At 37.4% G+C, this 72,089-nt stretch overlaps 5 protein-coding genes across 5 annotated transcripts; 3 read left to right on the forward strand and 2 right to left on the reverse strand.

Annotated features, from left to right (window-relative positions):
• The first annotated feature begins 18,044 nt into the window (after window positions 1-18,044).
• On the forward strand, window positions 18,045-18,995 carry LOC102968401 (olfactory receptor 51H1-like). The gene has a single exon (XM_007089406.2). The coding sequence runs from the start codon at window positions 18,045-18,047 to the stop codon at window positions 18,993-18,995; it is 951 nt and encodes a 316-aa protein (XP_007089468.2).
• A 7,516-nt stretch (window positions 18,996-26,511) lies between these two features.
• Window positions 26,512-27,495, forward strand: LOC102968103 (olfactory receptor 51T1). The gene has a single exon (XM_015540754.2). It carries the CDS (start codon window positions 26,512-26,514, stop codon window positions 27,493-27,495), a length of 984 nt encoding a protein of 327 aa, XP_015396240.1.
• A 6,167-nt stretch (window positions 27,496-33,662) lies between these two features.
• Window positions 33,663-34,598, reverse strand: LOC102973048 (olfactory receptor 51A7-like). The gene has a single exon (XM_007089348.2). The coding sequence runs from the start codon at window positions 34,596-34,598 to the stop codon at window positions 33,663-33,665; it is 936 nt and encodes a 311-aa protein (XP_007089410.1).
• Window positions 34,599-54,043: 19,445 nt separating this feature from the next.
• On the forward strand, window positions 54,044-54,940 carry LOC102967803 (olfactory receptor 51A7). Its single transcript, XM_015540753.1, has one exon. It carries the CDS (start codon window positions 54,044-54,046, stop codon window positions 54,938-54,940), a length of 897 nt encoding a protein of 298 aa, XP_015396239.1.
• Window positions 54,941-68,391: 13,451 nt separating this feature from the next.
• LOC102972772 (olfactory receptor 51G2) lies at window positions 68,392-69,333 on the reverse strand. The gene has a single exon (XM_007089347.1). It carries the CDS (start codon window positions 69,331-69,333, stop codon window positions 68,392-68,394), a length of 942 nt encoding a protein of 313 aa, XP_007089409.1.
• Window positions 69,334-72,089: the final 2,756 nt, after the last annotated feature.

Below are 72,089 nucleotides of genomic sequence, written 5' to 3' on the forward strand. Positions count from 1 at the left end.
AAGAAAAAAAGCAGTCAAACATTAAAACAGCACAATAAAAATCTTTAACGTGAAAGAACACAACAAAGGAGAAAAGGAAGAACCAAAAAAGGCTGGAACATATAAAAAATATCAACAATACAAATATAAATCCAACCAAATCAATAGTTACATTAAATTTGAATCAACTATAAACTCCAGTCAAAAAGCAGAGATTATCAGACAAATAAAAAAGAAAAATCCAAGTATGTGCTACCCACAGCAGCATAACTTAGAGTCAAAGATACAAATTAGTTGGAAGTAAAGGATGGAAAAAGTTTCACCATGAAAACCATATTCATAACAAAGCTGGAACGTTTACACTACCAGACAAAATAGACCTTAATACAAGAAATATTACTAGAGGCAAAGAGAGATATTTAAAGGTATGAACACATGCTGAACTTACAGTAATTATAAATGTCTGTGCACCTAAAACCTAGCCACAAATATATATGAATTTAAAAAATGAGAGAATTGAAAATAAAAATAGGCTATTAAACAACTATAGTTGGGAATTTTAATAATTCTGTATCAGTAATGGATAGAACAACTAAACAGAAAATCAGTAAAGACATAAAAGATTTAAAAGACATTATCAACTAACTTGTCATAACTGATGTATCTATCTATCTATCTATCTATCTATCTATCATCTATCTATCTATGTATTGATCTGTTATGGAAAGTTGGCACATATATATCTATATATCTCTATTTACATATATCTATACACTCCACTTAACAGTAGCATAACACTAAGCCTTCAAAAACACATACAACATTCTCAAGGAGAGACCATATACAAGGCCATAAAACAAGTCAAAATAAGTTTAGAATAATTAAAGTCATGTGTAGAATATTTTTCGGCCACAATAGAATCAGATTAGAAATTAAAAAAAGAAAGAAAGATATCTGTACCTTATCCCAAGTTATGGAAATTAAACCACACACTTCTAATAAACCATGGGACAAAGAAGAAATAAAAAGCACAATTATAAAATATTTTAAATTGAGTTAAATTAAAAATAATGTGTCAGAAGATGGCAGCGTAGGAGGACGCTGGGCTCACCGTGTCCTGCTGATCACTTAGATTCCACCCACATCTGCCTAAATAACCCAGAAAATCACCAGAAGACTAGCAGAAAGGAGTCTCCAGAGCCAAGCATAGACAAGAGGTCCATGGAAGAGAGTAGGAAGGGCGGTGAGGCTGTGCGTGCTACATGGACTGGCAGGAGGGACCATGGGCGGAGGGGCAGCCCACTGGCAAAGCAGAGCCCCCAAGTCTGGCTTGCAAAAGTGGAGGGGCTGGATAGAGTGTGTTCTGACAGCAAGCGGGACTTAACATCTGGAAGGTTATAAGTTAACAGCTCTGCTCTGAGAGCAGGAGGGCTGGAGGACAACGGGAGGGAGAGTTGTTGAGCCCTGGATGACAGAGCTCAGCTTGGCAAGAAACAAAGGCGCTCACCAGCGTCATCTCCTTCGCCCATCCCCCAGCCAAAATCCCAAAGGGAACCGGTTCCTGTCAGGGAACTGGCGGCACCGTGCAAACACCCAACGCTGTGCTTCTGCAGATCCATCCCTCTGGCGGCGGGTCTGACTCCCTCCCGGTGCGGCAGAGCCTCTCCCAAAGTGGATCTCTGAAGGAAAAGCGAACTGAGCCTGCCCCTCCCGACCCCATGCACCTTGCTGATCCACCCCAGCTAATATGCCAGATCCCCAGCACCACAAGCCTGGCAGTGTGCAAGTAGCCCAGACAGGTCATGCCACCCCACAATGAATCCCACCCCTAAGCGAGGGGAAGAGAAGGTACACACCAGTCTGACTGTGGCCCCAGCGGTGGGCTGGGGGCAGACATCAGGTCTCACTGCGGCCTGCCCACCAATGCACGTTATTCAATACAGCACAGGGGAAGTGCCCTGCAGTTCTGCACCACTCCAGGGACTATCCAAAATGACAAAATGGAAGAATTCCCCTCAAAAGAATCTCCAAGAAATAACAACAGTTAACGAACTGATCAAAAAGGATTTAAACAATATAACAGAAAGAGAATTTAGAATAATAGTCATAAAATTAATCGCTGGGCTTGAAAACAGTATAAAGGCCAGCAGATAATCTATTGCTACAGAGATCAAGGGACTAAGGAACAGCCAGGAGGAGCTAAAAAATGCGATTGATGAGTTTCAAAATAAAATGGAGACGACCACAGCTCAGATTGAAGAGGCAGAGGAGAGAATAGGTGAACTAGAAGATAAAATTATGGAAAAAGAAGAAGCTGAGAAAAAGAGAGATAAAAAATCCAGGAGTATGAGGGGAAAATTAGAGAACTAAGTGATACACTAAAGAGAAATAATCTACGCATAATTGGTATTCCAGAGGAGGAAGAGAGAGGGAAAGGTCCTGAAGGTGTACTTGAAAAAATAATAGCTGACAACTTCCTTGATCTGGGGAAGGAAAAAGGCATTGAAATCCAAGAGGCACAGAGAACTCCCTTCAGACGTAACTTGAATTGATCTTCTGCATGACATATCATAGTGAAACTGGCAAAATACAAGGATAAAGAGAAAATTCTGAAAGCAGCTAGGGATAAATGTTTTAACATCTAAAGGGAGACCAATAAGACTAGTGATGGATCTCTCTACTGAAACTTGGCAGGCCAGAAAGGAATGACAGGAAATCTTCAATGTGATGAACGGAAAAAATATGCAGCCGAGAATCCTCTATCCAGAAAATCTGTCATTTAGAATAGAAGGAGAGATAAAGGTCTTCCCAAATAAACAAAAACTGAAGGAATTCATCACCACTAAGCCAGCCCTACAAGAGATCGTAAGGGGGATCCTGTGAGACAAAGTACCAGAGACATCGCTACAAGCATGAAACCTACAGACATCATGATGACTCTAAACCCATATCTTTCTATAATAACACTGAATGTAAATGGATTAAATGCGCCAACCAAAAGACATAGAGTATCAAAATGGATAAAAAAACAAGACCCATCTCTTTGCTGTCTACAAGAGACTCATTTTAGACCTGAGGACACTTTCAGATTGAAAGTGAGGGGATGGAGAACTATTTATCATGCTACTGGAAGTCAAAAGAAAGCTGGAGTAGCCATACTTATATCAGACAAACTAGACTTTAAATTAAAGGCTGTAACAAGAGATGAAGAAGGGCATTATATAATAATTACAGGGTGTATCCATCAGGAAGAACTAACAATTATAAATGTCTATGCGCTGAATACGGGAGCCCCCAAATATATAAAACAATTACTCACAAACATAAGCAACCTTATTGACAAGAATGTAGTAATTGCAGGGGGCTTTAATACCCCACTTACAACAATGGATAGATCATCTAGACACATGGTCAATAAAGAAACAAGGGCCCTGAATGATACATTGGATCAGATGGACTTGACAGATATATTTAGAACTCTGCATCCCAAAGCAACAGAATATACTTTCTTCTCGAGTGCACATGGAACATTCTACAAGACAGATCACATACTGTGTCACAAAACAGCCCTTCATAAGTATACAAGAATTGAGATCATACCATGCATACTTTCGGACCACAATGCTATGAAGCTTGAAATCAACCACAGGAAAAAGTCTGGAAAACCTCCAAAAGCATGGAGGTTAAAGAACACCCTACTAAAGAATGAGTGGGTCAACCAGGCAATTAGAGAAGAAATTAAAAAATATATGGAAACAAACGAAAATGAAAACACGACAATCCAAACGCTTTGGGATGCAGCAAAGGCAGTCCTGAGAGGAAAATACATTTCAATCTAGGCCTATATCAAGAAACAAGAAAAATCCCAAATACAAAATCTAACAGCATACTTAAAGGAAATAGAAGCAGAACAACAAAGACAGCCTAAATCCAGCAGAAGAAGAGAAATAATAAAGATCAGAGCAGAAATAAACAATATAGAATCTAAAAAACTGTAGAGCAGATCAACGAAACCAAGAGTTGTTTTTTTGAAAAAATACACAAAATTGATAAACCTCTAGCCAGGCTTCTCAAAAAGAAAAGGGAGATAACCCAAATAGATAAAATCATGAATGAAAATGGAATTATTACAACCAATCCCTTGGAAACACAATCAATTATCAGGGAATACTATGAAAAATTATATGCCAACAAACTGGACAACCTGGAAGAAATGGACAAATTCCTAAACACCCACACGCTTCCAAAACTCAAACAGGAGGAAATAGAAAGCTTGAACAGACCCATAACGAGCAAAGAAATTGAAGCAGTTATCAAAAATCTCCCAACAAATAAGAGTCCAGGACCAGATGGCTTCCCTGGGGAATTCTACCAGACATTTAAAGCAGAGATAATACCTATCCTTCTCAAGCTATTCCAAAAATAGAAAGGGAAGGAAAACTTCCAGACTCATTCTATGAAGCCAGTATTACTTTGATTCCTAAACCAGACAGAGACCCAGCAAAAAAAGAGAACAAAAGGTCAATATCCCTGATGAATGTGGATGCAAAAATTCTCAATAAGATACTAGCAAATCGAATTCAACAGTTTATAAAAAGAATTATTCACCATGATCAAGTGGGATTCATTCCTGGGATGCAGGGCTGGTTCAACATTTGCAAATCAGTCAATGTGATACATCATATTAATAAAAGAAAAGATAAGAACCATATGATCCTGTCAATCGATGCAGAAAAAGCATTTGACAAAATTCAGCATCCTTTCTTAATAAAAACCCTTGAGAAAGTCAGGATAGAAGAAACATACTTAAAGATCATAAAAGCCATTTATGAAAAGCCCACAGGTAACATCATCCTCAATGGGGAAAAACTGAGAGCTTTTTCCCTGAGATCAGGAACACGACAGGGATGTCCACTCTCACCGCTGTTGTTTAACATAGTGTTGGAAGTGCTAGCATCAGCAATCAGACAACAAAAGGAAATCAAAGGCATCAAAATTGGCAAAGATGAAGTCAAACTTTCACTTTCCGCAGATGACATGATATTATACTTGGAAAATCCGATAGACTCCACCAAACGTCTGCTAGAACTGATACATGAATTCAGCAAAGTTGCAGGAGACAAAATCAATGTACAGAAATCAGTTGCATTCTTATACACTAATAATGAAGCAACAGAAAGACAAATAAAGATATTGATCCCATTCACAATTGCACCAAGAAGCATAAAATACCTAGGAATAAATCTAACCAAAGATGTAAAAGATCTGTATGCTTAAAACTATAGAAAGCTTATGAAGGAAATTGAAGAAGATATAAAGAAATGGAAAAACATTCCGTGCTCATGGGTTGGAAGAATAAATATTGTTAAAATGTCAATACTACCCAAAGCTACCTACACATTCAATGCAATCCCAATCAAAATTGCACCAGCATTCTTCTCAAAGCTAGAACAAGCAATCCTAAAATTCATATGGAACCACAAATGGCCCCGAATAGCCAAAGTAATTTTGAAGAAGAAGACCAAAGCAGGAGGCATCACAATCCCAGACTTTAGCCTCTACTACAAAGCTGTACTCATCAAGACAGCATGGTATTGGCACAAACACAGACACATAGATCAATGGAATAGAATAGAAACACCAGAACTAGACCCACAAACGTATGGCCAACTCATCTTTGACAAAGCAGGAAAGAATATCCAATGGAAAAAAGACAGTCTCTTTCACAAATGGTGCTGGGAGAACTGGACAGCAACATGCAGAAGAATGGAACTAGACCACTTTCTTACACCATTCACTAAAATAAACTCAAAATGGATAAAGGACCTGCATGTGAGACAGGAAACCATCAAAACACTAGAGGAGAAAGCAGGAAAAGACCTCTCTGACCTCAGCCACTGCAATCTCTTACTTGACACATCCCCAAAGGCAAGGGAATTAAAAGCAAAAATGAACTATTGGGACCTCATGAAGATTAAAAAAAAAAAACTTCTGCACTGCAAAGGAAACAATCAACAAAACTAAAAGGCAACCAACAGAATGGGAAAAGATATTTGCAAATGACATATTGGACAAAGGGCTAGTATCCAAAATCTATAAAGAGCTCATCAAACTCCACACCCGAAAAACAAATAACCCAGTGAAGAAATGGGCAGAAAACATGAATAGACACTTCTCTAATGAAGACATCCAGATGGCCAACAGGCACATGAAAAGATGCTCAACATCGCTCCTCATCAGGGAAATACAAATCAAAACCACACTCAGCTATCACCTCTCGCCAGTCAGAGTGGCCAAAATGAACAAATCAGGAGACTATAGATGCTGGTGAGGATGTGGAGAAACAGGAACCCTCTTGCACTGTTGGTGGGAATGCAAACTGATACAGCTACTCTGGAAAACAATGTGGAAGTTCCTCAAAAATTAAAAATAGACCTACCCTATGACCCAGCAGTAGCACTGCTAGGAATTTACCCAAGGGATACAGGAGTACTGATGCAGAGGGGGCACTTGTACCCCAATGTTTATAGCAGCACTCTCAACAATAGCCAAATTGTGGAAAAACCCTAAATGTCCATCAACTGGTGAATGGGTAAAGAAATTTTGGTTTATGTACACAATGGAGTACTACGTTGCAATGAGAAAGAATGAAATATGGCCCTTTGTAGCAACGTGGATGGAACTGGGGAGTGTGATGCTAAGTGAAATAAGCCATACAGAGAAAGACAGATACCATATGTTTTCACTCTTATGTGGATCCTGTGAAACTTAACAGAAACCTATGGGGGAGGGGAAGGAGAAAAAAAAAGAAGTTAGAGTGGAAGAGAGCCAAAGCATAAGAGACTGTTAAAAAGTGAGAACAAACTGAGGGTTGATGGGGGGTGGGAGGGAGGGGAGGGTAGGTGATGGGCATCGAAGAGGGCATCTTTTGGGATGAGCACTGGGTGTTGTATGGAAACCAATTTGACAAAAAACTTCATATATTAAAAAAAATGTGTGAAATTTATGAAATTCAGCTAACACTGCTTAGAGGAAAATATGTACCTTCAACTTCTTTTTTTTTAATATGAAATTTATTGTCACATTGGTTTCCATACAACACCCAGTGGTCATCCCAACAGGTGCCCCCCTCATTGCCCATCACCCACTTTCCCCTCCCTCCCACCCGCCATCAACTCTCAGTTTATTCTCAGTTTTTAAGAGTCTCTTATGGTTTGCCTCCTTCCCTCTCTGTAATTTTTTCCTCCTTACCCTCCCCCATGGTCTTCTGTTAAGTTTCTCAGGATCCACATAAGAGTGAAAACATATGGTATCTGTCTTTCTCTGTATGACTTATTTCACTTAGCATAACATTCTCCAGTTCCAACCACGTTGCTACAAAAGGCCAAATTTCATTCTTTCTCATTGCCACATTGTATTCCATTGTGAATATAAGCCACAATTTCTTTATCCATTCATCAGTTGATGGACATTTAGGTTCTTTCCATAATTTGGCTATTGTTGAAAGTGCTGCTGTAAACATTGGGGTACAAGTGCCCCTCTGCATCAGCACTCCTGTGTCCCTTGGGTAAATTTCTAGCAGTGCTATTGCTGGGTCATAGGGTAGATCTATTTTTAATTTTTTGAGGAACCTCCACACTGTTTTCCAGAGTGGCTGCACCAGTTTGCACTCCCACCAACAGTGCAATAGGGTTCCCATTTCTCCACATCCTCTCCGGTATCTATAGTCTCCTGACTTGTTCATTTTAGCCACTCTGACTAGCATGAGGTGATATCTCAGTGTGGTTTTGAAAGACCCTGAATAGCCAAAGTAGTATTGAAGAATAAAACCATAGTAGGAGGCATCACAATCCCAGACTTTAGCCTCTACTACAAAGCTATAATCATCAAGGCAACATGGTATTGGCACAAACACAGACACATAGACCGATAGAATAGAATAAAGTCTCCAGTATTAGACCCACAAATGTATGGCCAACTAATCTTTGAGAAAGCAGGAAAGAATATCCAATGGAAATAAGACAGTCTCTTTCACAAATGGTGCTGGGAGAACTGGACAGCAACATGCAGAAGAATGGAACTAGACCACTTTCTTACACCATTCACTAAAATAAACTCAAAATGGATAAAGGACCTGCATGTGAGACAGGAAACCATCAAAACCCTAGAGGAGAAAGCAGGAAAAAACCTCTCTGACCTCAGCTGTAGCAATTTCTTACTTGACACATCACCAAAGGCAAGGGAATTAAAAGCAAAAATGAACTATTGGGACCTCATGAAGATAAAACGCTTCTGCACAGCAAAAGAAACAATCAACAAAACTAAAAGGCAACCAACGGAATGGGAAAAGATATTTGCAAATGACATATTGGACAAAGGGCTAGTATCCAAAATCTATAAAGAGCTCACCAAACTCCACACCCGAAAAACAAATAATCCAGTGAAGAAATGGGCAGAAAACGTGAATAGACACTTGTCTAAAGAAGACATTCAGATGGCCAACAGGCACGTGAAAAGTTGCTCAACATCACTCCTCATCAAGGAAATACAAATGTACCTTTAAATTCTATGGTAGGGAAAAGTCAATAAATTAAGCGTATACCTCAATGGAGACAAAGAAGAGAAAGTTAAATGCAAAGTCAGTATAAACAGTGAAATAATAAAGATCACTGCCAAAAGAGAAAATTGAAAAGAAAAACAGAATTTCATAAAACCAAAGTTTGATTCCTTTGCAAGATCATCAGATTTGATTTTCAGCTAAACTAGCCAAGAGAAAAAAGGAGGCATGACATTAAAACCTCAAATCAGGAATGATTGAGGAGATATCACCATCAACACTGCAGATATAAAAAGGATTACAATGGAATATTTTTTCAATTTTTTTTTAAATTCTAGGTAGTTAACATATAGCGTAATATTGTTTTCAGGAGTAGAATTTAGTGATTCATCACTTACATATAACATCCAACGACAAGTACTGTCCTTAGTACCCATCACTGATTTAGCCCATCCCTCCACTGACTTCCCTTCCAGCAACCCTCAGTTGGTTCTCTATAGTTAAGAGTCTCTTATGGTTTGCTTCCCTCTCTGTTTTTTATCTTATTTTTCTACCCTTCTTCTAGGTTCATCGTTTTGTGTCTTACATTCCACAGATGAGTGAAATCATGTCTCCATTCATGTCAATGCAAATGACAGGATTTCATTCTTTTTTGTGGCTGAGTAATAATCCATTGTATATATGTATACCACCTCTTCTTTATAGATCCCTCAGTCAATGGAGATTTGGGCTCTTTCCATAATTTGGGTGTTGCTGATAATGCTGATATAATCATTGGGGTGCATGTAACTTTTTGAATCAGTGTTTATTTTTTTTAAATTTAAATAAAAGTCAGTTAACATACAGTGTAGTCTTGGCTTCAGGAGTAGAACCCAGCAACTCATCTCTTACATGTAACACCCAGTGTTCATCCCAAAAAGTGCCTTCCTTAAATGCCCATCACTCATTTAACCCATCCCCCCCACACCTCCCTCCGTCAACCCTTAATTTGTTCTCTGTTGTAAAGAGTCTTATGTCTATTGTGCATATCTATCTATATCTATATCTATATCTATATCTATATCTATATCTATATCTATATCATCATCTATATCATCATCTATATCTATATCATCTATATCTATATCTGTATCTATCTATATATATCATCTATATAAATATCATCATCAATATCATCTATATCTGTATTATCTATATCTATATAATCTATATATGCAGATATAGATATGTACCACATCTTCTTTATTCATTTATCAGTCAATAAACATTTGGGCTCTTTCCATCATTTGGCTATTATTGATAGTGCTGCTGTAAACATTGGGGTACATATACCCCTTTGAATCTGTATTTTGTGTCCTTTGGGTAAATACATAGTAGTGCAATTGCTGGATCATAGGGTAGTTCTATTTTTAACTTTTTGAGTAACCTCCATACTGTTTTCTAGAGTGGCTACACCAGTTTTTTTCCCACCAACAGTGTGCAAATGTTCTCCTTTCTCCGCATTCTTACCAACACTTGTTGCTTCTTGTATTGTTAATTTTAGTCATTGTGACAGGGGTGATGTGGTACCTTATTGTGATTTTGATTTGTATTTCCCGGATGATGAGTGATGTTGAGCATCTTTTCATGTGTCCATTAGTCATCTGTATGTCTTCTTTGGAAAAAAGTCTATTCATGACTTCTGCCCATTTCTTAACTGGATTATTTGGGTTTTTTGGGTTTTGAGTTTGACAGCTTCTTTATAGATATTGAATACTAACCCATTATCAGATGTGTCACTTGCAAATACCTTCTCCCATTCCGTGGACTGCCTTTCAGTTTTTTGATTGTTTCCTTCACTGTGCAGAAGCTTTTTGTCTTGATGAGGTCCCAATAGTTCATTTTTCTTTGGTTTCCCTACCTCTGGTGGTGTGTCTAGTAAGAAGTTACTGTGGCCGCGTCAAAGAGATTGCTGCCTGTGGTCTCCTCTAGGATTTTGATAGTTTCCTATTTCACATTTAGGCCTTTCACCCATTGGATTGACAATGGAATATAATGAATAATTTTATGCAAACAAATTAGACAAATGAGAGGGGAAAGGAAAATTCCTAGAATGTCAAAAATTCCCCAAGCTGTTTAAATAAAAGATTTTTAAAAATCTAAATAGATATATCAAGTAAAAGGCTTGAATTAATTATTAAAATATTTCTCACAAAGAAAACTCCAGGTCTAGATGACTTTACTGTGAATTCTAGCATACATTTAAGGAAAAAAATAATACCATTTCAAAACAGACTCAGAAAATAGAGAAGGGAATATTTCCTAACTCCTTTTTGAAACTTGGATTACTTGATACAAAATCTGGGTACGTGTATCTCAAGAAAACTACAAAAATAACCCTTTATGAATAGAAATGTGAAGATTTTAAACAAAATATTAGTAAACACATATAGCAAGCAAAAAAAATTATATCATAAACAAATGAAGTTTACCCCAATAATCTGAGGTTGATTTAACATTAAAAGTATTAATGTATAATACCATATAAATAGATTAAAGAAAAACAAAAAAAGATGATTGTATCAGTAAATGAAGAAAAATCATTTTGACATCTAATACCCATTTATACTAAGAAACAAAACAAAACAAAAAAGTCTCAACAAATCATGGTAACATAAAAAGACTTTAGCATCATTAATCACTGGGAAAGTCAAATTAATTCTGTGATGAGGAACCACTACACATTGCATAAAATCTGACAGTGCCATGCATTGACAAGAATGTGCAGGAATTGAAATCCTTTTACATTATTGATGCAAGTATAAAATGGTTCAGCCACAAACAGTTGGACATTTTCTTCTTCTAAATTAGAGAAATGCCTATCGTACCATCCTGTATTCCTTTTCATGATATCAGCCCAAACATGTCCATACAAAGAGTATATGCTAATGTTTGTAGCAGCATTTTCATAATAGTCAAAAGCTGTGAACAACCCTGATGTATTTCAACTACCAAAGGAATTAAATAAATATGCTTTACCATATGATAACATACTACTCAGCAAGGAAAAGGAACAAGCCATGAATACATTTGGCAACACGGATAAAACTCAAAACACTGTTAAATAGGAGAAGACAATTTATTTTGTGATTCCATTTATATGAAATTTCCAGTAAAGGCAAATTATGAACATAGAAAGCATATCTGTGGTTTGCTGGAGCTGGAGAGAGGCCCAGGACTAACTTCAAACCACCATCAAGGAATCTTTTTATGTAATGGAAGTTTTAAAGTTTTGAAAAAAATGGAAGTTGTTTTGGGGTAATTGTTTCACAATTGTATAAATTTAATATAACTTCAAATTGTACACTTGAATCAATTCTATGATTTATAAATTATGCCACAACAAAGTAAGGTAAATAAATAAAAATAGCAAATTATAAGAAATCATTAGCAGGCTATTACTATATTCTATGAGAGGTAATGTTAATTTTGCTAGAATGGTAGAAGCAAAAGTGAAGGGAATTTGAACTGTGCGAAATGTATTTTGGTTTGGACTTAAAAGGCCTTGGTAAAGGATAAAATATAAGGAAGAGGGTAAGAAAAGATCTGGAATTTTGATTTGGGCAACTGGCTGGATTGTGCTCTGGTTAGTGTGATTTATTGAAATTATAAGCAGGTAGGAAAAAAAGTTTTGTTTTTGTTTTATAGTACTCATCATGCTAATTTTGAGTTTCCTATTTGATATCCACATGGAATTATCAAGTAGGAATTGGTCTTTAGATCAAGGCAGAATACAGGCCTGAAGATATGCTTTTTGGGGTAATCAATAAATAGAGATATTAGATCAATAGGATTTGATAATATCACTCAGTGGGAGTGGATTTAAAGTATAGGACAAAGACCATGTAAGAGACACAGTGATATTTGATGTAGGAGGAAGATAAAAGGATATCAAAAAGTGGAAATTAAAACAGGAAGAAAACATGGTGTCACAAAAAAATTAAAAATGAAAGTAACTCAACATGGAGGCAATTTTCCACTGCATTGAATCCTGCTGAAAAGGAGAGTAAGGTGACAGGCCAATGGTAACACCTGCAAAGAGAGTTCAGTGGTGTGTTAAAGAATTGAGGAGAGAATGGGAAATACAGAGAAATAGAGACTACAGGCCACAACAATGAAAGGGGTTTACTGTGAAGCAGAAGAAGGAATGCGATAGTAACTAGAAGGCATGTGGAAACATGAATGAGCTTTTCTTTTCTTCCTTCCTTTCTTCCTTCCTCTCTTTTTCTTTCTTTCTTTCTTTCTTTCTTTCTTTCTTTCTTTCTTTCTTTCTTTCTTTCTTTCTTTCTTTCTTTCTTTCTATCAGAGAGAATTGTAAAGATTAGGCACTAAAGTATATTTGCATTTTTGTATAGCAAGTGAGGTACCATTCACATGGGACTGAGACGAATTCTATATTTGGATGGTTGCCATCACAAGTTTGCATTAGGGAAAAGTAGGTCCTCTGAGATCAAGACAAAGAAGAGCAAAATGCCCAGAAGATGAAGTCTGTATAACTGTTGGCCCTGGGGACATCTCCAGGAAGCTTTGTCTCTAGAGGATTACTTCACAGGGAATTCTAGACTGGTGCTGCTCGTTTTAAATCTCTGGCCATACTGCTATGGTGGCCAGCATAGCATCTCCTAGACTAGGCTTTGGGTGAGTTGGGGAATAAACTGAGGCCTGGGTAGTGCTTTCTCTGAGGATACTTGCACAGAATGGAGGGGACTGTTGTTATGGAGAATTCATAGAGAAATCATTAGAAGTCATGACTGAATGGATGTGGTGAAGGAGGTAGGATCCGTTAATCCCAGTATACTGTTTGATCTGGACTTTGAATTTGATGGCAGAAGTTGTCCTTGTGGAGAAAAGCTTATCATTTCCTATAGGACTAAATAGAACTTCATGGGGCACCTGGGTGGCTCAGTTAATTAAGCGCCTGACTCGGTTTCAGCTCAGGTCATGATCTCATGGTGAATTCTAGCCCCAGGTCAGGCTCAGTTCTGCCCTGAGGGTACAGAGTCTGCTTGGGATTCTCTCTCTCTCCCTCTCTCTCTGTCCCTCCCCTCCTTGTGGGCTCTATGTCTCTTTCTCTCTCTCTCTCAAAATTAAAAAAAAAAAGCTTAAAAACAAAAGGACTAAATGGAATTTCAAAGCCTAGTGTTTAGAGCACCTGGATTTAAGTTTTAGTTTTGGGATTCAAGTCACGTTAATTAACGTCTCTGACTCCTGTATTACTCATGCATACTGACAACAGTACTTTTCCCATAAGGTTTTTTTGACCATTAAAAGAGGTAGTGTATGTAAAGAGTTAAAAACAGAGCCTAGAGCATAAATAAGCATTCAATAAATCTTAGAATTTTTTTTATTATTAAAGAACTAAAATAATTTTAAGTGTCTGCTCATTATACTTTGCATTGTCTCAGTTTTGTCAAGAATATTTTTTCAGCAAGAATTATTTTTCCATTTCCTTTACATTTTTCATTAAAATAGAAATAACTATTCTAACTAGTCCATGGCTCCTACCAAGGACACATCAAGGGGGCATAACTATGCTTCAGCCTGCAGCTCAGACACTTTAATAAAGAGTATATTATGATCATTTCTGTCCTTCAAAGAATAGCTCTTCTACCTGGCTGCCTGGGTGGAAAAGAGCATTGAATTATAGTTCCATAGTGGATAGAAAAGACTCTTGTTGCCTACCTTCTCCTCCAGCTCCATCCCCAAATATGCTTCATAAGCCACAGAAGCTCCAGTCCTTTTGTTGTGTGGAAAGTTTAGGTTTGATCCTGTCCATGGTGTGTAACTAATATTGATGGAGAGAGTTAAGCTGTGTCCAGCTGGGGATACAAACTAAAATATTGACCCATCTGTAAAGCATGTCTTTGTTCAACCCTGGGCACACATTCCTCCCCTATATCTGATCTTGTTTTTCATGTGTTCTTTGATAAGGAAAGAAGTTGCTCCTTTTGGTCCTCTGATTACAATGGCATGCCTAGCACTTAGTAGGCATTTGACAAATATGAAGTCATTAATCATAAATTAACTAAACATGAAAAGCTTTTCCTGAATTCTTTAGATCTTAAGGAATCAAGAATCTAGTTGGTAATCCTCATCTTGAATTCTGGAAGGACTGTGCTGGCCTTTGGGATTGAGCACCTCAGATGGTCAGTATGGTGTTGCTTTTGGGGTTCTAGTCCCTCAGAATCACTTGTCCTTATTCTTCTCTTCTCTTACTGATTTTAACTACCCATGACTCCTACTAGTACATAATTCTTTCATATCTGATTTATCTAGGATCTACTTCCAATAAATTCTTTACAGTAAGCATTCATAATTAGGTGCAGAATCACTGAGCACAGATCCATAGGGTTCCCCATCGTGAGCACTGAAACAGCCATCACCTGCAAGCCACTGATTTTCAGTGTTGGGCTAAATTGGCTGAGGGATGGAGAGGTTTAGGTAATATAGAATTTGATAAAAAAATATGAATGATATATGGGTAGGTAGATACATTTATCAGCACATAAATAGATTTCATGACATAAATACTTTGAAAGGTAATTTTCACAGTTAACTAAACATTAAAAAATTTATAGATAATAGATAAATATTGATTAGAGCTGCAATTTAATGAGTGTTTTTTCTATGCCTGTTCTCATCCAAATGCCCTATCACTATTACCAGTGAATACTTTTAACTATCCCATGGTAGGTACTATTATTTTCATTTTCATTTTAAAGAGGTAAGGAATGAAGCACAGAGATTAAGTAACTTGTCCAAAGTCATAGAACCAGGATTCAAACCCAGGTTATCTATCTCCAAGGTTTTTTAGTTTTAAAACTATTTTCTTAGTTAAATTTCCAGAAAAGAGACAAAGAGAAAAATATATAATGAGACACAAGTTATGCAGTATATAGGTAAAAGACCCACAAAACCAAGTGGATCTAAGAGTTCTCAAGATGTCAGCCAGAATGTTGGGATCCTTTAAATCTGTATTCTGCTGGACCAATTTTCCAAATTCCAATAGAAATTTCTACAATGATGGAAATCTTCTGTGTCTGTATGACACAGTTCAATGGCCATTAACCTTATGTAGTTATTGAACACTTGAAACATGGCTAGTACAACTAAGGTACTGATACTTAATTTAATTTAATGAATTTAAATGTAAATAGGCACAAATGTCTAGTGGCTACAATATTAGACGGTGTAGAACTAAACTATTGACTTACAGGAAACTTGGAATAACTCTATTCTATCTCTATTCATGCCCAAGCATCCAGAGCTCTTTGCTCCTTGTGCTTTGTCTAGTAACTTTTCTCCTTTTTGTGACCCTAGGTTCCTATTCCATTTTCTCTAATGTGAGTCTTGAGATGGGCTTCAATAATGTATGAATTCACTTAATTTTTATACACAACTTTGTGTGTGCATGTGTGTGTGTGTGTGTGTGTGTGAACATTCTTATTTGGGAGACTCTTTATGAGATTCTCATAGGGTTATAACTCAAAAAACATTAAGAGCCACGATGATAGTACTACTCTTTCTTTTAATTCTAAACTCTTATTAGTTGTGGCTACACTGGCCCAAAAAGTGATTAGTTCAGCTGCACATTTGGATATATTTTCCTGAAGATAATAGCAAATAATTGAAATAGAAGAGAGCTGTGTGGCACCAAAATTTTCATATTGATCTTTGTCAATGCAAGTGCTAGGCATTAATGTCTAGAATAGCCCATAGATCCATGTAGGCTTTACTCAGAGTGGGAAATATAGTTACTGGTAACTCAAGGTGGAGTTTATACAACAGCCACATAGAAATATGGGCAGAGAAGGAGAAGTCTTTATGGAGGCCCAGGGAAACTTAAGTCCAGTTGAATTTTTAACACCGGGAACAGTGACTTCACCAATCTGACCAATGTTTGAACTTTGTCTTTTGGGACTTCTCCATGTGTGGAATTAATTTCATTTAATTCATTTCATTTCTAGAGATTTTTTAAAAAATTTTTATTGATTTTTGAGAGAGAGAGAGAGAGAGAGAGAGAGAGAGAGAGAGACAGAATCCGAAGCAGGCTCCAGGCTCTGAGCTGTCAGCACAGAGCCCAACGTGGGGCTCAAACTCACAAACCATGAGATCATGACCTGAGCTGAAGCCAGACACTTAACCAACTGAGCCACCCAGGTGCCCCTCATTCATTTCATTTTTTACCAAAGAAAAAAGTCCTGAGTAAATGAGACTGAATGGGAAGAGTTGGAAAAATTTCTGAAAAGGAGCTAAAGCAACTCTTCTTTGGCTTCTCTGAATATTAGTTTTCTACTTATTCCATAACACATTACCACAATGTAGTGGCTTATAATATACATAGTTACTATCTTACAGTTCTTAAATTCAGAAGTCCCAGAAGACTGGTCTAAAATCAAGGTGTTAGCAAGTCTGCCTCCCTTTCTGAAGACTCTAGGGAAAATTCTGTTCCATTGCCTTTCCAGCTTCTAGAGGCTACCCACATTTCTTGGCTCTTGGTCCCCTTCCTTCATCTTCACCAGTTGAGCTGAGTCTTTCTCATGCTGCTATCTCTCTGGTTCTCTGCAGCTGGGAAAATTTCTTGTTTTAAGGACTCATATGATTAAATGTGGCCTACTTTGGTAATCCAGGATAATCTCCACATCTTGAGATCCTTAACGTTAATAACATCTGCGAAGTCTCTTTTGCCATGCAAGCTAACATATTCACACATTTCAAGAATTAGGATGTGCACATCCTGGGAGACCCCTATTCTGTCTACCATAGTGGGTCTTTCTAAAGTTCTTTGGCAGCCAGAGTAACTTCTCCTTCCATCATCTGCTGCAAGATCAGTCCTTTTAGTACCCACAGACTCCCAAGAATGCAGAAGGGCAGAGCTTTAAAGAGTACTTTAAAGGTACTTAAAGAGTAACTTTCATTCTCTGTCCCATATCATGCAGGTAGAAAAATTAGGTTCCAAAAGAGCATTATGTGTAAATTACAACAATTTAAGATCACAATTAATATACACACACATATACACACATCTGCATTTCTGTGTTTATGAACAGCCATTAGGTCACATTTGTGCTTGCTAACATTACCTGTTTGGTTCATTACCCACGTGAATGTACAATATAAAATTCTTCCTTAGCAAAGAAGCAAGTCAGCTAACTCCTTGATGTTTCCAGATGAATTATATTCCTATTGGGTGCAGGTGTTGGTTGAAGTTTTTCTTTTCCTTTCTCCTAAGTATTCTAGCATATGATGATCACTAATAGGAATTATTGCCTCATGGAGTAGGACCATCAATTTCTGTATCAGACTGTGATACAGAATACTAATGTGATACTAATACATGAGTGTATTAGAATAATATTTAAGTCACTCCCTCTTATGGCCACCATTTCAATACTTATTGCTACTGATTCTAATTGAAGCTGTTTGACTTAATGAGTTCTTCTGTTTTTGTGCAGACCTTCATTCCACTATGTCACTGTTCAACCAAACTATTCATAACCATCAGACCTTTACCCTGATTGGGATTCCAGGAATGCCAGAGAAAGACTTCTGGATGGCCTTGCCCCTCTGCCTTCTTTACAGTACCACATTCCTAGGTAATGTCATTATCCTTGTTGTCATAAAGGTTGAGCGAAGTCTCCATGAACCCATGTATTATTTTCTGGCTATGCTAGCTGCCACTGACCTTAGCCTTTCATTATCTTCCATGCCCACCATGATAAGTGTTCACTTGTTTGACTGGCGCTCAGTAACCCTTGATGTCTGCGTCACTCAGATGTTCTTTATCCACAACTTTGGAGGAGTGGAATCAGGTGTTCTGGTCGCCATGGCCTTTGATCGCTTTGTGGCTATTCGCTTCCCTTTGCGCTATGCTACCATTCTCACTCATGGAGTCATCATCAAAATTGGAGCAGCAGTCCTGCTACGGAGTGTAAGTATAGTGCTCCCTGTGCCTTTCCTCATCAAAAGGCTACCTTTCTGCCACTCCAATGTCCTTTCCCACGCATACTGTCTCCATCAGGATGCCATGAGGCTTGCCTGTGCTGACACCCGTGTCAATAGCATCTATGGTCTGCTGGCTGTGATCTTCATCATTGTACTAGATGCCTTGATCCTTTTGATTTCTTACTTTCTAATCCTCCATGCAGTACTGGGCATTGCTTCCAGAGAAGAGAGACTTAAGGCTCTTAATACCTGCTTCTCTCATATCTGTGCAGTACTGCTCTTCTATGTGCCTCTCATTGGCATGACTCTGATTCACCGCTTTGGGAAGCATTTGTCACCAATAATACCCACACTTATGGCCAATATCTACCTGCTGCTCCCTCCTCTGCTCAATCCTGTTGTGTACAGTGTTAGGACCAAGCAGATCCGGCAGCGGATTGTCCGAGCATTCTGTGGGAACAGGATTGGCCAATAATGGCATCTATGAGTTCTGTGCAAATGCAGTCAAGTCAGGGAAGGGTATCCAATGCGGTACTGTCCAATAGAATTTCCTGCAGTGATGGAAATCTCTGTTATTTAGTGCATAACCACTAGCCACACATAGCTATTGAGCATTTGAAACTTTGATAGTACAACCAAGGAACTGAATTTGTTACTTTTATTTGATTTTAATTAATTGAAATATAAATGCAAATGGTCACATGTAGCTAGAAGCTACTGTATTGAACAGTACAAATATGAGTTATCATATGCCCTTGCATAATGGTTTTGATGAAAGCAATAATTTATCTTAAGTAAACTGATAAAAATATGCATTTTCCTTTCTTAAAATGGTATATAACAGCTTACCAACATTCTGAAAAGTTTTCTTTCTTTAAGTAATCTCTATACCCCATGTGGGGCTTGAACTCACAACCCTGAGATCAAGAGTCACATGCTCTTCTGACTGAGCCAGCCAATCACTCCACAGCTTATGAACATTTATATAAAATAAATGTATAAATAAATAATACTAAATAAATTTAGTATCGGTTTTAATCAACTTTTGACAAATGGATAGAATCACGTAACTACCACTGACACCAAAATACAGAAAATTCACATCATTCTCCAAAATTCCCTCATGCCACCTCTTTGTCATCAACCCCTCTATCCATACCCACTCACTCCTGGCAAGAACTGATTTATTCTCCATGCTTGTAATTCTCCTTTCTCCAGGGTATCTTGGACCCTGCAGTGTGTAGTCTCCCATGTCTGGCTTCTTAGCATCATGCATTTGAGATTCATTCATGTTGTAGTATGTATTGGTTGTTTCTTCCTTTTTATTGCTGAACACTTCCATTATATGTCATTAACAATCTTTTAAAGAAAAATTCCCAGATTATTTTTGCTCCATTATAATCACTTTGGTATCCAACACTTAACATAGGACATTTCTGTTCTTTTGCTTTTTGTGTTTATTTGTATGTTCTTTGAGTATTTTTTATAAATATAAGGTGTGTATGTGCAACAGGTTGAAGCAAGAGAGAAAAATATTAAAATGAAAGTAACAAATGAGGAGTATGAGAGAATGGTGCCCTCAATGAACTGGAAGAATAGGAAACTATACATATACTTTAAATTTTAATTTTATTTCCACTTCATTTTTGTCCAGAAAGCTTTTCTGACATGGCTGTAATTATGTTAAGAATTTCTCATACTGTACCATAACTTACTAATAGTATATCTTCCCTGCTATTCTGTACACTTCATAAGAACAGGGACCCTTTTAACTTCATTTAAGTCTATCCCAGGTACTTAATGTAGTTCAGAACATATATGATATACGCTCAACATGTATTTTTTTAAAATTAACAGGTGAATGAAAACTGAACTTTATCAAGATTGATTCCATGCTTCCAAACCTCTTTGTCCCATTTAGTATTAGTAAGTCTCATTTGAAATTTCTAGAGCCACTCATTTTTGCTGATGGGAACCAGTGGAAAGGGGTGGTGTTTGCATATAAATATGAACATTACCTACCAAGTAACTTTATGGAGTTTCTTAATCTCTCTACATACTCATTGGGATCAATATCTTTCTTCAGTGTTCCCAATAAAGATACAAGAATATGGACAGGAAAATGTTTCAAGGAGGATAAAAAGTAAATGATTATCAGATATGGTCAGAAGTATTAATTCACTGCCTACTATGCAGAGGTAGGATGAATAGATTGAGGACTGTGTTTTCAACCATATTTTCTGAAGATATAGTGGAAACAGTTGACTATAGAAGGCAGTATAGTATATAGGTTAAGATTTAGAGTAAGACAAACATGGACTTGAATGCCAGCTCTGTAACTTGCTAACTTTTAGATGGGTAAAGTTATTCAAAACCTGAGTTTCAATTTCTTTATCTGTGAAACAATGGAAAATAATACTAAACCCATAGGCTTGATGATGAACAAATACAATAATGTGTTTAAAGGGTTTAGTACGATTCTTGGCATGTATCATGAGTTCATCAAGTGCTAGTTTCATTATACTTAGAAGGGTAGGTGGGCTGCAGATGTGACTCAGTGAATAGGATGGCTTCTTAGGAGGGGCTCCTGGGTAAGAGGAGGGACATGGGAATTGCCACGGGGACAATGAGACCTATTAGGAAGAGTACATTTTGGAATAGAGAACAGAAGAAAGACTTCTTTGCACTCTCTTAATCGTACTCTGACACTCAGGGAGCCTCCCTGGCTGAGACTCTGTAGCCTAAGGCAGGGTGAGGAGGAATGATTGTAGTTATTGGATCCAGGCAGGCAGTTTTAGAAGATATCCATTACTGTCAGCCCCCAGGGCCAGGACTCAACTTACAACCCCTGATGAATGGAGATTGCATGGGCCTGGGAGCAGAGTTTGAAGCTGTCAGGAAGAGGTGTCTGAGCTGTTGTAGAGGAACATATTCTTATGGGTCCCATAATTCTTGCTCCATCCAGTACACTCACTAATAAAGACAGCTCTCTGTTGCCTAATGACTCTACTGATTTTCCTATAAAGCCCCTACTCTTGGGAGCTTGTTTAGTCCTTGCTATGTGATGGAAATGGAGAGAAGTTGGTGGTGTTTCCTGCTGATGTGAACAGGTAAGAAGAGTGCATAAATGAATAAGGGATGGGAGACAAATGGATTAAAGCATGAGGAACACTAGGAGACAGAGGGAAGAGAGAAGTGCAATAAATGATAGTAGCTACAAGTAAGCTGGGGTGAAGAAATGGAGGGGTGTACTGGAGCCTGGATAAAACTGAGATAGGGAGACAGAGGACAAGAGAAAAGAGGATAAACAAAAAAGAGATAGGACTCAGAACTCTGCCTGTGGCCAAGACCATTAAGCTTACTAACTGAAGCTTTCTATTGTTCCAGATCCTACTTAACTAGCTAGCATTGGGAGAAGAAAAACAGGAATACCCAAATTTTAAGGAACTCACATTCCAGTTAAAAGAGATGACATCTGCATATATAATTCTAATATCAGCCATGCCTCCTTACTGTATTAAGAATCAAATGAGGAGCACCCAGGTGTCTCAGTCAGTTGGGTGTCCAACTCTTGATTTTGGCTCAGGTCATGATCTACTGTTTGTGCTTTTGAGCCCCACATCAGGTTCTGCGCTGACGGTGCAGAGCCTGCTTGGGATTCTGTCTCTCTCCCTCTCTCAGTCCCTCTCAATGCCCCCCCCCCCCTTCTCAATATAAGTAAACTTAAAAAAAATTAAAAAGAATAAAATGAAAGCTCCAAGCATGAAGTGGTGCAGATATTTAGCAGCAGAGGGGAAGTTTCTGGTTAACATAGCCTGAAGCTGTCAGGGAAGGTTCCACATTGTGGACAGAATAGATTTCAGTGTTGAAAAATGACCAGAAGGTTTGGGATTGGTAAATGACATGGACTGGTTTTACCATTACTGATGCCATGGATACGTGGATTGGTTTTTACCATTACTGATGCAGGGATGTTGACCTTTGGGTCACTAAGTTACTGAATTGGGTGGATCTTATCCAAGTCAGTGAATCTAGGCTTTTGTATATGAATTGGTAGACACTGCTTTCTTTCTGGCCATTAGATGGAGAACTGAAAATAGAAAACTCTAGCCTATTCTGGGTAGAGGGCAGTGCAGAGAAAACCTTGATTAATGAAGGCACTGAACTTTAATTCTATAACTAGTTCCAGAGTGTATGAACTCACTAGATCTAGGGAGGAAAACTTTACTCCCTGTCCACATATCTACATTCCACAGGAAACAAGTTCTCCAGCAGCAAAATGAGCCATAGTCTCCTCTCCTCCTACCCTCCTTTCCTCACATCATCCGGTGTCATCTTTTTGTCCTTTATTAGATACAATTCAAAGAATAGAAAATAACTGGTATCTTATTTATGGTAATCTTATCTCAGTTACTCTTCAATTCAAAAACTCCTCTCTACATACACCAGCACACAGAGATACACACAATATCAGTATATAAATATTTACACATATTCCTAAACATACATGGATGTCACAAGTATACTTCTTTAAATAAACCATGAGGACATTGTTCTCTCTTTTACTGATTTCTCATCTCTAACACTCCTCTAAATTTTTATATGTATATACAACAGAGTATAAACAATTCTTATATTTTAAAAGAAGAAAATCATACTGCCCAACTGTTCAACTTCTCTCATGAGCTTAGCTTCTAGAAATGGTTTATGGTTTAATGAAAAATGATAGACTTTAGAGTTAGTAAATCTGTTTTTAATTTTGAATCAGTACATATTTTACCTTTGATACACTATTTTATCTTGCCAGCTTGATTTCCTTTCTTTAAAATAGGAGAAAAACATCTATATCCATTTTCCTGGGCTTATATAAAATCATATACAAGATGGATAGTAAATGTTGACATATACAAAGGATCATAATTCTCCTTTTCTCTTAACCTAGTCTCCTTCTTCCAGTCAGTGAGAGGATATTTTCCCTGGTGTCTAGGGAAATGATTTCCCTCTGGCTCATCCTTCCATCAAAACTTCCAGGCTCAATTTATATTTCTCTTATCTAGTGTTTATCCATATCTCTATCATCTGTAATTTTTTTTATCTACCCATTAATACATCTAATTAAATTAAATTATTTGAATCTTTACCACGTACCAATCACCAAGCTTTTCTCTAGAGAAAATAAAAAGATGAATACATATGTTTTATATTCCCAGAGAGCCAGCATTCTAGAGGAAGAAATAAATGTGATTAAGAAATAGACTTTTAGTGCTATAAAAACCACATGTAAAGTACTATTGAAGAAGAGTCAATAGATTGAGTGATTTGGTGTTGCAGAGAGTTTCTTGGATGGTTATCATGGAAGAAAGTCACTCTTTTTTTTTTAATGTTTAACAGTGGCGTTTTAGGTAAATGATTGAAAGCATTTAACATTAAACTCAATTTACTTCACATTGTTGTTTGCAAATACATTATTAGCAATTCTTAAATATTTCAAATCAACCAACTTAAGTACAGAAGGCCTGCTTGAAAGGAGCTGGGACTCAAGTCCAGATCCCTAACCTCTCTTGCCATGAGTCACACTGTGATACTTCTGACTGGATCAGGAAGGGTCCTGCACCTCTCAACCTTGAAGTTCCTTCATATGAATTCACCAGTGATGACACAGTGATTGTTGGTTAGAGATTCACTTTTAATGTGTGTGTTCATCAGGTTGAGAAGAATAAAACAGAAATATCATAGCCTTTTGCTTTCCTATCTGGCTACTCTCCTCTTGTGTCCCCATGTGGTAATAACTCTTCAATAATATTTTGCCTTGGCTTCTCACACTATTCATTCCTCTGAGTTGAGTGAGTTTTGAATGCAAAAAATATTCTTTATTAATTTCTGTTTCCCTGGCCATCAGCAGTAACTGACATTGAAATAGTCATTTAGAGTCTAAATGGTTGACATGATACAAGTTTGTAACCTATATCTCATTTGGCCCTAGTTTTCCTAATTCTTAGTGTTTTTTTCCAAACATGTATAATATAACAATATTAAATATTATACCAGAAAAAGCAATTCATCTATTTTTTTTTCCTTTGGAGTAACAAGTGATTATTTCTATCAACATCTTCAGTAGACTGGAGGAGGGGGAGAAAATAAGGAACAACCTCTTATATTTATGTTTATGTAGCAACTCACAGGGCCTGATACTAGCAAATTTCTTGCATCCACTCAGATACAAGACAGAAAACCTAGATTACTGAAAAATAACAATACTTATGGCTGGCCATATCCACACGACACCTGAAATGAGTATATTATTCTTTGTTAGCTCTTTGGGTTTTTTTTTTTTTTTTTTTTTGGAATTTACCATCTTTCTTTTTTGAGTTCATTCATTTATTTTGAGAGAAAGAATGCAAGTGGGTGAGGATCAGAGAAAGAGGAGAGAGAGAAAGAACTCCAAGCAGGCTCCACATGGTCAGTGCAGAGTCCAATGTGGGGCTCGAACTCATGAACTGTGAGATCCTGACCTGAGTCAAAGTCAAATGCTTAACTGGCTGATCCACCCAGGCGCCCCTCTTTGTTGATGACTAAATACCCTAGGTACAAATTTTAAAATCAGCAATGATGACACCAGCAATGATGATGTCAGTGAACACACCCTAAATAGAATTGCAACAGTCATCTTAAATATGACACCATCTCTGTTTTCTATACAGCTGCCATTCTATGCACTTTCTCACTCAGTGAACTACTTTATATTCCAATTTGTGATGTCACTTCAGTTTTCCATGTCTCAGAGTGATTCCTGTTTAGTTATTAATCTCCACTTCCATCCCATCCATGCTTTTTACAAAGGCATTCATCACATGTTGCTGAGTGCTTCCCATGACTTATTTTTAGTTTATTTATTTTGAGAGAGAGAGAGAGAATGGGGGAGGGGCAGAGAAAGGGAGAGATATAATCCTAAGCAAGCTACAAACTGTGAGCACACAGCTCAATATGGGGCTCCATCTCACAAACTGTGAGATCATGACCTGAGCCAAAATGAAGAGTTAAATGCTTAACCGACTGAGCCACCGAGGTGTCCTTTCTCATGACTTTTATATGGGTGTTTTGTCTAAGCGTACCTGCTATATCTAGATTAGGACACCTGAAATCATGTATTCCAGAATACTGTTTGGAATTTTCACAGGATTCATTAGAGCAGTCTACTCACAATGACTTGGTTCGGAGTCACATGCTAACTATCCATGGGAAGGAGTAGAAACAAGTATCCCAAGGTGTAAGATGGAGAAAAGGAGGATAAGACCTACTTATTTCAGTACCCTGGAAAAGTATGCAGAGATACAGAATTAGAACATAAGATAAATCCAAGTTCCATATATATATGGAGTGGGAAGGGACAAATTATAGAAACCATCCCACTATAAGAAAAGGAATAAAGAAACCCAGATACCAAAAGGAGACTTCTAATAGAGTCTACTAGAAGAGGCTGGCTAATAGAGGTACAAGGATACCTGTGGATACAATATCCCAGACCAGCTTCCAGCAAGAAAATCATGGAGTATGCCATCACAGGTGCCCAGTGGCTCTTGTGTGCTTGTCTACTATTTCTTGAGCAACTATACTGCTTGGGCACTTAATGCAAAGACCCATCAGTTGTCACTGTGTTGGTGTGTGTGCTTGTGTATGACATAAGCCTATATGCATTTCCCACTTCCAGCCTTAGGACTAGTCTGAGCAGTAGGGTGGGGATGAGCCTAGAGAGACTGATGGTTATAACTGGGAGAAGACAGAGGAAGAAAACTGGGGCCAGTTTCTGACAAGACAAAGTCAATATACTGTAGAATTATGCAATAGGTGCCATATTTAGATGGAGGATTTTGAATACAGAAAAACAACTGTGTAATTTGGGAACAGTTTATACTAGAGAACTTGAAAAAAGGACCAATAGGACAAACACTACGATTGTTGTTTCTCTTTTCAGGGTGTGTTCTCAACCCACCATGGTGATTTTCAATAACACTACATCATCTTCCTCAAACTTCCTACTCACTGCATTTCCTGGTCTGGAACTTGCACATGTCTGGATCTCTATTCCTGTCTGCTGTCTCTATGCCATTGCCCTCTTGGGAAACAGCACGATTCTGTTCGTCATCATTGTTGACAGGAGTCTTCACAAGCCCATGTACTATTTCCTCGCCATGCTGTCAGCTGTTGATCTATGTCTGACCATCTCAACCCTTCCCACTGTTCTTGGGGTTCTCTGGTTTCATGCCCGGGAGATTAGCTTGAAAGCTTGCCTCATTCAAATGTTCTTTGTACATGGCTTCTCCTTCCTGGAGTCTTCAGTGCTGGTAGCCATGGCCTTTGATCGCTTCATGGCTATCTGTAACCCACTGAAGTATGCTATTGTCTTCACAGACATGATAATCTTGTTGATTGGACTGGTCATCTGCATACGGCAAGTAATTTTAATCTTTCCCATGATTCTAGCCTTGACGAGAGTATCTTTCCACGGAGGCCAAGAGCTTTCCCACCCATTTTGCTACCACCCAGATATGATTAAATACACATATTCCAACCCCTGGATCAGCAATTTTTTGGGCATGTTTCTTCAGCTCTACCTGACTGGCACTGACTTACTGTTCATTCTTTTCTCCTACGTTCTGATTCTCCGAACCGTCTTGAGTATCGTGGCCCCTAAGAAACAACAAAAAGCTCTCAGCACTTGTGTCTGTCACATCTGTGCTGTCACTGTTTTCTACGTGCCAATGATCAGCCTGTCCTTAACACACCGCCTTTTCAGCTCCACCCCAAAAGTGGTCTGTAGCATTTTGGCCAATGTTTATTTGTTCTTACCACCTGTACTGAACCCTGTCATTTACAGCTTGAAGACCAAGACCATCCGCCAGGCTATGCTCCAGCTGCTCCACTTTAAGGGCTCACAGGGCCCCAGTGTGAGGAGTCATAGAGGACCCTGGGGTTGAAGGAGAGAGAAGTTATATATGAGCAATAAAAGGATCTAGGTCTGTGCCACCAGGCATTTTAGTTACTGAAGCAGTTTCACTTAAATCATAGGAGCAGAAAGAGAATACTTTTCCCCTAAGCTTATCAAAAGTTAAAAAAAAAACAAACAAACTACCATTCAAAACCAAATTAATTGTGTATATGTCCCTCAAACATTTAAAATAATTATATGGAACTCCTGTGCACATTAAAAGCACAATAAGATCATTTTATTCTGGTTGAACAATTTAATTATCTGCCTAAAAATGGTAATTCTTAGACCAAAAATTAATATATATAATTTTATGTCTGTGTTCAGCTGCCAAAAAGTCATTTATTTCTGTGGTAAGATTTCCCAGGGGGCATCAGAGATTTTTTTTTTTCCTTGAGGTGGTAAGTGAAAGAGTTATGTGTGTGCAAAGACATGCACATTGCAATTTGTAATTTAAAACTCTAGGAAACTCTTACACACTGATTTCAGTTCCTAAAGTCACCTCTAGGGAGACCCATCTCCTTGCAGATGCACTCCCTGAACCTCTATCTTTTCTTGAATTCTTTTTCTCCTCAGCAAACGTGAAATTGTCACTGAACTAATTGCTGTTTGTTATACCTCCAATGAGTCCAATATCTAAAGTTACATATCACTCTTCATTATTTTTCCCATTGCCTAGATATTCTAATACAGTTCTGATTCTCACTCTGTAGCACCTCTTCCGTGTCTGCTAGGCTTCAGGACAGTACTTTTTTTCTATTTGCCCTTGTTTCATGGGTGGTTAAGTTTTTACCTAGCTGTTGGGCTCCTGGACCTTTTGGTGTACTTATCATTGTAGAATTGCACAGTGACTTTGATGCTTAGTAGGAAATCTTTAGAATACCTTGCTTAACAATACTTATTTGGTCAAGAAGTAACCTGGGGTGCTTGGGTGGCTCAGTCAGTGAAGCACCAGACTTCAGCTCAGGTCATGAACTCACAGTTGGTGAATTCGAGCCCTGTGTCCAGCTCTGTGCTGACAGCTCAGAGCCTGGAGCCTACTTTGGATTCTGTGTCTCCCTCTCTCTTTGTTCCTCCACTGCTTGCACTCTGTCTCTTCTCTCTCAAAAATAAATAAAGATTAACAATGACAACAACAACAACAACAATAATAATAATAATAATAATAGTAATAATAAAAGAGAAGGAACCTCTCTATAGAGTTGATGGGATGTTGGGGGAATTCTCCTAAGTTTTTTTTGTTTTTGTTTTTGTTTTTTTTTTTTACATACAAAGTTATGAAACTTTGTTCCACTCAGGATAATTCATGTCTGAGCACAGGAGACCAAGCAGAAATTCTGATCTGAGCCACCTGTCTCCTCTCCTTACATCACCTTCCTACTCCTGGCAGACAAGGAATACCGCTTCCAAACTCTTGTGTGTTTGCCTTGGCTTTCTGTTCTGCTCAAACACTGACAATTTTGTGACTGCTTTGCCCAAACCAAGAGACACCAGTCTCTGATCCTGGAATCAACCTGTGGCAGAGTAGACATGCCAGATCACACCCTACTCTAACTATCCAGACTTTTCCTCATCAGTTCTTACAAATGCCAATGGCTCCTTAATTGCTTCCTTACAGACCTTTCTAAAAGTTTTTGTTCTTAGATCCCCAACTCCATTTACAATTCCTGAATTTTATAACATCTGGAAAAACACTTTAAATTTTTTTTCCTAAGTTTGGAGCCAAAACTTATTGGCAGCAAAAGCTAGCATAAACAGGTATGAATGTATTTATGGTCATTATTTATTCTACATTGAGTGAATATCTACACATTTCACCTCAGAAATATAGCTGTGCTTGAATACAGGGTAATGCCTCCAGGGTTGTAGAGATGTTTAGAGTATAAGAAATTCTGAATTTCAAGAGTTTTAGGTAAACAATTGTAGAAATGTGCAAGCATTCTTCCAGTTTTATGATGGCCAATATTTAAGGCAGTCTACTGCATGTCTGTTAATCTTTTATTATTCCAAATGTGCTTTTCATATCTGGCTTAAAATGTAACTCACCTGCTCAATACCAAAAACACTTTTATCAGTGTTTTTTATTCCCCATAGCAGTTGTTAATAGGACATTAATGTGTTTTGTTGTTACTTCAAAGGATGTGTTTAATAATTTGGAGATTGTTCTAATTATATCTTGTATGTATGTAAGTACATGCAATTATACACACATATGTGTACTATATACAATTAAAATTTTGTGATTAAAAAGGTAACAAAAATCACTCACAATCTTACTAATGAGGAATTTTATGATATATAACTATCTTTTTTTTTTTTTTTTTAATTTTTTTTTTCAACGTTTTTTATTTATTTTTGGGACAGAGAGAGACAGAGCATGAACGGGGGAGGGGCAGAGAGAAAGGGAGACACAGAATCTGAAACAGGCTCCAGGCTCTGAGCCATCAGCCCAGAGCCTGACGCGGGGCTCGAACTCACAGACCGCGAGATCGTGACCTGGCTGAAGTCGGATGCTTAACCGACTGCGCCACCCAGGCGCCCCTATAACTATCTTTTTTTAATAAGCCAACATATGTGCACATACATATACATTTATTAACTAGGATAGTAGTGTATACTCAGATGTATGTCCTATTTGCTTGATATTATTTATCATTTTCTGTTAATCATATATTACATTTTTATATTAGACTTTATTTTAGACTTTACTTCCCCTAGGAAGCTCTCTCACTTGATTCTCCACTATAATGGTCAAGTTACCAGTCTTTTATTCTTTTATTTGCTTTCTTATATGTGTGCTTAAACTTATCATACTTTACTCCGTGGATTTAATTTTTTATTTACTGTTCTCCCCACCACCAGACTGTAAACCCCTTGATAGCATAAATGTAAGTTTCATTTAATCCTTATCATCTAATACAGTGCTTAACAAATGCCACTTAGTTGTTGATTCTGTGTTGCATAGGTGAATAATACTTAATATTATTTATGTATAATGGTTTATGTTTAACATTTCAGTAGTTTACAGTATTTTTATCATAGACAATAATCCTTGATATATATTAGAAATAAATATTTGATCACCCCTCTGATTGTGTTCTTCTATTCCTAGAATGTGAATTATTAAATTTATAAGGAGATAAAATAATAGTTGGTCTGCTGTAGTGCATGAGGTTGTAGACTCTGGAAATGGGTTTAGATTTAAGCTCCCAACACTTTATAGTTCTGTATTTTTGGAAAACTTGTTTAACTTCTCAAAGCTTTAGATTCTAAATCCACAAAACAGGAGGAATTAATAAAATCTACCTTCCCATGTTCTTACAAAAGTTAATTGTGTTAATACAAGTAAGTATATAACCCAGTGTTTGGTGCCTGGTGAACACTGAATTATACCATATGTTAACTAACTGGAATTTAAATAAAAACTTGAAAAAACATCTTTGTACTTAATTCCCAGTTTACTTTAGTTTATTTTTGTGTGTAATAAAGGATCACACACAATTATGGTTTTTTAAATAGGTTGTAATTTTTTCTACCACTATTATTTGAATAACCTATTTTAAATAAGGTTCTGATATTCCTTAATTATATATTACTTTCATGTCATTTAGAGTATGTTGAAGTGTTTATTCTTTAGTTGTTCTTCCCATTGATTTGTTGAGCAAACTACATGCAATTTTATAGCTGCTTAATAAATGTTGCTATCATATGAAACTATTACACTTTCTATTTGTTTTTATCTTATATTTTCCAGTTGACATTTGTAAAACTTTTTTTAGAATTATTTTGCTACACTCTCAGTGAAATGTTCCTGGAAGCTTGATTAGAAATACATTGAGCCTATATTATAATTGAGGAAAACAGATGTTAGCCTATTCACTCTTATGATCCAGATAAACATTATTGACATGTTATGACTTGAGCAGTTTCTGTTTTGTAAAGATCTGAGTTTCTTAGTTGAGGGCAAATACTAAAAAAATGGAGGATAATATTCTTCTTGTTTCTTTCATGACAACCTGTTTACTTTTTCTTGTGGCTAAACAGGACATGAAATATTTTTCAGGGCAGCTTCTTTGACTTAAAATTTATAGTTACATCTTATTCATTTGGCAATAGTGTTTCTATCATTCTAGACATTCTGTGTGCTTACAATTTATCATCATACTCTGACTGTTCAAAGGTTTGTGTGTGTATGTGTGTGTGTGCATGTGTGCTTCTTTTCTCAAAGTTGAGAAATGTGTCAGACTGCTATCCAGATGTCACTATATACAACGTACAAGTCTGGAAATACGATAATAAATTTAATGTATACAGTTTCTTTAAGGAAACAAAATTGAAGTAAGACAGACAGGTGAATTAATAACACAACTGAAAACAACCTGGGAGGAAGTCCAAAAGTTTGTCCCTCCCTTCCTTGGTTAAACTATGGGCATCCAGAATGGGTCAGCTTTTGAGCAATAAGGACTCAGTTAAACTCACCTGGGGACATAAAATATATAAGAGTATTTATTCAACAGAGAACATCTTGTTCAAAATGGTTCTTTGGAACAAACAATACTAAATATTTGTGAGTTCAACTGAGATAATGAAACATTGAAATTGATTACCAATCATTTTTTCCCAATCCATAGTACAGACTTTTTAAGAGTTTTGGTTGACTTATTCTAAAATTTATGTTTTATACTTTGTCTACTATGAAGTACTCACAAATAACAGATGAATAGGAAACAGATGAATTTTACATAACGTATACTGAGATAGCCAATCTACTTTAGTTGGCTATTTATCTTTTTTTTTTTAATGTTTATTCATTTTTGAGAGAGTGTGTGCATGTGCATGAGCGGGGCAGGGGCAAAGAGAGAGGGAGAGAGAATTCCAAGCAGGATTTGTGCTGTCAGCACAGAGCCAAAGACGGGCTCCATCTCATGAACCATGAGATCATGACCTGAGCCAAAATCAAGGGTTGAATGCTTAACCAACTGGGCCACTGAGGTTCCCCTGGGCCACTTATCTTTTCAAAAAATGGAACCATATATGTATGAATATGATTTTATATTGCTTAACATATGATCATATTTTCTGCTAGTTTAAAATTATTTCTAACTTGTTTAGTGTAATTGAATATATCATAGGTCAAAATACCAAGTGCCTAAACAAGCATGAGAGCCATTATTTTAAAGTAGTTAAGAATATCAGTGTTTTAAAAATTACTGAACTACTAGCTTTCCTATCTCCTACTACTAGCAGCATACTCTCTCATTCTCCTTTTAATACCTATAATTTCTTGGAGCCCTGTTGTAATATAGAGAAAAAATCTGATCTGTCTTAAAGGATGTTGTGAGAGAGTTTATTCTCATATTTCCAGGCTATGAAAGCTCTAACATTAAAAACAATCACTGGTTGTCCCTATTTGATTACTAAGGAAAGAGCAAAGGGAGAAAAATTTTAACCAATTTGGACTTAACAATACACTTCTTTCCTTAAGTGGGAAATCAAGGATTTGCATTGAATTGACCGAAGAACCCTCAACAAATACATGTCTGAAGGCTGCCTGCCTGAAGGAAAATCCAATTGGATTGGCATAACACCTTTTAACTTCCAACTCCTTTGGTATTTATTTTCTAAAATTTTTTAATGTTTTTATTTGTTTGAGAGAGAGAGAGAGAGAGAGAGCACACAAGCAGGGGAGGAGCAGAGAGACAGGGAGACACAGAATCCGAAACAGGCTCTAGGCTCTGAGCTGTCAACACAGAGCCCGACACAGGGCTCAAACTTGTGAACTGTGAGATCATGACCTGAGCTAAAGTCAGACGTTTAACTGACTGAGCCACCCAGGTGCCCCAGTATTCATTTTCCATAAGGGGGCACAAGCTCTGCTTCTATGTGTATTTACCCTTGTGCTGTAAACAGTGTAACTAAAATTCCAAAGCAGTATATCGATTCATGATTTTAATAGTATTGTAAAACTATTCCATACTCACCTGTCAATGCCCACATCAGTCCTAGGCTCACAGACCTCAGTGCCCAGACCACATGTTGTAGTGATTATAAGGATGATTAAGGGAGATAACAATAAACATCTATAATACTTTGCTTAGAGATATATTATTTAATTCTCCACTCTTGGTTGACCTTGCCTTACTTTTCCCCATACCTTTATTTTAGACATAATTTCCCCCAAACCTTCTCACGAATTTGCCGCGTCTTCACACAGTATACAATGGGATTCATCAGAGGTGGTACTAGTAAGAAGATGTCCGCAATGAGGATCATGGCCACTGGGGACTTGTGCTTGCCAAAGCGGTGCATGGAGGCCAAAGCAATGATGGGCACATAGAAGATGAGCACAGCACAGATGTGGGAGACACAGGTGTTGAGAGCCTTGAGCCGCTCCTTATGGGATCCAATTCCCATCACCGTCTTCAGGATGAATATGTAGGACACAAGAATGAATACACTGTCTGACATCACACAGAGGGCAACAAAGAAACCATAGAAAAAGTTGACTGTGTTGTCAGAGCAGGCCAGCTTCATGACATCCTGGTGTAGACAATAAGAGTGAGAAAGTAGGCTTTTCCTACAATATGTCAATTTTTTGAGAGTGAAAGGGAATGGGAGCACTAAGAGCATGCTTTTAATTAGAAACACCAGGCCCATTTTGGCAACTCTGGCATTGGTGAGGATAGAGCTATATCTCAGAGGGTGACGTATGGCCAAAAAGCGGTCAAAAGACATGGCCAGGAGCACTGAGGACCCCATATCTGTAAATCCGTGGATAAAGAATTCTTGAGCAAAGCAGGCATTTGGGGAAATTCCTGTAGCATTGAAAACAAATATCCTCAGCATAGTGGGGAGGGATGAGAGGGAGAGGCCCAGGTCAGAGACAGCCAACACAGAAAGGAAATAGTACATGGGTGCATGGAGTGAGGACTCTGTCCTGATCACAAAGAGGATGGTGCAGTTGCCAAAGATGGCTACCAGGTACATGAAGCAGATGGGGACAGAGATCCAAGCATGAATATGCTCCAGTCCTGGGATTCCAATCAGGAAGAAGGTGGTGATCTCAATGTTAGAGGAATTGATACTGTGCATGATGAATCATATGGAAAGTGTTTATTCCCAGATCTGAAATGACACTTCTAACATAAATGACATTTTCAGCATAAAAAGCACTCCTTTCAGCACTTTTCTCTGAGACATAAAGAAAATACAGTTTTGAAAGACTCATATCCTGGAATAAAAGAATGAAGTATTTCTTCTGAACAAACTATTGGTAATAGAGTCAGATAATGTTAACTGACAAGGAGAACCAGGAATATAGGAACTATCTTTACCAATCACATTTCTCCATAAAGTCTTCAGAAAAACTACTCACATAAAGAGCAGTGACCTGCAAATAAATTTCCCCCTTTTCTATTAGGATATTCCCCTTCCCATCCCAATCTAATGAAAAATTTTATACAGTTATGCTGAACCATAGGATAATTCTTTTAGTTTGGTCCAGAGTAAGCCTAGAATTAAACAAACAAACAAAAAACAAAACAAAACAAAAACCCAAAAAATAAAAAACAACCCTACCCACCCCCCCCCCCCACACACACAAACAAAAAGAAAAAAAAACAGGAACCTGGAGAAAGTAGATTTAAGAGAGTGGATACTAAGTGGTTTCTCTAATTTCTATAGACTTTTGCTCCAAATATGTTTCAGGCAAGGGCTTGAGCTTCTAAAGCTGATCTTACTCACAAGCTCTCCACAGGAAGAAGTACAAAGAAAGGACAGAAAATAGGTGATGTGCACTTGACTGTTAACCGTCTCTTATATAGTATAGTGAAAAATCCCATTTTCTTATATAGAGCAGATAGAATGTTCTTTAACATGATTAATCCATATCAGTACTCTCCATCCATGAGCATGGGAGGAGAGAGAGATTCTTAGGCTTGCTTTACAGTCCAACATATGCTCTCATAAATACAAAGTGACTTAGCCAATTGGACTATAGGCCAGCCGTGGTGAGTGGTAAAGTGGTTGACATGTTGGTGATGAGGAAGACTGGTATTCTCTGAATCCTTTTTTTTTTTTTTTCTGACACCATAAGATAAATAGATGCTCTACAACTATGTTTGTTTTTTGTTTTTATACACAACTGAGCTTACTATGTTCCTTTAAGTGTTTTCTCTTTCTTTATGGAATTAAGTTAATGGGGACAGTGGGGTTCCAAGATACATAGAGCATGTTGGTTTTTACCCCTTTCCTAGAGAAGTGAGAGTTTAATTGAGAAGCTTGGGCTTTATCAGAGTGCTCTTGACTATTATGAATCAGAAACACAAGATTTTCAATTAGTTTATCCCCCTGTTTCCTTCCTGGATGGCAGGGGTATGGGACTGAAAGTTCCAACCCTATAATCATATGGTTGGTTCTTCAGGCAAACAGCCCCCAATCTTAGGTGAGATCCAGAAGTTACCATTTTAACATGAGAAAAGTCAACTGTGTCTCTCTCATCCCATAAGAAATTCCAAGGGAACTCAGTGCCAAAAACAGGCATGAAGACCAAACATATTTATTATAAATCACAATATCACAGTGACTAATTCCTTTCACTCACAAAGCATTTATGCCCTAAATATTTTTCTGTTAAATATCCTTAAACATTCCATCAGACTTCCCGTCTCATTACTGGCTGTTTCCTTGGCTCTAACAGCTCTTTCTCAGAGGTCACATCATCAGAAAGGCCTTCCCCGAATACACTCGCCCCCTTGGTCATGCTGTGTTCCCTTGCTCAAATCCAATTACAGTATTAACTTCACTCTGATATACAGTAAATCCTCAATAAATATTTGTTATATAAAATAGATAAATGAAAAAATAATCTTCTATATTATGGGTTTTGGGAGTGGTGGGGGTCTGGAGCTGACAGGCAAGAAAGAATTCTTGAGATGTCTTTAGTACAAAAAAAGGTGATTTCAGTTAAAGCATGGGGACAGAACCCATGGACTGAAAGAGCTGCAATGGGGTTGTGAAAAGTGACTGGTTATGTACTATGGAGTTGGGGGAGATAAAGGCAAAAAGGAGGCCTCCAGAAGGACTTTCATATGTTAAAGAGGGCTAATATAATAAAGAAGACTCTTAGGAGGCCAAGCTATTATCAAGCTAAGGTCATTTTTCCTCTAGTAAGACGTTAACATTACAACAGTTGGGAATTCTTAGAGAAATGTTAGACTCTGTATTTGCCTAAGTATTTGTCAATGGGCTACAGGTTATAAGGAAATTTAATTTTACCTGCCATTTCCTTCTTGCCTTTGCTCCCTACCTCACTACGGAGGGAGGATAATGTGGGGGTTCCAGGAAACTGAGTCTATTGGTTTCTGAAAATTAGGCTATTAATAAGATTGCCTTATAATTTATTAAGACATTTACAAACTGATGGAGACTCCTGTCCTAGAAGACTGTGATCTGTATCAGTTAGCCATTTGTTTTCTTTCCTTTCCTTTGTTCTTGGGCAGCCAGGAGTGCCTGCAGAATATCATACACATCCCACCTTGCTGGGGAGGGAGCGGTTGTTAGCTTGGGCTTTGCCCTCAGCTTGCCTTATGCTTCCCCATCATAAAGACAGTATCAATTGATATATTAATTTAACAAAATATTTTTTGTATTTTAAAACTACATTTTATTAGAAGATCTTGGTATTAGCATTAGTTTAAAAGTATATTCTTTATAAAATATTAAAATAATTCAACTGAGAGGCAACAAATAAAATATGTAAAATAAAAAATACATTTATCAAGATAGCTTATTAACCCTTTTATATGTCATTAGGTAATTAATAAATATATAAATAAATCACTTCATAGAAAGATAAATAGAACACTTCATTTTATCCCCCTATTCTAAGATCTGGAGAAGAAAGGAAGAAAAGTAGGGTGGATTGAAAGAGAAAATAGGGAAAAGGGAAGGGTTGAGATTAACCTTTATCGAACTGTGCTGGATGTTTTATTTTTATTTATTTTTATTTTACTTATTTATTAATTTTTTTCATGTTTATTTATTTTGGAGAGAAAGAGAGAAACAGAACATGAGTGGGGGAGGAGAAGAGAGAGAGACACACACAGAATCAAAAGCAGCTCTAGACTCTGAGCTATCAGCACAGACCCCAACATGGATAGGGCCCAAACTCACAAACTGAGATCATGACCTGGGCTGAAGTCAGAGGCTTAACCTACTGAAACATCCAGGCACCCCTGTGCTGGATGTTTTATATTTTTTAGTTCCTTTAATCCCCACATGGTATTATTATTCCTGATTCACAAACTTGAAAACTAAAGCATAGAGAGATTAACTAAGATCTTGAAAAAATATATATTGTTATGAAAAGACATGAGGTTTTGTAACCTTAAGGTGAATTTGCTCCTTGGTGAGTTACAGATGGAGACTACACTAGGGGGAGTTGTCACAAAACAGGAATTTTATATGCAGCAAATAAGATCATGGGGAATAACTTCCAAAGCTGTGACTCCCCCACAGAGGTGAGTGGGTTCATTTTATTTAAGGTTTAGGATGAATATTGAGAAAGGAGAGCTTTGTCATCCCATGTAAAGGCAGGCACAAGGTTGTGCAAGCTTACTTCAAAAACATGTCTATGCACCAGGTGCCTGGGTGGCTCAGTAGGTTGAATACTTGGCTCAGGTCATTATCTCACAGTTCATGAGTTCCAGTCCTGTGTCAGGCTCTGTGCTGACAGCTCAAAGCCTGGAGCCTGCTTCGGATTCTGTGTCTCCCCCTCTCTCTCTGACCCTTGCAGGCTCACACTATGTCTCTCTCTCAAAAATAAATAAACATTAAAAAAGTTAAAACAAAAAACAAAACAAAACAAAAAAACCCATGTCTATGCACGTATCTTATCTTATGTAAATGAAGCTCTTGCTCCCTTTAGGGCCCAGACTTTGACATTATAATGAAGCAGAGGTAACTGTCAGACTAGGGGAAGGGGCTGTGGGCAAGGAGACCAGGTATAAACTGTATTAACTAACTGGGGTTTGGGGCTCTTTATCTTGGGTAAGGAAGGTGGGGTCTTGCTCACTTTTGAAGCAGCACTTGGGGGTTTTACCACTGGTTGTCTCTGATAAGGTCAGGCTATATCCTGGCATGGTAGAAACTATTGGTTTTGCACTCCCTTTGTTCCCTTAAAGTCCTTAACTCCTGAGGTTTTTGCATTTCTTTGTAATTTTGACATCTCTTAGGAAATTCTGCAGAAAGTGGGCTTGGGCAAGTAGGGTATAGATCATGAAAAGAGGTGGGGGCCTGAAATGATTTTTCTTGGGTCATGAAAGCTGTATCTTGTCTTTCTTTTCCTGGGGACCCATAACTCTTTCTACGTACAGTTTGAACTAATGCCATTTGAATTCAAGCTTTTTCAATTATATCATGCTTTCTATCTCATGGTAACTAGTAAGTTTAAAAACTGAAATAATCACAAGGAAATTGCATAAGGAAATTCTTTTGGAAGACATATAAAAATTAGTGATACAATAAGCAATATAAATGTGAAGAAAATTTGAAACCTTGAACTTTATCACTTCCTAGTTCCAGTACCCTGCAGAGTTACCTCCAGAGCTATTTCAATCAACATGAGTCATTTCAATTTCATTTCTGACAAAATTGCATCAGTTGAGAGATAAAAGGCCAATAGAGATTGTTGGTAGCAAAATCCAGCAAATAGAACCAACTGTGAAACAGTAAAGGTAAAGGTATGTAATCAATACTTGTTTAGCCAGATCAAGAAGTGAGGAGGAGAAGAGATCGTTCTTAATAAGCTGAAGGGAGAAAAAGTGAGGTAGATATCTTTAAAAAAGAAGGCAAAAAGAAAGCATTGGTAACTATTATTATATATTAAACATTGTGTTAGACAATTTTTACATGTAGATAATTCTGCTTTCAAAATGTTTGTCCGACTTTTTTTTTGTGAACTTGGAAATAAATATCTGCAAAGCCTCATAGCCTTATGGATGAGCAGGAGGTAGTAAAATAGCAGAACTACTTTGAAGATAGCTATGGTTGGCAAACCCTATCAGTCCGGAACACAGTAAAGCTGCTGGCAGTAGTTCACATCAGAGGGCCCAATGCATTTGTTTCTCAAGTACAGCTTCTTTTGTAGATAAATTACTGAAATATTTCTTCAGTATTGACTGTCTTGAGAGAAAGTCCTATATGTTATTACTAATAAGAATTAAAATTCAGGAACACATTCTCTTAGATGAAGGATATCTTAAACTCTTCATGTACATCATTTTACTTAATTCTGAATGCAACCCTATCCTGCAGGTACTAATATTATCTCTGTTTTATCATTTGGGAAGGAAAGAAACAGCTAGTAAGAGATAAAACTGGAATTCAAATCTAAGTGTGTCTTACTCTCCTGCCAGATGCCAAGGACTTCCTGATACTGCTTCTTACATTACTACCTTTCCAATCTCCTGTGACTCATTTGGTATAATTAGGTTGTCCTCTGCTCCCTGTTCTAAAGTTCTTCTTCTAGTAACTTGTGGGGGATAAGCTTATGAATCCCCTGGGCTTACACCACTGGGTTGATAAGGCATAAAGAAATGCAAAATCATAAAATGCTCACACCCAAGTTTGGGTAAATCAGATTGGCACCCCAAGAATAGGGGAGTGCAAAGGCACCCTGAGAATAGGGAGGTACAAAGGTGCCAGGAATAGGAAGGTGCAAAGGCACCCCAAAATAGAAAGGGGGTACAGAGACCCCAAAATAGAGAGGGAGGGGCAAAGGCCTAAAATAGGAGCAGTGCAAAGGTGCCCAATACATAGGTATATGAAATAAACAAGATTAGATATTCAGGGTGGAAGCACCCTCAATTTAGTACTATAGCAGAAAGCTGCTTTCACAGGAGAATAGGGCCAGGTTAGGTAAATTGGTGAAATGGACGATGGACCGCTGTGCTGCAGGCAAGGCAGCCCAGAAGAGATGGTTAACAAAAGAAAAGGTGCTTTGTTAACCCTGAGGTTATTTCCCTTATCTGTCTCATCCCCTAGGCTAGTTAAGATAACCAGAGGTGCTGCCTCATGTTCGCTGTAAACAACCTTCCTCCTGACTGCCCAACACCTGGATTTTGTTTGTATTAACCCAAACCCCTAACCACAAATATCCTCAAGACCCTCTTTCCCTCATGTCCACAAGTTAATGATCACAGATTCTTTGTCTCTTTGTGCACATCCATCGCATGTTTGTAAGTCTTCTGATCCTAATAAAAACGGGCAAGGACACTTATTTGGGGCTCTTGTCTTTCCCCAAACATTAGCCATCTCTTGCTTCCAATCCTGCATCCCACTCTTTTGCTAGACAAGAGAGAACTTTAGACCCAGAGTCTATGACAGTAACTTGAGACCATAATGTCTCAGCTGCCCTTTCTTCTAAGACTAAAACCCTCTGCTGTGATTCCAATATAGTGACTGAGATCCTGTTACCCATGGCCTGACTTAACCTGGGATATCTGCTTTCCTATTCTTTTCTTAGTCAGATAAGTTGTATCCTTTCATCATATGGGCTTTCCTCTTTGATAATACCTCTCTCACTCTGTCTAGCATTTGGTCTAACTATGTGAACAACTGGATGCTCTCTACAATGAACCATGGATGGGTGAAGTTGAACAGTGCCTGTGGATGGCTGAAAGATTCAGTGCATTTTTATCTCATAGCTTCTTCTCCAAATTTAAGTTAAACTCTCCTCTTGTCGAGCAAACATAGCTCAGAGAAAAGCTCCCCCTTCCAGTCTATTCCCCACATTGCAATATTTATTTATTTATTTATTTATTTATTTATTTATTTATTATTTATTTATTTATACCTCTTAGCCCTCCTTATTTCAAAATTTGGGAGCTTCCATGTGCTCTCCTTATTCACAGTACCCAGTTCTTCAGGTACTCACGTTTCAGACACACTTCAGGACACAAAACCATAGGATAAAGCAATATTATGTCAGAGCCCCATTGCACTTACCATTTGACCACATAGTGACAGAAATGACTTTAAGATACAGGCTTCTCAGCCTCAGTGTATCACATCTGTTGACTAAGACCTTTATCTACAGATCACAGACTCCTTGAGCTGTCTTCTGAGCTTTGCACTCATGGGACACCAATTCCTCCAGTTCTGTTACCCTCTGTAAACAAATGATTTCCCTGAGAAATTTCCTAGAAATTTCCAGAATAAAGCTTGCTTTGGGACCATAACTTTAACTTCTTGGTTCCCACAAGGCCATGAAAAGATCGGACTGGATGTCCCATAGATTTTGGAAACCTGCTCATACCAAGGACAGTCTGTTCCAGAGATTATGGAAAGCAAATGGGGCTCTAAGAAATCATTTAATTCCAAATTAATTGATATATTATTTTAAGTTCACCATTTCTTTGTTCCTTCTTTTTTTATTATCATCAATAAAGTTTTTTTTCTGTCTTTATTATTTAAATATAGAAAGATGCAGAAATCTGAAGTGTACAGCTCAATTGATTTTTACCTACATAGACAACCAAGTAACAATCAAGGATGTGCTAAAATCTTTACATCTGATTATTAATTTTTCTTTTTCTTTTTAGTTGTTACTTCTTCTTTGTGTATTTTGAAATTTTCCTAATTACATGTATAAACATTAACGTTGTTATGGCTTCTTGGGGCACCTGGGTGACTCAGTCAGTTGAGCATCCAACTTCGACTCAGGTCATGATCTTATGTTTCATGGGTTTGAGCCCCATGTTGGATTCTGTGCTAACAGCCGGAGGCAGCTTCAGATTCCCTGTCTCCCTTTCTCTCCACCCCTCCCCCACTCATCTTCTCTCTCTTTCTCTCTCTCTCGAAAATAAACATTAATTTTTTTTAAGTTGTTATGACTTCTTGATGAATTGGAATTGATCCTTTTATTATTGCAAAATGTTTCCTTTTTTCTTGATGCTATGTCTCACTTTAAATTTCATGTGCAAAAAATGAAAAAATAAAAAATAAATAAATTTCATGTGCTCTGATAATACTGCCACATTCACCATATATAGTGTTATGCATGACATTTCTTTTTCTATCTTTTTATTCTTAACCTATCTGTGTCTTTGTATTTCATATGCAACTTTTATAATTGGCCTGTTTTTTAATCCATGGTGACTTAGTGCTGTTTTGTAATTGGAGTCTTCAGCCTGTTATACTTAATGAAATTATTTATACATTTAATTTTATGTCTATCATTGTTTTGTTTGTTCCCTCATTGTCCCATCTGTTTTTCTTCTGTTATGTAGCTTTACTCATCTTTTTAAATACTTAAATCAAACTAGTTCAACTATGTTTCAGTATTCTATTTTATTTCCTCAGTTGGATTTTGGCTATAGTTTTGGGACTTTGTTTTTTGTAGTCACTTTTTGGATTATGGTATGCAACCTTAATTTCCAGAGTTTACCTTGAATTAATATTATACTTTCCCATAGGTAATGGAAGAAACTTTTAACAGTATACTTCCACTTATCTCATTTAAAAATAGTATGCAGTTATTGCTAAGTACATATTTCTACCTATATTACAAATCTCGCAATACATTGTAATTCTTTTACTTAAAAAAATAAATTATCAGGGGACCTGGTTGGCTCAGTCAGTTAAGTATCTGACTCTTGGTTTTGGCTCAAGCTATTATCTAAGGGTCGTGAGATCAAGCCCTATATTGGGCTCTGTGCTGGGCATGGAGCCTGCTTAAGATTCTCTCTTCCTTCCTCTACTGTTCAGTCTCTCTCTCTCTCTCTCTCTCTCTCAAAAAAAAAGGTAAATTATCATGTCCAGAAATTAAGAAAAGATAAAAAATATTTTATGTTTACTCACATTCATCCCTCTGAGAATTCTTCATTCTTTGCTGTTTACCTGAGTTTCCAACTGACATTATTTTACTTTACCTTAGGAAACTTCCTTCATTTATTGTGTGCAGGTCTCACGGCTGTGCATTGTCTAAGGTTTTGTTTATCTGCAAATGTATTTATCTCGCCTTCTTTTTGAAAGGTAATTTTGACAAATATTGGGTTCCAGGTTGACAAGTTATTCTGTCAGTACTTTCAAAATGTTCTATTGTCTTCCATCTTAGTGTTGGTTACCATTGTTTCTCTATTTCTATTATCTTTTTTCTCTGCCTGCTTTTAATATATCTTTCTTTTTCTTCATGATTTGACTGTGATGTGTTTGGGTTTCAGTTCATTAAGACCTTTTTACACCTAGTACTTTTTACCACCCTATAGAAAATAATGACTTTTATTCTGTCCAGGACATTCTCATTTTTACATAAATTAATGTGTTTAATATTTTTCCATGTTCTAATTAGGGACACATAAATCTCTGAATTATATTATTAAAAATAAGGAGAAAAGAGATTTCTTTTTTTTAAATTTAAATTCAAGTTAGTTAACATACAGTGTAATATTAGTTTCAGGTGTACAATTTAATGATTCAATACTTCCATACAACACCCAGTGCTCATCATCACCCAGGTGCCCCATCACCTATTTCACCCATCCACCCACCCACCTCAATTCTGGTAACCATCAATTTATTCTTTACAGTTAAGAGTCTGTTTCTTAGTTTGCTCTCTCTTTTTTTCCTCCTATGATCATTTGTTGTGTTTCTTAAATTCTACATATGAGTAAGATCATATGGTATTTGCTTTCTCTGACTGACCTATTTCACGTAGCATAATAATCTCTAACTCCATCCATGTTGTTGCAAATGGCAAGATTTCATTCTTTTTTTATGGCTGATAAATAATACTTCATTTTATGTATTTACCACATCTTTATCCATTCATAAGTTGATGGACACTTGGGCTCTTTCCATAATTTGGCTATTGTTGATAGTGCTGCTATAAACATTGAGGTGCGTGTGCCCCTTCGAATCAGTATTTTTTGTATCCTTTTTGTATAAATACCTACTAGTACAATTTCTGGATTGTAAGCAAGTTCTATTTCTAACTTGTTGAGGAACCTCCATAATGTTTTCCAGTTTGCATTTCCACCAGCAGTGTAAGAGAGTTCCCATTTCTCTGCCTTGCCAACACCTATTGTTTACTGTGTTGTTAATTTAGCCATTTGACTGGTGTGTAGTGCTATGTCTTTGTAGTTTTGATTTGTATTCCCCTAATGATGATTGATGTTGAGCATCTTTTTATGTGTCTGCCATCTGTATGTCTTCTTTAGAAAATGTGTATTCATGTCTTCTGCCCATTTTTAAGTGGATTGTTTTTGGGGTGTTGAGTTTGATAAGTTCTTTATAGATTTTGGATACTAATCCTTTATTAGATATATCATTTGCAAATATCTTCTCCCATTCCATAGGATGACTGTTAATTTGTTGATTATTTCCCTCACTGTGCAGAAGACTTTTATTTTGATGAAGTCCCAATAGCTCATTTTTGCTTTTATTTCTTTTGCCTCAGTATGTCTAGTAAGAAGTTAGTATGGCCATTGATGATGCCAAAGAGGTTACTGGCTATGTTACCCTCTAAGATTTTGATAATTTCCTGTATCAAATTTAAGGTTTTAATCCATTTTGAATTTATTTTTGTGTATGGTGTAAAGAAGTGGTCCAGGTTCATTCTTTTGCATCTTCCTGTCCAGTTTTTCCAATACCATTTATTGAAGAGACTGTCTTTTCCATTGGACATTTTCTCCTTCTTTGTCAAAGATTAATTGAACACATAATTGTGGCTTTATGTCTGGGTTTTCTATTCTGTTCTATTGATCTATGTGTCTATTATTGTGCCAGTACCATACTGTATTTTGTTTTTGGGTTTTGAGTTTGATAAGTTCTATATAGATTTTGGATACTAATCCTTTATTAGATATGCCAATTGAAAATATTTTCTCCTACTCCATAGGGTGGCTTTTAATTTTGTTGATTATTTCCTTTACTCTGCAGAAGCTTTTTATTTTGATGAAGTCTCAATAGTTCATTTTTGCTATTGTGCCAGTACCATCACTACAGTTTTGTAATATAACTTGAAGTCCAGAATTGTGATGTCTTCAACTTTGCTTTTCTTTTTTAAGGTTACTTTGGCTATTATGGTGTTTCATGGATCCATTCAAATTTTAGGATTGTTTGTTCTAGCTCTGTGAAAAATGCTGGTGGTATTTTGACAGGGATTGCTTTAAATGTGTAGATTCTTTGGGTAATATAGACATTTTAACAAGAGAAAATAGATTTCTTTTTTTGTTGTTGTTGTTTATTTATTTTTGAAAAAGAGAGAGAGACAGAACGTGAGCAAGAGAGAGTCAGAAAGAGAAGGAGACACAGAATCCAAGGCAGGCTCCAGGGTCTGAGGTGTCAGCACAGAGCTCAACATGGGGCTCAAACCCACAAACTGTGAGATCATGACCTGAGCCAAAATTGGATGCTTAACCAACTGAGCCACCCAGGAGACCCAGAGAAAATAGATTTCTTTCTTTCATTTAAATATTTTAAATGTTTTATTTATTTTTGAGAGAGAGACAGAGCATGAGTGGGGTAGGGGCAGAGAAAGGGAGACACAGAATCAAAAGCAGGCTCCAGGCTCTGAGCTGTCAGCACAGAGCCCAATGTGGGGCTCGAACTCATGAACTATGAGATCATGACCTGAGCTGAAGTCAGATGCTCAACGGAGTGAGCCACCCAGGCATCCCAAGAAAATAGATTTCTATTAGCATTATTTATCTGTCTCAAAAATGTTCATGGGTATTTCTTTAACATATAAAATATATTTACTTACAGTCTCCATGAAAAAACAAAAACAAAAACAAGAAACTCCAAAATCCATCTCTTTCAGAAGTTATTAGTTTGAATCTATTATTTTAATTTTTTTTTTTAAATTTACATCCAAGTTAGCTAACATATAGTGTAATAATGATTTCAGGAGTAGAATTTAGTGATTCATCACTTACGTATAACACCCAGTGCTCATCCCAACAAGTGTCCTCAATTCCCCTTGCCCATTTAGCCCATCCCCACACCTAAAACTCCTCTAGCAACCCTCAGTTTGTTCTCTGTATTTAAGAGTCTCTTATGGTTTGTCCCCTTCCCTGTGTTTATATTATTTTTGCTCCCCTTCCCTTATGTTCATCTGTTTTGTATCTTAAATTCCACATGAGTGAAGTCATATGATATTTGTCTTTCTGTGACTAATTTTGCTTAGCATAACACACTCTAGTTCCATTCATGTAGTTGCAAATGATAAGATTTCATTCTTTTTGATTGCCGAGTAATACTCCATTGTGTATACACACACACACACACACACACACCCCACCTCTTCCTTACCCATTCATCAGTCGATGCGCATTTGGGCTCTTTTCATACTTTGGCTATTGTCAATAGTGCTGCTATTAACTTTGGGGTGCATGTGCCTCTTCGAAACAGCACTCCAGTATCCTTTGGATAAATACCTAGTAGTGCAATTGCTTGGTTCTAGGGTAGTTCTATGTTTAACTTTTGAGGAACCTTCAGAGTGTCTGCACCAGTTTGCATTCCCATCAGAGTGCAAAAAGGTTGCTCTTTCTCCACATCCTTGCCAACATCTGTTGTTGCCTGAGTTGTTAATGTTAGCAATTCTTTTTTTTTTTTTTAACGTTTTTTTTTTTTTTTTTTTTTTTTTTTGGGACAGAGAGAGACAGAGCATGAACGGGGGAGGGGCAGAGAGAGAGGGAGACACAGAATCGGAAACAGGCTCCAGGCTCTGAGCCATCAGCCCAGAGCCTGACGCGGGGCTCGAACTCACGGACCGCGAGATCGTGACCTGGCTGAAGTCGGACGCTTAACCGACTGCGCCACCCAGGCGCCCCAATGTTAGCAATTCTGACAGGTGTGAGGTAGTATCTCATTGTGGTTTTGACTTGTATTTTCCTGATGATGAGTGATGTTGAGGATGTTTTCATGTGTCTGTTAGCCATCTGGATGTCTTTGGAGAAGTGTCTATTCATGTCTTTTGCCCATTTCTTCACTGGATTATTTGATTTGGGTGTTGAGTTTGATAAGTTCTTTATGGATTTTGGATACTAACCCTTTATCTGATACGTCATTTGAAAATATCTTCTCCCAATATGTTGGTTGCCTTTTAGTTTTGCTGATTGTTTCCTTTGCTGTGCAGAAGCTTTTTATCTCGATGAGGTCCCAATAGTTCATTTTTGCTTTTGGTTCCTTTGCCTCTGAAGACATGTCAAGTAAGAAGTTGCTGCAGCTGAGGTCAAAGAGATTATTGCTGCTTTCTCCTTAAGGATTTTGATGGTTTCCTGTCTTACGTTTAGGCCTTTCATCCATTTTGAATTTATTTTGGTGTATGGTGTAAGAAAGTGGTCCAGGTTCATTCTTCTGCATGTCGCTGTCCAGTTCTCCCAGCACCACTTGCTGAAGAGACTGTCTTTATTCCATTGTATATTCTTTCCTGCTTTGTCAAAGATTCATCAGCCATACATTTGTGGGTCCATTTCTGGGTTTTCTATTCTGTTCCATTGTTCTCTGTGTCTGTTTTTGTGCCAGTACCATACTATCTTGATAATTACAGCTTTGTAATACAGCTTGAAGTCCGGGATTTTGATGCCTCCAGCTTTGGTTTTCTTTTTCAGGATTGCTTTGACAAATAAATAAATGGCATAAAAATTGGCAAGGAGGAGGTCAAACTCTCACTTTTTGCGAACACCATGATACTCTACATGGAAAACCCAAAGACTCCACCAAAAAACTGCTATAGCTGATCCAGGAATTCAGCAAAGTTGCAGAATATAAAATCAATGTACAGACATCAGCTGCATTCTATACACCAATAATGAACCATCAGAAAGAGATATCAAGGAATTGATCCCATTTACAATTGCACCAAAAACTGTAAAATATGTAGGAATAAACCTAACCAAGGAGGTGAAAAATCTATACACTGAAAACTATAGAAAGCTTATGAAAGAAATTGAAGAAGACACATACATACACAAAATGGAAAAACATTCCATGCTCATGGTTTGGAAGAACAAACATTGTTAAAATGTCAATACTACCCAAAGCAATCTACATATTCAATGCAACCCCTATCAAAATAACACTAGCATTCTTCACAGAGCTAGAACAAACCATGCTAAAATTTGTATGGAACAAGAAAAGGCCCCAAATAGCCAACATTTGAATGTATTAAAGTAGGATTCATTCAAGAATGGACTCTAAGATGAAGATTAACATGAAGGATATCTTTTTTGTCTCTTTCTCTCTCTGTCTCTGTCTTTGTGTGTGTGTGTGTGTGTGTGTGTGTGTGTGTGTGTGTGTGTATGGACTTTCAGTAAAAATGTCTGTAGGAGTGTGGAGGAATCTTGACTGGTTAGATAGATAATTTGATATGAAAGGCAGTTGTAATGGATAGTTCTGCCAATCCTACAGAAAACTCTGGAACTGGAATAGCCCTTCAGAGTTATCCCAGATTGAGGCAAAGAGGCAAGATTTATGTACTCCTGCATCAATAGGTCACTGAATGAGATCTGCTCCACCAACCAGGAGTGTAACTTGGGTGAGGTAGCTTCATTTGGATCAGAAAAATCCCAGGGGCACCTGGGTGGCCCAGTTGGTTAAGCGTCTGGCTCTTGATTTCATTCAGGTCATGATCTCACTGTCTATGAGTTTGAGCCCCACGTTGGGCTCTATGTTGACATCACAGAGCCTGCTTGAGAGTCTCTCTCTCCCTCTCTTTGTCCCTCCCCTGCTCATGTTCTCTTCTCTCTCTCTCTCTCTCTCTCTCTCTCAAAAATAAATAAATAAATAAACTTTAAAAAATAGAATTAAAGAAAAATCCAGAAGGACTCAGCTATATTCCAATAGCAGCCAGGACTCAGCTCTGCAATAGTGCAGACTGAATTTATTAGAGTCTGCTCTAGCACCACTTATATCCAACTGCTTCATCCAGTCTGGGAATAGCCCCTCCATTGTTTAGGTTGGTTCCTTTGCCTGAGGAAACATAAATATAGAAGGATAGAGAATGAACTACAACAGACCCACTCACTGCAGTATTCTTGAAGCCTCAACTTATCTTATCATTTTCCACCTCTACCATGCATTCTAAATTCCCCTCACCTTCAGCTAGTGCCTTTAGTGTCTAGGTGGATTTCATGGCGGGTGACCCAGATCCTTCTTCCCAAAAAGTATGAATCTCTGGATACCATGCTCTTCTCAGGGTATAACTGCTGCACTTGTTCATTCATCATCAAAATTTGGCAGACTTCTGGGTGCTGAACATTTTCTTCCATCCCCCCACTGTTAGGCAGAATCCCTATATTTTCCTGATTAGGGATTAATTACACCTACCAGGTTAGTGACTTCTTTTCCTGTCCTCTGGCTTTTGGACTTGAGAAGATCAAAGTTCCTAGGTAAGAGCTGCAACTTAAATTTTAATTGTATTCTTGCTGTGTCCCCCACTCTGGGAAGACCTCCAGCCCAACAGAGTCTAAACTATAGGAATGGAAAGCAAAATTCCTAAGTAAGTCACTGGAAGTGATGGTAAGTGGGGCCACTCTTACTTTTAACATCTTTGTTCCCAGATACACATATGCTAATTATTATAAATATATCTTCTTTATACTTAAATTATCATCAAATTTACTATTGCTTCATATCCTTGAGTAATTATTATTTAATTTATGAATTAAAACACTACAGGACCTGCATAAAAATTAGAAATATATGACAAAAAAGAAAACAAAAAATTAGAAAGATATGAATAAAATACAAGAGATAGCTTTCAAATAGCTTCTTCTAAATTCAATATATAATGTAGGAGGCATTAAATTTTGGGATACCTGGTTGGAAATCTAACAGGGAATGGCAGGAAATGCCTATTTGGATGCTCAGCTAATGACATTTACTAAAAATGGATCAAGGAAATAAATGGAATAACTGGTAAATAATTTTATAGCTTGTAAAGTGCTTTTATAAATATTTGATACTTATGTGTTATTATCTCCATTTTGTGAATGATTAAACTGAAGTGAAAAAAGTGAAGTGGTGCGGTCAAACTAAAATATTTTTATTACAAATAACTTGTTCTTTAAACTGTATTGCCCAATTGCTATGAACGCCACATATCAGGCTTTCTCTATCAGTGTGACTACTAGCATTTACCTCTCACTTGAATAGGTCTCTAATTGTTTTGCCTCACAATTTCTCTCTAGCTCCTATTGGAGTTCTTGGGTACCAAAGAGCTAATATACTAGGCCCACCCCTTTCCATGTAAGTTTACTGGGAGATATCAGAGAGCAGGGTGTTTTTCTATTCCTCCCTAGGGTCTGTACCCCAGAAAGAAGTAGAAGTAGGTACATCTAGATACAGCGGAAGTCAAAGTTGAGAGTTCTTGTTTTTAATTTTCAAAGACATGTTGAGCATTTAGTTTTGGTAAGTGCAAGTAACTAAAAATCTATTTGTAAGCTTAAAGCTAGGGCTTTGTTAAATAGTTTATAGTTGAAGAAATGACTATTGAAGGAGAAGGAAGTGGTGTGTGTGTGTGTGTGTGTGTGTATGTGTGTATAAATGAAGTGTGGATGGGATTGCATGTTCTGAAGTTGAGAAAGGATTTTATTAACTCTAGTATTAAGGGGGTGTCATTTACTTAATCATATCACAAATAAAAGTAAACCTTATTGTCAATTAAAATAGAAAAAAATTCTCTTCAGCCAGTTTAGGACTTGTGTGGAAGAATTGGTTAGGACATTTTGTCAAAATAATTATTTGTAGTTGGTATTTATTGATTACCTTCATATGTTAAAGACTATATCAGAATATTTTATATACATAGTTATAATAGATATATAATAACTATTTTAGATACCGTATTTATAAAATTTTATAGAAGAGTGTATACATCTGCTTGGAGGCCTAAGCAGCTAACCCAGATTTACACAGATGGTAAGTCACCGAGCTGAGATTCATACCTGGATTATATTGCATCAGATCTGATGGCTTATTTCTTACCTTAAAAATGGAAATTCTAAGAGGTCTGAGCAATGTTTGATATAATGACTATTATCCCTGAAATACTCTCCTCCTCTGACACCAACCACAACCCACTTTCCCAGTTTTTCTCCCAGATCTCTGGGTATTCTTGGACAAGATGCTGTCAGCAACCTTCCTCTCCTCAGGGTTCTGAGACTTAAATTTTGTATTTTGTACATTTTTCCTGGGTGATCTCATTTACTATCATGACCCATTTTTCCTGAGGTTCAGACTCCATGTCTAAAAGCATACTCTGAGTAAGAATGAGTTTACCCTTGAGAATGTAGATAAGCAGAGTAAGCACAAATATCCCTTAGTGACTATTAGAGAAGAAAAGGAAAAGGCATTAAGAAATTATGCTATATATCTTAATTTTTTCCCACTCACATTTAGTCTTAGCTATTTTGCTGAGAGCCTTTTATGTTCCAGAAACTATGCTGATGACAGATACATGAGAATAAATCTCTTCTGTGCCTTTCAGTATTTAGTAGTCAGTGTATATAGTGATGGTGGGGTTGGACTGGGTAGGGATACATGCAAACAGCATGTTATAAAGTGGCGTAGAAACTATCATGGTAAAGGATGACCAACAGAAGCATTTCCTGAAAGACCTAGGTCAATGACCCTCAGCCAAAGAGAAAAATAATTAAGTGTTTTTGGAAATGAGAACTTTTCTTATGATTCTCAAGGAAGAGAAGTCAGAACAAAATCTGCTGAATAGGCAGTCTGACAGAATACATAAAGAATGATTTTCATGGTATTTGAGAATCTACTACCATCTTCAAAATAAACACTCTCTGGGCTTGGCATTAGGCTTGCTGCCCTGGTGAGAGACACCTAAGATGTATCAAACTGTTTAGGAGCTTCCAGTCTAGGATTTGCACTCGATTTACAAGCTGGCAAAACAGATCTGCATAGAGAGAACCCAGAAAATATCAAATGTATGGGGAGAGGGCTGCTTGTTATTTATTATGTTTTTTGTAGTTATCTTCTACAGAATTACAAAGTATGATATTAATTTATAACCAAGGCTCAATTTAGAGGAGCCCCCAAGTTTCTGGTGTCCCCTATATTTTCCATTGAAGATTGATTTTTCTTCTATTGCCATTTGACCTTATAAAAAATTGTGGAGTGAGGTTAGCATCTTATGTAAACTCTAAATTCTTCATTTTGGAGTAAACACTTCATTTTGGAGTGTGCCATTTTTTTGCAAAAAGCTCAACAAATTCATAATAAGTTGAAAGATTGTATATTTTACCTTGGAAAATATAATTTGCGAACCCTTTAATGGAGAATCTAATGATAAGATCAGGGTTTAGTTTAATATGTGGTGGACTTAAGGACACCCAGGTGGCTCAGTTGATTATGCCTCCGAGCCACACCCAAGTGGCTCAGTTGGTTAAGCCTCTGACTCTTGATTTCAGATCAGATCGTGATCTCACTGTCATGAGGTCTAGCCCACAGCAGAGGAGCCTGGTTAAGATTCTTTCTCTCCCTCTCTCTCTCTTCCTCCTCGACTTGTGCATGTGGAGTCTCCCTCTCTCTGTCTCTCAAAAAAAATGTAAATAGATTTAGAACTTTTACCTTACAAGGAGAAACTGAGTGATTGGATTTTTTTTTCATTTGGAATTTCTTTGACTAATTCAGTGATACAGATAAAATAGAAGATAATTTCATCTTCTTCTTCATTAGAAGATAATTTCAGTACTATACAGCTTCAACACTTTCCCTTAGATTAATAACATGGTAACCTGAAGTATGGTGCATAGATGCCAGCTAGGAACCATTTCATTGCATGTAGGAGTACAAACAAGAAGGAAGTAAATATACATAACTCCCAGGGGTGTATCCATGCTTCATTCTCCCACTCCTTCTTCTGGAAACCACTGGATAATCAATGTTAATATTTTACATTAGCTTGTCAGTGGTTTATTGAACCGAGGTCAGTGTTTATACTCATGCAAAAATGTGTATAGTAAGTACCTACCTCATAAGTTTAAGACTTAAATTAATCTATAAATTTATTTTCTAGCATTTAATATTTACTATAGTATAGATGTTTTCAGGGATATCTGATTATTTTCTTAGACTATTATTTTTAAACTTTTCTACATGAAATCAAGGATATTATTATAAAGCCAATGAAAGAACTACTGAGTATCATGTGGAAAAACAGTGGGAAAGATTCTGAATACCTATCACTGACTCAATCAAAGAAGCTCTGTTTTGATATTTGGCTTTTGATATAAAATTTGATAATTTTATATTTGGCTAAAAGTGTTGCAAAACCACCATCATAGGATAACTTGTTATAAGTGAAATTCCTATATTGGAGAATATAAACATGTTTAAGGACTTTTGATAAATGTTGAAAATTGCATTTTATTAACATGCAAAATGTGTTTCTGAGAATAGCATATAAAAGAACTGTTTATTCCCACAACACTGAATTTTATCCAAAAGTGTGGCTGCTTTTTATTTATGTGATTTAAGATCTGGTTAAAAAGCTCATATTCCCATGCATCATGTCTGCTCTGAATAATTCTGAGGTCCAGCTTTTTCTTCGGATTGGAATCCCAGGACTGGAACATGCCCACATCTGGATCTCCATTCCCATTTGCCTCATGTACCTGGTTGCCATCATAGGCAACAGCACCATTCTCTTCATCATTAAGACACAGCCCTCAACTCATGAGCCCACGTATTATTTCCTTGCTCTGTCGGCCATCTCTGACTTGGGCCGTTCATCTTCCTCCCTTCCTACCATGCTGAGAATCTTCTTGTTCAATTCCATGGGAATTTCACCCAATGTCTGCTTTGCTCAAGAATTCTTCATCCATGGATTCACTGTCATGGAATCCTCAGTGCTTCTAGTTATGTCTTTGGATCACTTTCTTGCCTTTCACAATCCCCTGAGATACAGTTCTCTCCTTGCTAGCAACAGAGTTGCTAATATGGGACTGATCTTAGCCACCAGGAGCATTCTCTTAGTGCTTCCATTCCCTTTCACTCTAAGGAGACTAAAATATTATCAGAAGAATCTCTTTTCTCACTCAAACTGTCTGCATCAGGATACCATGAAGCTGGCCTGCTCTGACAACAAGATCAATGTTATCTATGGCTTTGTTGCTCTCTGTACTATGCTGGACTTGGCATTAATTTTTCTGTCATATTTTCTGATCTTGAAGACTGTACTCAGCATTGCATCTCTATCAGAGAGACTCAAGGCCCTCAATACCTGTGTCTCCCACATCTGTGCTGTGCTCGTTTTCTATGTACCCATCATCACCCTGGCTGCCATGCACCACTTTGCCAAACACAAAAGCCTGCTAGTTATAATTTTTGTTACAGATATATTCTTGTTGTTGCCACCTGTAATGAACCCCATTATGTATTGTGCAAAAACTAGACAAATCTGGTAAAAGGTCTTGAGAAAGTTGTTTAACATATGTAGGAGATAAAAAAGTTTGAATATTGAAGTAATAAATTATCAACCGGTAAGTATTAATTGGCACCTATTTCAGTGCCACAGTGGTCACTATCTAGTGGAGGACTGTGGAGAGTGAAAAGCTATGCAATACAGAATTTACAATAGTGTCAGGAAAACAATATTCAACAGGAAAGGTGAGATAATCAGGTGATATATGATATGATTCACAAATGATTAATATTTTGAGCAGTTGAAACAAAACACTATATAACGGAGCAGTTGGGTTATAGTCACACCTGAAACAGTGGATAAAATTAGACAGATTGAGATTATTATTCAAGCAGCATTTATTAAATTTGTATATTTACAATACACACTATACTATCAAGGGTAACTAAACAAGTAAGGCACATAGCAGCTATGAGGGATATTAGTCTGACCACAATGAAGAGTACAATTTGGCAAATAGTGAGGGATAATTTTGAATAGTGTGAATGAACCAGATTTTGGAGTATTTAGGAAAGCCTTGAAAAGTCTAAATCCAGAGGATAAATGGGAGATAATTTAATCTCTACAACAAACAGCTAACACAATAAATCAAATGTTATGAATGGCATATCCGAATGCAGAGCAACATGGATTAATATTGAGAGAGATGAAGAAGGGATCAACAGGAGATTGCGTGAATAATCCTACAGTGAAGTGATTCTGGGAATGGGCAGAGAAAAGCTAAATCATTTAAGTTGCTTTTTGTTATTGTTATAAAATTAATATAATTTATAAGAAGTTTGCATATTCCACTAAACAATGAAGGTGCATACATATGTGACTGAATATTCAAAGACAGACATGTTGAGGTGCTCCTGGGTGGCTTAGTCAGTTCAGTGTCTGACTCCAGATTTTGGCTCAGGTCATGCTTGTGAGATCAAACTCCACATTGGGCCTTGTGCTAGGCATGAAGCCTACGTGGGATTCTCTCTCTCCCTCTCCCTCTGCCCCTCCCCCACTCGCATTCTCTCTCCCTCTCTCTCTCTCTCTCTGCCCCTCCCATGTTCACTTACATGCACTCTTTCTCTCTTGAAAATAAAAATAAAAATAAAATAAAATAATAAAATACAAAGACAGGCATGTTGAAATAGGAAGCTAGGATACTGTTCATCTGCCATGATTAGAAAGGTAGCATTGCACTACCCAAAGCAATCTATATATTGAATGCAATATCCATCAAAATAACGCCAGCATTCTTCACAGAGCTAGAACAAATGATCTTAAAATTTGTATGGAACCAGAAAAGACTCCGAATAGCCAAAGCAATCTTGAAAAAGAAAACCAAAGCTGGAGGCATCACAATCCTAGACTTCAAGCTGTATTACAAAGCTGTAATCATCAAGACAGTGTGGTACTGGCACAAAAACAGACACTCAGATCAATGGAACAGAATAGAGAACCCAGAAATGGACCCACAAACATATGGCCAACTAATCTTTGACAAAACAGGAAAGAATATCCAATGGAATGAAGATAGTCTCTTCAGCAAGTGGTGCTGGGAAAACTGGACAGCGACATGCAGAAGAATGAACCTGGACCACTTTTTTACACCATACACCAAAATAAATTCAAAATGGATGAAAGGCCTAAACATAAGACAGGAAGCCACCAAAATCCTCAAGGAGAAAGCAGGCAAAAACCTCTTTGACCTTGGCCGCAGCAACTTCTCACTCAACATGTCTCCAGAGGTGAGGAAAACAAAAGCAAAAATGAACTACTGGGACCTCATCAAAATAAAAAGCTTTTGCACAGTGAAGGAAAAAATCAGCAAAACTAAAAGACAACTGACAGAATGGGAAAAGATATCTGCAAACGACATATCAGATAAAGGGTTAGTATCCAAAATCTATAAAGAACTTATCAAACTCAACACCCAAAAAACAAAGAATACAGTGAAGAAATGGGCAAAAGACATGAATAGACACTTCTCCAAAGAAGACATCTAGATGGCCAACTGACACATGATGAAATGCTCAACATCACTCCTCATCAGGGAATACAAATCAAAACCACAATGAGATACCACCTCACACCTGTCAGAATGGCTAACATTAACAACTCACGCAGCAATAGATGTTGGTGAGGATGTGGAGAAAGAGGATCTCTTTTGCACTCTGATGGGAATGCAAACTGGTACAGCCACTCTGGAAAACAGTATGGAGGTTCCTCACAAAATTAAAGAATAGAACTACTCTATGACCCTGATGGATCATTGCACTACCAGGTATTTATCCAAGGGATACAGATATGTTGTTTTGAAGGGGCACATGTATCCCAAAGTTTATAGCAGCACTATCAACAATAGCCAAGTATGGAAAGAGCCCAAATGTCCATCGACTGATGAATGGATAAAGAAGAGGTGGTGTATATAAACAATGGAGTATTACTTGACTATCAAACGTATGAAATCTTGCCATTTACAACTACGTGCATGGAACTAGAGGGTATTATGCTTAGCGAAATTAGTCAGAGAAAGACAAATATCATATGACTTTACTCATATGTGGAATTTAAGATACAAAACAGATGAACATAAGGGAAGGGAAGCAAAAATAATATAAACACAGGAAGGGGGACAAAACATAAGAGAATCTTAAATATGGAGAACAAACAGAGGGTTGCTGGATGGGTTGTGGGAGTGGGGGATGGGCTAAAAGGGTAAGGGGCATTAAAGAATCTACTCCTGAAATCATTGTTGCACTATATGCTAAATAACTTGGATGTAAATTTAAAAGAACAAAAAAAACCCCACAAAACAAAAACAAAAACAAAAAAACAGCTGCATCTTAAACTCACCAAGCTGTGCACATTAAATATGTATAGCTTTTTGTATGTCAATCATACGTCAATAAAGTGGTTTAAAAAAATAGGTAGCATTGCCCTCATTTGCAAGACAGTAATACTTGGTTGCAGACATGGAAGTAAATATATATTTTAAACCAGGTTTATTCATCAAACTGTGAAGATCCTCCCGTATTAAGATATCTCAAATATTTTTTTTCACTCATTGATTCCCCCTGAAGCTTTCCTAGTTCAGATTTAAAATTTCCTTTGGATTAACCTATAATCTTGTACGTTGAGATTAACTGTTTAAAGGATCTTTTTAAAATATAAATGTCACCACACTTAAAATCCTTCAAGAGATGTCCAATAAGTTACAAGGTAGTGGTGAGGCTCCATATTTGCACAAAGGTTTTCCATTATTCAATACCTGCTTTTATCTACTACTTTTTCTGTTAATTCTCTGGCTTGCACTCCAACAATGTAATATAGATCTCACACTGTTACTTACACCTAATCCTTTGCTTATGGTATGTTGTATGTCAGGATGCTGTATTAGTTTTTTATTGCTGCATAACAATCATCATAAACCTAATGGCTTACAACAACACAAATTTATTATCTTACAATTCTACAGGTTAGAGGTCCGATAAGAGTTTTACTGACCTAAAGTCAAGGTGTTGGGAAGCCTGAATTTCTTTCTGGAGAAATTGAGTGATTACTAAAATTGCAGACATGAGGACTGGGCTCCAGTCTCTTTGGAGCCACTTCCTTTGTTCTAAAGCTTTTTATGCTATGTCTTCCAGGATAAAAAGGAAAAAGAACAAATTGAAAGAAATTGGCTGTTTGGGGATACTGATAGGCCAGATGTGCAAAGTGGTCATCAACAGGACAGAGCTTGTAGAATAATGGTTTATTTCATTCATGTAACTGTGGATTGTTCAAAAATTGAACTAAGATATGGTTTGCCACAGATCATACCCTACCACTTGCTATTCATGTTCCACAATTTTTCTTCACTCCTTGACTTTACTGAACGGCCTCCACAGGGATTTGAGTTTATGACTCCAATTCTAAGTTTTCTTTGAGAGAGATAGGTGAGGGAGTAGTCTTGCCCTATTATAGGTTTAAAATATGATTCCAGGTCATGAATTTATTTCCACACCATGGACTTCTTTTCCAAGCTCCAAATGCCTAATTGACTACACTTTTTAATGAGAATAATGATAATAATACTTCACAATTATTAACCATTTACTAAGTGCCATATATTGTACCAAATGCTTTACATAATATATGGTACCTTATTACATTTATTCCTCTATTAACCCATTAGGAGGTATTATTTATCCCTGTTTGCCAGATGAGAAAGTAGGAGCTTATAGCGGTAAAAAAACAACAACAAAAACTTTTCTGGATACGTAACTAGTAATCTGAATATAATCTGGATTCATCTCAGGCTGACCTATTCCTGAGCTTGAGTTCTTAACCACTATACACTCTCTGTGTTACATAGGCAACTGGAGCTCAATATCTTCAAAATGCAATTAATTAATTCCTCCCTTTAAGCCTGTTCCTTATAAAGTATTCTTTATCTCATTAAATAGAACTCTCATACACTTGATTCTTCAGAAGTCAAACCAGGAAGTGATCTTCATTCCTTCCTGACTATTGTTAAAACCACACACACAATAAATACCAAATCATGAAAACTCCAAGTCACGAAATTTCTTTCTTCTATATATCTCATGATACTATTCACTCTTCTTGCCAGTTGTACCATGGTGCTCGATGATTTCTTACTTGGACTTCTGCAACACTTCTTACTTGCTTTTCCTTTATCAACCCTTCCCTAATGCATTCTTTATATCATAGCCCTGCTGAGTATCTTAAAATGCAAATATGATTATGTTACTTCCCTGGGTAAATTCTTCATTGGTTTCCCTTTACTCTAAAGATACAATTTCTATTCTTTGGTTTGGCCTGTGTATACCTTCTCAGCTAACTCTATGCCTAACTCACAGTCTAGTCTTCTGCCACACTTTTTATTCTTTCTGCTACCACTATCTGGGACTTATCTCAGTTCTACAAATCTGCTATATTCTTCATCCCTACATCCATTTCTTTAGTGGAATACGGAGGGAGGAAAATATAATGTACAGTGTCTGGTAAATAAGTAAAGGCAAAATCCATAGGCTTCATAAAATAGTATTAATTTTTCTAATAAGAGAAGTTGTTAAGGTTATAAGCAGAATGGTAAGCAGATTTGCATTTAAAAAACGGTAGCAGGAAGAGAGAGAGAGACAAGAAGAACAGACATTAAGCTATTGCATTTATCTAAGTAAATATGTCAAGAAATAGAGATAAAAGTTCAGTTTCAATTCTATTAGACTGGGGAGGCTGGTATCTTTGAGAGTCTCTGCATTTGTTTTTCTCTTTGCCTAGGAGGTCTCACTGTCAAATCCATACTATCGACATATGAGAAAATGAAGAGGGTCTATGCCTTGTATAAAACAATACCAGATGCATAGAAAGTATACACATTCCATATGTGTTATGAAAAAGACATCACAGAATGAAATAATGTACATGGTCATTCTTGGTGTCTGAAATTAGTGCTTAATAAAACTTCTATAATATATATGTGAATTTCCAGGGAAAGATCTACTCCTTTCTGGAAAACTTCAAAATACCAAGAAGTGACTTTTGTTAATAAGATATAGAGGAGATTGTATTCTTTTATTACTTCATTATTTTTATATCATAATAAAAGAAACATCTGTTAGAGAAATTCTGAAATATTTTGGCCTTAAGATTCCTTTAAACTCTTTAACAATTATTGAGAACCCCACAGATCATTTATTTATGGGGCATTATTTCTATTGATATTTACTATATTAGAGATTAAAACTGGGTCATGTTACTTACGTATTAATTCATTAAAATAACAATAATAAGGGGCACGTGGGTGGCTGTTGGTTAAGTGTGCAACTTCGGCTCAAGTCATGATCTCGTGGTTAGTGAGTTCGAGCCCCACATCATGCTCTGTGCTGACAGCTCAGAGCCTGGAGCCTGCTTCGGATTCTGCGTCTCCTTCTCTCTCTGCCCCTCTCCCACTTGCGCCCTGTCTCCCTCTTTCTCAAAAATAAACATTAAAATTTAAAAAATAAAATAAAATAAAATAACAATAAGCCCATTGCATATTAACATAAATAACACATGTTTTAAAAATAAAAGAATAAAACTAAACTGAAATAATTTAGTGAGAAGAGTAGCATTAGTTCTCCAGAGCTTATTCATCCCATATAACTGAACCTTTGTACTCTCCAGAGATCTAGTATATGCCATGGTGACTATAGTTAATACTGTCTTGTGTACATAATATTTGCCAAGAAAGTTGATACCCATTGTATAGTTTTCCCTAACTGTATATACCATTGCTCCAAATTAGATTTCTAGGCCTCTCCTTTCTCACAGGGTTCTATATCCAAAACTGAAAACATCCTATCAACTGTACCTTCTAAATATGTTCCAAATTTGTCCACATGTCTCCATCTCTATTGGTACTACCTTACATCTAATAATATTATCTCCTACCTGAGTTAGTGTGTCTCTTCTAACTCTTCTCCTACTGTCCAGTCTTGCTCTCTGAGCCTTTTTTTTTTTTTTGCCAATTAAAAAAAGAAATTGGAGGATAGTTGACACACAATGTGTTTTTTTAAGTTTTTAAAAAAATTTAATGTTTATTTATTTTTGAGAGAGAGGGAGACAGAACATGAGCAGAGGAGGGATAGAGAGACACACACAGAATTCCAAGCAGGCTGCAGGCTCTGAGCTGTCACCACAGAGCCCGACATGGGGCTCAAACTCACAAACGGTGAGATCATGACCTGAACCGAAGTTGGATGCTTAAGCGAGCGACTGAGCCACCCAGGTGCCCCAACACACAATGTTAATTTCAGGTGTACAACATAGTGATCCAACAAGTTTATATATTGTGCTGCACTCACCACAAGTGTAGCTACCATCTCTCACCACACAATGCTATTATAATATCATTGACTATATACCTTATGCTGTACTCTTATTCCTGTTATTTATTTATTCTGTAATTGAAAGCTTGTGTCTCCCACTTCCCTCCATGCTTTTTTCCCATCACTCTGCCCTGTCTCCTCTGGCAATTATTAGTTTGTTTTCTGTATCTATAGGTCTGATTCTGCTTTTTATCTGTCTGTTTACTCATTTATTTTGTTTTTTAGATTCCACATATAAATGAAATCATCTGGTATTTGTCTTTCTCTGTCTGACTTATTTCATTTAGCGTAATACTCTTTAAGTTCATCCATGTCATTGCAAATGACACAACTTACTCTTTTTTGTGACTGAATAATATTCAAATATTTACCACATCTTTTTTATCCATTCACCTATTGATGAATGCTTGGGTTGCATCTATATCTTGACTACTGTGGAAAATAGTATGGAGTTTCCTCAAAAAATTAGAAATAGAAATACCATATGATTCAATAATTCCACCACTGGGTATTTACCCAAATAAAATGAGAAGACTAATTCAGAAAGATATATGTACCTCTGTGTTTACTGCAGCATTTTTTACATGCTCTTCTTTATAATTTGAATCCTTTTCCCAAAGATGTCCATGTGCTATTTCCTCACATTCTTGAAATAACGCTTCTCAGTGAGGCTTTTCTTGACCATCAAATATAGTCAACAGTGACAACCTTTCTGAATATAGCCTTTACCCCTTTCCTACTTTAATTTTTCTCCACAGCGCTTTTCACCATCTAACATTACTATGTCTTTTATTTATTTCTCATGTTTATTGTTTGCCCACACCTAGTAAAATCTAAGACTCTAGAGGGCAGTGTTTTTGTCTGTTCTGTTCACAGTCTGGTATAGAGTAGCTGCTCAGGGGATACTGGGTGCATGAACTAGTAAACCTGCAGTCATTAAGTTCTGATCCCTGTGTATTCCAGCCTGCATCTCAAGATAGACTCCTCCTCCCGCTCTATCACTTGAATAGATCTTCAAAGGAATTATTTATAGTTTCTCAACAAATCACACTTTTTGTCATCTCTTGGCTTTTTCACAAAATACTTGCTTTATGTAGTAAGCTGTTTTTCCTCATTTCCAACTGGATAACTTCAACCTGAACTTCAGGACTTAATTTGTAGATCATCCTAAACTATTTCAGGTATCTCCACCAGACTATAAACTCCTTTAAGGTGGAAGATATGCCTTGTTCACCAATTTATTCCCAGTAACTTTCAAAAAAGTCAATCATTAAGTATTAAATAATGAATGAATGAATGAATGAATGAGGTTGGTTCTACACTTGATGCATAAAGGCTGTCATCCAAGCTTGATGGCAGCCCCAGGGCCTGCTACAATTACTGCCTCGTTATCAGAGAAGTTTGGGCCTCAGGATTTTCAAAGGAAGGTGCAATTCTTCTCCTCCCTGTTCCTACCAGGTCTGGGTTAGATTCACTGCAAAGTTTAGCAGTTATGACCTTGGATACAAAATGCTTGATCCTCAGTTCCTCAGACCATTGCTAACCTCTTCTCATGGTCATGGCTGGTCAGTTATGTTTTTACTTCCTATATCAAGGAGAACTTCTTCTGACAGTGACCTTGAAATATCAGCTTTGTTTAGCTGTCCTCTCTTCTGTCTTTAATATCAATTACTTGCTAATTCCAACAGCTAGTGTAGTTTCTTGCTCACATAGCTCTAGGCACACTGGTCCTTTTGCTATTCTTAGAATACTCTAATTTATTTCCATCGTAGACCCTTTAAAATTCTCTGCCTTTTTGTATTTAAATATAAATATAAACATTTTAATAAATTTTATGTGTGGCTGTGCACTGAAGAAAAGGTTCTCAGACACCAGACTGAGTGGACATGCAGCCTGCCTCTGTGAGAGAACAGCAGCAGCTGGGGTCTGCACATAGTCTTTATTTTATGTTTTATTAGGTATAAACATCAAAGAGCCTCAAAGCATGAGAGGGAGCACAAAGGGCCTTAGACATTAACCAAACATACATCTGGTTTTACGTGAAGGCATAAAGGGAGTGTGTGTGGTTTTAAGGAATGTCAGGGAGTTACAGCAGGTGCTGTATTTTAACTGTCCTCTGGGAGATCACGGGGCTGTGCATCTCATAATGCTATTGGGTTTGACAGTCTTGAGACCAGAACATTGCTGATGTTTCAGCTATTGCCCCATTCACCCTTCAGGACTTATAATACATGCTCTAGAAATAAGTCCACATTTATATAAATATAAAATATAATCCCCTTCCTTTAATTTTTTTTTGAAAATTCCTTATTATAAAGGTCTTCCCTGCCCACAGACTACCTGGACATTTAGCACTGTCTTAAATAATTAATCACTTACTTTTCTATTGTCTGTCTCTCCCACCAAAATGTAAGTTAAAAGCATAATCTTTTTTTTTTTTTTTTTTCAAAGTTTTTTTATTTATTTTTGGGACAGAGAGAGACAGAGCATGAACGGGGGAGGGGCAGAGAGAGAGGGAGACACAGAATCGGAAACAGGCTCCAGGCTCCGAGCCATCAGCCCAGAGCCTGACGCAGGGCTCGAACTCACAGACCGCGAGATCTTGACCTGGCTGAAGTCGGACGCTTAACCGACTGCGCCACCCAGGCGCCCCTAAAAGCATAGTCTTTTGTTGTTTTGTCTACTAGCTTCCTAAAGTGGAAACTATGCCTGGAAAATAGCACATTCAATGTTATTTATGGAATGGGGGAATACTCCTCCACCCACACAATTTTGGCCCATCTAACTTCTGCGTGTTCTTTAAGACAGCTAAGTCAGCCCCTCTGGAATATTATCCATGGTTCTCCATCCCCTCAGGGCCATTCCAGGGCTCCCTCTTTTCCTTATAACAAATTTTCCATGATATATTTTACTGTGTTCGGCTCAGGTCATGATCTCCTGGTTCGAGGCTTTGAACCCTGCATCAGGCTCTGTGCTGGCAGCTCAGAGCCTGGAGTCTTTGGATTCTATGTCTCCCTCTCTCTCTGCCCCTCCCTGGCTCACACTGTCTCTCTCTCAAAAATAAACATTAAAAAATTTAAAAAAAAGAATGAAAGTAACTAAAGTTTATTGTGAGCTGAAAAACATGCTAATAATTTTATTTGAAACTTTCATATATATCATATATTTAAATTGTGTAGAGATCCTTTTGGGTTAGGCATTGTTACTGTTAGATTCATTTTAATTGAAAATTGAGCTCATATAAGGAAAATAATTTTCCTAAGTCACACAGAACGTAGAACTTTCTAAACCTGACTCCAAGTGTAGTATACTTTCTAATGTATCACAAAAACTTTTAAATTTGCTATAAGATATAAGAAAACATGACTCCCATATGAGGACTAAAATTGCAAGTACACAGCATAGATACAGATTCCAGCTGTAGAGCTGTATGCATGCTTTGGAATTTGCTGTGGCTGTATGGTTTTCCTGAAGTTTTGCATGTACGCAGACACCCAAGACACTCACACACGTCCTCTATTTTATTCTATTTGTTTTGCATAAGTACCTTTGGATCCTCCACATGTAACACCCAAAGTTCACATATACCTTATCACTGAAGAAACAGCTTTCTCATGTCAGACAGAATGAGGCACTGGTGGGAGAAGGCATAACCTGTCAAGAGTTAAATGTCAGATATGCTAGGTAGCCTCAGATAAGTCCAACCTCAAATGAGAACTGACTCCACATAAACCTTGTAGTAGAGGTTTTGTCTTTGGCCCTTTGCCACTCCCCTTCTTGACCCTGCACTGTGCAGAAACATGACCCCCTCAATCTTTCCTCCAGATGCTCAAAACCTTCCTTAGCAGCATTTTAACCTGGCCTGCTTTCCTCACAGATACCTCAAAGGCAAAATTAATAATACTATATTGACATACATTACTCAAAAGATAATTTTAATTAAGTTTTTAATTTTAATGCCAATATAGTTGACATAGAGTGTTGTATTAGTTTCAAGTGTACAATATAGTGATTCAGCAATTCAATACATTACTCACTGCTCATCATGATAACTGTCCTCTTAATCCTCTTCACCTGTTTCACCCACCGCCCCCCAACCACCTTCCCTCTGGTAACCATATTTGTTCTCTGTAATTAAGAGTCTGTTTCTTGGTTTGTCTCTCTTCTTTTTTTCCCCTTTGTTCTTTTGTTTTATTTCTTAAATTCTGCCTGTGAATGAAATCATATGGAATTTGTCTTTCTCTGACCTATTTTGCTTAGCATTATACACTCTAGCTCCATTCATGTTGTTGCAAATGACAGGATTTCATTCTTTTTTATGGCTGAATAATATTCCATTGTATATGTATATATATGTATACCACATCTTTATCCATTTGTCTATTGGTGGGCACTTGGGCTGTTTACATAATATGACTGTTGTAAATAATGCTGCTATAAACACAGGGGTGCATGTATCCCTTTGAATTAGTGCTTTTGTCTTTTTTGGGTAAATACCTAGTAGTGTGATTACTGGATCATAGGGTAGTTTCCTTTTAACTTTTTGAGGAACCTCGATACTCTTTTACAAAGTGGCTACACCAGTTTGAATTCCCACCAGCAGTGTAAGAGAGTTCTTATTTCTTCACAACCTTGCCAGCACTTATAGTTTTTGGTGTTTTTTATTCACTTATTATTATTATTATTTTTATTTTAGAGAGAGTGAGAACAAGGGAGAGGGGTAAAGGGAGAGAGAGAGAGCATCCCAAGAAGGCTCCATGCTCAGTGCAGAGCCCAATGTGGAGCTTGATCCCATGACCTTGGGATCATGACCTGAGCCAAAATCAGGAGTTGGGTGACCAACCAACTAAGCCACCCAGGAGCCACCTTGTGTTTTTTATTTTAAATATTCCAACAGGTGTGAGATGATATCTTGTTATAATTTTGATTTGTATTTCCCTGATGTTGAGCATCTTTTCATGTGTCTGTGGCCATCTGTACGTCTTCTTTGGAGAAATGTCTATTCATGTCTTCTGCCCATTTTTAACTAGATTATTTGGGTTTTGGCTGTTGATTTGTATCAGTTCTTTATATGTTTTGGATACTAACCCTTTATCATATGTGTCATTTGCAAATATCTTCTCCCATTCCATAGGGTGTCTTTTAGTTTTGTTGATTGCTTTCTCTGCTGTGCACAATCTTTTTATTTTGATATAGTCCCAATAGTTTATTTTTGTTTTTATTTCTTTTGCCTCAGGAGACATATCTAGAAAAACGTTGCTATGGTTGATGTCAGAGAAATTATTGCCTGTTCTCTCTTCTAGGATTTTTATGGTTTCAGGTCTCACATTTAGGTCTTAAAAGATAATTTCTTTTTCTAGGTCAATGTGGTGGCAAAATTGTAATGGACAGATAAGAGGGTATAAGGAATTATCTCTTTTTGGTTCACTGACCTTTCCAATATCTTCAATCCCTCAGTTTTTTTCTACTTATCACTTCCCCTGCTTCCACCCTAATTTTCTCTACTTTTTCCTGACTTGCTAGGAACAATGACAACAAAAACAACTTCAGATATTTCTCTGGATATATTGTTCTCTCTCTCACCTCTGCATCAGCTTTGCACATACCGTTCCTTCAGATTAGACCATAATTTTCCGGTTTGACTGCCTAACTCTTATATGTCCTGTCAGGCTGGCTACTGTATCAACTCAAGGAAATCTTTCTTGACACTCTGTTGTCCCACCTGGAAGAAGATATTTCTCTTTTTGCTTCTATATTAACTTCTTTTTTTACTTTGAGCAACACAGTTAACATATGGCTGTATAATAAACCACCCCCAAATTTAGTGTCTTAATAAACAAACAAACAAATAAACAAACAGTTATTTAGCTTGCAAATCTGCATCTTGGGCTGGGTTCGATTGATTATTTTATTGGATATCACCTGGAAATGCAGGAAAAACGGGGGTTGGAATAATATGAAGATTTGTTCACTCACTAGTAGTTGATAAATTTCCAGCTAAGGCTTAGACTTTAGCTTGGTCTGGGACATCTATATGTGGCTTCTCCATGTGGTCTCAGCTTCTCAGTATGGTGGCTGTGTTCAAAAAGCAAGCATTGAGTGAGATAGGGGTGGATATATAAATAGGGGAAAAAAAGAGGGAGAAAGAATGAGTGTGGGGAAGTATATACCAATGAAAAACATATAATCTTTTATGACCTAGCCTCGAGAGTCTTGCAAGATCACTTCCACAACATTCAATTCATTGAACCTGTTACAAAGTCCTACCCTGTTACGAGGGGAAGAAAAAAAACAGACTGTCTCTCTTGATGGGGGAATGACAAATTTCTGGAAGAGAATGTAGGATTAGAAATACCTCTGTGGCCATTTTTGTAAAATACAATCTGCCATGTCATACTGCATTGTGTTTTCCCCCCACCAGAATGATAGTCTGTAAGAGCTGTGACTTCTTGATCATTTCTGTGTGTATTTGTTGAGTAAATAAATAATTGTCTCCTCCACTTCATACACATTAGATATTATAAAGGCTAGAGGAATAAGGGTATACTGAAGGAAATAGTGCCTCTAAGACTAGACCCAGCTAACAACAAAAGGCATGGGCCACACGATCTCGGATCTGTTTGGTCTTCACACTATAGACTATGGGGTTCATCAGGGGAGGGGCTAGAAGGTACACAAAGCCCATGATCACTTGGACAAGATGAGGTGCCTTGTTCCCAAACCGGTGGATGATGGACAAACCAATCATGGGAGTGTAGAAAAGAAGCACAGCACATATATGGGAAACACAGGTGTTGAGAGCTTTGAATCTCTCAGCCCTGGATGCAATAGACAGCACAGTACGCAGGATCAGGACATAGGAGAAGAGAATGAGCAGTGAGTCTACACCCACTGTTGAAACAATGACAAACATGCCATAGATGCTGTTGGCTTTGATGTCTGCACAGGCCAATTTCATTACTTCTTGATGGAGACAATAGGAATGTGAGAGAAGTGCAGAGCCACAATAGGAGAATCTTTTGAGCATAAAAGGCAGTGGGAAAATGAGTGCTACACTGCGACCCAGGGAAACCAGACCAATCCTGCCAATGACTGTGTTGGTGAGAATGGAAGCATAGTGCAAGGGGCGACAAATGGCCACAAAGCGGTCAAAGGCCATAGACAGCAGCACAGAGGACTCTAGGAAGGACAAACAGTGAATGAAAAAGAGCTGGGCAAAACAGGCATCGTGACCAATATCTCGCGCCCCAATCCAAAAGATACCTAGCACTGTAGGGAGGGTGCAAAGAGACAGACCCAGGTCAGTTACAGCCAGCATGGACAGGAAAAGGTACATAGGCTCATGGAGTGAGGGCTCTGTTTTAATGATAAAAAGGATAGTACAGTTGCCCAGGATGGAAACCAGGTAAATGAAGCACAATGGGATGGAGATCCAGATGTGCATGTGCTCCAGCCCAGGAATGCCACTCAGCAGAAAGGTGGAGGAAATGTTGCTGCTGCTTTCCAAGGGTCCCAAAGACATTGTGTGTGGAGGGAAGAGGAAAATTGGATTCCTTCCAAATTCCTGAAATGAATTCAGAAAAAAAGCTAGAGGTCGAACCTGGGAAGAAATTAGAAACCAAACCAAACCAAACCAAAACAGCAACAACAAAAACTAACAAACAAAACAAAACAAAACAAAACAAAACAAAAAAACATGAGAATCAAGTAGACCTAGAAGTGTACATCTCCTCCAGAGGTCACTTCCTTCTGGTCTCTGGCCTTCTTTCCACATTGTTTTAGAAAAATGTTTTTCTTTGAATTCTTTTCTCCTTTCTCCTTCAGGCTGAGAGGTCTGAGGATCTACACTGTTGGTTATACTAATTTTGCCTACCTCTTTTGAGGAGATCTTTAATTAAACATTCCTCACCTGCCTCTTTTCTGCCAGAACTCTCACTAATGTTCTAAGCTTTCTTTCAACTTCTCTTTCTTTCCTTTCTCTTACCTTACTTCCTTTGCTATTCCTTTGTCACTGTCCATTCTTCCTTCCTTTCTCCCTCTCTCCTCCCTACCTCCCTTCCCTCCTCCTTCTCTCTCTTTCTCTCTTCCTTTTTTCCAATCTCTTTCTTCTTCTTTCCTTCCTTCCTTCCTCCTTCCTTCTTTCTTTCTTTCTTTTGTTATTTTGTTCATTCTTTCTTTCATTTTTTGCCTTTCTTTCTCTTTTCTTTTTCTCTTTCTTTCTTTCTTTCTTTCTTTCTTTCTTTCTTTCTTTCCTCTTGCTTATCTTCATCAGCCACATATAATTGCTAACCTTAGACACAGATTAATCCTTCACTCACCTTCTCCTCTGGTCTTCCAGTCGTGGAAGCCTAGTTTGATCCAGATAGCTCACATGTGCTACTCAGCTCAAAGAATTCCAGTAAGGACTGGGGAGTGAATGAATGGCTGTCTGTAAAGTTATTCTTGACTGCTAAAGTGCCATATCAAAGCTCTGATTCTCCTGTGAGTCAGTAACCTGCATTCCCTGAGATCTAGAGTTCAACTTCTATCAACCTAGGTGAGAGAAAAGGCTGAAGCACCATCAACCATGGCCACATCCCCAATTGCAAGGCAGAGTCCGTGAGAGTCCACAGAATAGAATGCAATATGCCAGTAGAACTTATTCTTCCTTAGATTAAAAAATGAAGGTTCATGAGAGGACAGTCACTGGGCAGAAGTCTTATGCCAATTTAAGACTCCTGACTTTCAAAGCAGTGATCTGCCCACTCCCAGTTAATAATTCCACTAGAATGTGAGCTCAAAAATGGCAGGGGCTTGGCTTTGCTTACTTCTGTAAAGACAGTGCTTATAATGGCTATGGTATACAGTAGGCGCTCAGAAATTGTTTTATGCATGGTTAAGAGCTAAATTTATTTAGTTAGCTGTTAGTAACTCAGTGCATATTTTATCACTTAAAGAAAATCCTATGAATTGGGGCACCTGGGTGGCTCAGTCAGTTAAGTGTCCAACTTTGGCTCAGGTCATGATCTCAGAGTTTGTGAGTTCGAACCCTGTGTCAGGCTCTGTACTGACTGCCTGCTTTGGATTCTGTGTCTCCCTCTCTTCTGCCCCTCCCTGACTCGTGCTTTCTTTCTCTCTCTTTCAAAAATAAATAAACACTAAAATTTTTTTTAATCCTGTGAAAAAAGTTCTATTAATAGTACCATATTATAGATGAAGAAATAGAGGATTATAGACAGTTAATATATCTAAGATCAAAGATACAGTAAATGGCCAAAGTGAGATTTGAACTAATATCCAGTTATTCTCTAGATTCCAGGCTCTCAACAAACATTATACTTTCTCCCCACATACAGGACTATTCATTGTCAGCTAGAAGCAGCTAGCATAATATCAAGGGCTTAATAGACCTTCAGAAAAGTACTGATTCTTTAGCTAAATTAATAAAGTGACTGGAGAAATACACACCCTCTCTCACTCCAAACACCAGTGAAATTAATAGCCAGTGTCATTAACTCACTGTCCACCTGAAGGTCAGATTGGCTCTTGTGTGCTGTTCCTCAGCTTCTACTTCAGCCATGATCAGTGGTCACCACATCATTCATCAAAATGAATTCAGAAGAGCTGTGATAAACTTACCTGTCGGGGACAGGCAAGCTACCTGGTGATTAACGATATAATGCATAAAACTTAAGGCAGAAAATGTTTTGACATGAAAACGAAGTAGGGTAGTGAAGAAAGAATATATATTACTTAATAATATAAAAGTTAATTTATAATACATGATGAACATCTATTATTTTCCAGGCACTGTACTAGGAACACTGCAAAAGGAATAGCATTTAGATCTTAGAAAAGCCCTGAAAGTTAATATTATTACCTCGATTTGCAAATGAGGAGAGAAGCTTACAGAATTTGATGATGTGCATAAAATCATACTATCAATCAGTGACAGCTGGAATTCAAACTGAAATCTCTGGAGCTCCAAGGAGCATTCTGAAAGTTTGGAAGCATTTAGTTTAATATAGCTGGGTAGTTTTTTTTAAGCTGAGACAGCCTGAAATGAGTGAAGATTGAATGACAAAAATAGAGGGAAATATCAAAAGTCTTTTTTCCCCACCTTCTTTTACCTCAAGATAGACTCTCTTCAGAGTTTGTGCCTCACATTTTAAAGCGAGTAGGGCAGAGTAAGAATCAGAGAGAGAGAGAGAGAGAGAGAGAGAGAGAGTGAGTTATGAGAATAAGTTGAAGGAAAAGACTTGGATATAAAAGAAAATCCAGAATAGTGAAGCCAAGAGA

Source organism: Panthera tigris, chromosome D1, assembly GCF_018350195.1.
Source record: "Panthera tigris isolate Pti1 chromosome D1, P.tigris_Pti1_mat1.1, whole genome shotgun sequence".
Lineage (NCBI taxonomy): Eukaryota > Metazoa > Chordata > Mammalia > Carnivora > Felidae > Panthera > Panthera tigris.

Bases quoted from the DNA above. Each gene is read 5' to 3' on its own strand.
- LOC102968401 (XM_007089406.2), top strand. From the start codon at position 18,045: ATGTCACTGTTCAACCAAACTATTCATAACCATCAGACCTTTACCCTG.
- LOC102968103 (XM_015540754.2), top strand. From the start codon at position 26,512: ATGGTGATTTTCAATAACACTACATCATCTTCCTCAAACTTCCTACTC.
- LOC102973048 (XM_007089348.2), bottom strand. From the start codon at position 34,598: ATGCACAGTATCAATTCCTCTAACATTGAGATCACCACCTTCTTCCTG.
- LOC102967803 (XM_015540753.1), top strand. From the start codon at position 54,044: ATGTCTGCTCTGAATAATTCTGAGGTCCAGCTTTTTCTTCGGATTGGA.
- LOC102972772 (XM_007089347.1), bottom strand. From the start codon at position 69,333: ATGTCTTTGGGACCCTTGGAAAGCAGCAGCAACATTTCCTCCACCTTT.